Source organism: Prionailurus viverrinus, chromosome C1, assembly GCF_022837055.1.
Source record: "Prionailurus viverrinus isolate Anna chromosome C1, UM_Priviv_1.0, whole genome shotgun sequence".
Lineage (NCBI taxonomy): Eukaryota > Metazoa > Chordata > Mammalia > Carnivora > Felidae > Prionailurus > Prionailurus viverrinus.
Genome location: NC_062568.1, coordinates 22,761,070 through 22,833,158, shown reverse-complemented (window position 1 = coordinate 22,833,158; position 72,089 = coordinate 22,761,070). Strand labels below are relative to the sequence as shown.

The 72,089-nt window shown below is 38.1% G+C and overlaps 1 protein-coding gene across 1 annotated transcript; it reads left to right on the top strand.

The window, feature by feature from the left end:
* Positions 1-14,335: 14,335 nt before the first annotated feature.
* Positions 14,336-65,463, top strand: PTH2R (parathyroid hormone 2 receptor). The gene is made up of 11 exons (XM_047871603.1): positions 14,336-14,446; positions 14,555-14,676; positions 23,079-23,176; positions 26,787-26,976; positions 28,163-28,316; positions 36,650-36,710; positions 44,761-44,827; positions 53,704-53,798; positions 61,619-61,757; positions 63,220-63,261; positions 64,313-65,463. The coding sequence occupies exons 2-11, from the start codon at positions 14,599-14,601 to the stop codon at positions 64,706-64,708; spliced, it is 1,320 nt and encodes a 439-aa protein (XP_047727559.1). The 5' UTR covers positions 14,336-14,446; positions 14,555-14,598; the 3' UTR covers positions 64,709-65,463.
* The last annotated feature ends 6,626 nt before the right edge of the window (positions 65,464-72,089 follow it).

Here is a 72,089-nt window from a genome sequence, read left to right as displayed (position 1 = left end):
TACTTACCTTTGTTTTTTGCAACCACCTTGTGGCAAATCTTCATTTACTAGAATGAGGTAATATTTTAAAATATTATATTGTGTTTTTTCAAGTTAGGTGGATTCTTTTTTAAAATATTAACTTATTGAGATAATTGTAGATTCATATGCATTTATAAGAAATAATACAGAGAGAACCCTGTACCCTCTACTCAATTTCTCCCAGTGGTAACATCTTACAAAACTATAGTACAATATCACAACCAGCATATTGACATTGATCCAGTCAAGATACAGATATATTCCATCTCCAAAAGAATTGCCTTTGTTGCTGTTCTATAGCCTCCCTCACATCTCCTTCTCCTCAGCCCTGGGGCGACCACTAATCTTTTCTCCATTTCTGTAATTCACTTTGTGTCCGCTCTCTTTTTTTCTTTGTCCGCTTGCTAGAAGTTTGTCAATTTTATCGTCTTTTCAAAGACATAGCTCTTTGTTTCATTGACATTCTCTACTGTGTTTTTTTTGTTTGTTTTAATTTTATTGATTTCTGTTTTTATCTGTATGTCTTTTTTTCTACTTGTTTTATTGTTAGTTTGCTCTCCTTTTTCCAGATTCTTGGGGTGGAACATTGTGTTATTGATATGAGACTTTTCTTCTTTTGCAGCGTAGGTATTTAGTGCTGTAAATTCTCTCAGCGTTGCTTTAGCTATGCCTTATGCATTTGGATATTTTGTGTTTTCATTTTCATTTAGTTCAGTTTATTGTTTTGATTTCCCTTGAGCCTTCCTTTTTGACCCATGGATTATTTAGAAGTGTGTTGTGTAGTTTCCAAGTGTTTGGAGATTTTCCTGTTATTCTCTGTTTTTGATTTCTAGTTTGATCCCATTGTGGTCTGAGAACATACTCTGTATGATTTCAGTTCTAAACTTGTTGAGATCTGTTTTATGGCCAGGGATGTGGTCTGCCTTGATATATACTCTGTGAACACTTGGAAAGAATGTGTATTCTGCCTTGTTGAGAGATCTATAAATGTCTATTAGATCTCTTGGTTGATGGTCTTGTTGAGTTCTTTTATCTCTTTGTTGCTTTTCTGTCTAGTTGTTCTATCAATGGAGAAAGGAGTTATTGACATTTTAAACTGTAATTGTGGATTTGTCTATTTCCTCTTTCAATTCTATCAATTTTTGCTTCACTTTTTTTTTTTTTTTTTTTTTGATGCATGCCCTTTTACGATAGCTGTGTTTTCTTGGTGGAATGACACTTTTGTCTTCATACAATGTCCCTCTTGGTCTCTGGTAAGTTTGTTTTCTCTGAAGTATACTTTATCTGGTATTAATATAGTTGGGGAAATGAGGGTGTTAATAGAAGTTCAGGTTCCCCAGCCAGCTGCTGTTGGCACCTAAGATGGGGCTCCTTGTTACTGATGGGTGGGGATGGGAGTTGTAGGCCCCATGTGGTCTCCACTGACACCACAATGGGGTGGCCTCGTTGCGGGCTGACTTACTTGCTACTCACTACTCAGTCTTTCCTGACAGCACCCCAGAGGGGGGATGGAGGGATACCTTGTTACTGCCAGCAGGGGGTGGAAGTCCAGGCTCCCCAGTAACACTGGAAAGGCGAAGGCACTTGTCACAGAGCAGTGTGGGTGAATGTCCTGGCTCTCTACTTTGCTCTGAAACTATCTCTGGAGAGAGTGTAGGGTCACTTCCTTACAGCCCACCAAGGGTAGAAGACTAGGCGCTCCACTTGGCCTTTGAGGTATCAGGATAAAACTGCAGCTTTTCTCCTGTGGTGTTTGGCTTAGATTGGGCTATTATTGTGTGCGAGTTTTCTGTCTCCTCAGGCTCCTCCTTTCCTTCTTGGCTATAGAGAGCAAGGTTTTCTGGAGGCCTTTTTTTTTTTTTTTTTTGGTCAGTGTCTCTTGGTGTTTCTGAGTTACCAGCTTCTCGCCTCCAAGTCCCAAATACATGAGGCAAAAAGAAAACGCAGAGAATTCACCACTGTGTTGTCCTTTGGGATCTGAGGTCCCTAGCTGGTCTGCCTTCTGCTCTTCACATTTCAGAATTTTATCTTATGTTCATTTTATGTATAATGTCTAGGGTTTTTCGTTGTACTTACTGAAAGAAATAGAGAAAAGTATATCTACCCCATCATGCCAGAAGTAGAAGTTCCAGAATGCTTCTTTTCAAAAACATCTAATTTATGGGTGCATGTTTACTTAAAAATGGAATAAATGTGAATATTGAAATTATGAAGATTTGCATATTCTGACTTTAACCAGTCAGTATCTGTAACAAGAACGTTAAGTACTTTCAGTAAAATACATCGTTTTCTTTCACATTGTAAATGATCACTTGCCCAGGAAAAATTACTAACATCTTGTTTTTACTAAATGTGCCATTTTGTTTTGGATGCAATCGTTGCTTTTGGAGTAATAGGCATTGAACATCAAAACTCCTCTTCTGTTTTAAGCACACTATGATTTTACTGTCTCTCTATGGTGAAGAACACTTGTAACTGTAACTAAGGAGGCAGAGAAAGTCATAAAAGATGTTAAACATTTCCTTATCCTCAGTTGGAATGACTGAAGAGCAATTTAAAAGTTCATGAATTAGCACATTCTACTCAAACTTGCTCCTGGTTAAATTGGCCACATGTGTAGAGTAAAATCTCTGTAGAAGCTAAAGTTTATATGATGCTTATGTTCCTGAAAAGATGATCCCAATAAAAAGGCTAAGTCTGCACAAAAGAAAACAAAAACCGTATTTGTTCAAATAAAAATTTACAAGGGGTGATTTGCAACGTTCATGTTTGATAAGTGAAGTCAAATTTCTCTGAATCAAATTTTTAGTTCTGAATGTTGGGCACAGCTTTCCCAGTGTTTTCTAGGATTGAGGTACAAGAAAATAACTATTGAATTGGAAAAAAACAAACAACCCAGCCAAAAAATAAAGCAAACCAAAATGTGAATGGTGCCTGGCTGTTTCTGGGGAATGAATGGGAAGAAGTTAATTTTCCTACCATGCTCACTTAGATGACTCATCGGCTTCCATTTCATTCTCCCTTTTGGGTACGTGAGATTTTTATGGCTCACTTTTAGTGTAGCTACTTTTAACTCAGAATCTGTATTGTGTTTGCTTGATAACTAAATTATGGTATGTCTTCCAATCCAAAAAAAATCAGTTTTTGTTTGTTCTCTCATTTCATAAGTATTATTAAAATAAATGTGAGAATTGAACTATGAATATTATCCAGAAATCTCTAAAACTATATTCCAGACTGTTCACTGAGCAACTCTGTACTGTAAATATGTTAGGAAATAATAAACTCATAGTTTTCAGAAATAAGACTTATTTTTGATGCTGATATGAGTTCTTACGATAGATATTTTCTGTATCCCCCATTTCTAGTTAACCTGCCAGTGTATCATTTTATATGTTATTTAAAATCATAATTATCAGTAATCTCTAGGTGTTTTTATGCCTAACACAAACATCCTTCTATTTCTAATGTTCAGTCCCTAATGTTTTATTGCAAAACATAAAAAGGTTTGTTTTCCTTATTTCCTTAAAGGAATGATTCTAGAGAATAAGTATTTACAACCAAAAATTAAAGATTCGAGGTTTACAAAGGATTGTGTTATTGGGAGTTTGTCACCTAGGTAAATTGTTAGGTTTTTCATCTCATTTGATTTAAGATGAATGGATAAAGGAGATGTGGTGTATATACACACACACACACACACACACACACACACACACACACACACACACACAATGGAGTACTACTTGGAGATCCAAAAGAATGAAATCTTGCCATTGACAACAATGTGAATGGAACTAGAGTGTATTATGCTAAGCGAAGTAAGTCAGTCAGACAAAGACAAATAGCATATGATTTCACTCATATGTGGAATTTAAGAAATAAAACAGATGAACACAGGGGAAGAGAAGGAAAAATAAGGTAAAAACAGAGAGGGAGGCAAACCATAACAGACTCTTAAAGACAGAGAACAATCTGAGGGTTTCTTGAGGGGGAAGGTCGGGGGTGGGGGGAGATGAGCTAAATAGGTGATGGGCATTAAGGAGGACACTTGTTGGGATGAGCCCTGGGTGTCATATGTAAATGATGAATCACTTCTGGGTTCTACTCTGGAAGCCAATACTACACTGCATGTTAATTAACTTGAAATAAATAAATAAATAAATAAATAAATAAATAAATAAATAGAATCTCTAAGCCCCTAGGAGAAAACAGAAATGCAAAGTTTTGGACCCTATTATTGTTAATAAATCTACAAAAACCACAATACTCAGTATTCTCATTCTGGAAAATAGATGAGCACCTGCAGAAAATTGCAGTTGACTACAGATACATTTATAAATTTTTTGACACCTCCCTTTAAAAGGTACAGATTAATTCCTCTCCCCCTGAGTGAGACTTGGTGGCTTGCTTTTTAGCTAATGGAATATGATGGGAATGACCATGAGTGACATCTGAGAGTAGATCATAAAAGGCATGGTGGCTTTCTCCTTGCTTTCTCTCTGGACTCACTCATCTGGTGGGAGCCAATTGTCATGTTGTAAAGACACTTAAGCACCCATAGAGAACCGTAGGGTGAGGAACTAATGTTTCCTCTCAGCCGTTGAGAAACTTAAGCCCTCTGCCAATACCTGTGTGAGTGGACCACCTTGGCAGTGGATCCTCTAGTCCCAATCAAGTCTAGGTAACCACATCTGTAGCTGAAGTCTTGGCTGAAACCTCATTAGAGACTGAGTCCAAAACCACCTAGCTAAGCTTATCCCAAGCTGTGAGATAATTAATGCTTGTTGTAAGCCACAGAGTTTTGGGTCAATTTGTTATACAGCTAGAGATGACAAATACAGATTTTTTTGCTCCTTAAATTCTGTTCTTTTGGAATCACTCTCAGTACCAAACGAATTGTATCATGTTAGATGGAGCGTGACTTTGTTATTGAGTTTTCTGGAAATTAATTGTGGTTTAAAGAGATATGTGTGGGTGCCAAGTTGACAGAGGTAGATTTTGCTGGCTTTGTAATGTGTCAGCTTAGCTGTTTAAGCTGCATTTCCCAGAATCCCCATTCCCTTTATGTTTCTGGTTAGGGTGACACACAAGACATGCTTTCATGAGTGTTGGAGGGCAGAAGTAAGGCAGAAGCCATTTTGTTTTTTACACTCAGATGGTCAAGGCAGGTGCTTTTGTATCTCACATGCATTGTTGGCTCTCTATTGGATCATCTCATTGTGGGGGATAGCAGCCAGGCCTGCAGCAGATTCATATTTTCCTGGATTCTTCTTTAACTTCTCTGATTCTTGGGCTAAGTGTGTTTAGGTCCATGATAAAGAATGCCAGTTTCTGTGGGACACCTACAACATGAAGGCTGGAGGCCCCGAGAACTCACATGCATTCTACTGTGTCCTCATGGTTTTAGCTCATGCTCATGGTTCCAAGTTCTTCCTACTCTCTCCCTCTCTTTATATTCATCTCTTTTTAACTGCCTGACCTGCAGATTTCTAGCTCCAGCATCAGACCAAAAAAAAAAGGCCTTCTAGAAACTATTTAGTCACCTCCCACAACTGTTTAGTCAAATCCTTGTAACAAGTACTTACTTATTCTATTCTATCTTTACTTCTATTTCTCTATATATCCTAATCTCTTATAGTTCTGCTTCTCTGATTGAAACTTGACTAATAGAATGATCTTCACCATTATCTTGTACCTTCAAGTATGTTGGTTGTCAAACCCATTAAAGTTAGTGCAAGAACCACAAAGCGTCCCTGGGAAACACAAGGATTACCAGTCCACCACCTCCAGAAATAAATTCTGACTCACTGAGTCTGATGTGCAGCATAAAGATCTACATTTTATATATGCATCAGATTCAGGTGGTCCAAGCAACAGAATCTGAACAAACAATTATGAATATTTGATCATATTTAAAATATATTTCATTGAAATAAGGTTTTCCAATAGTAGAATTTCCTCTCCATTACTGGTGGTGCTAAAGCCAAATCTAGATGAACTCATCCAAGAAGAATTTATTATTCACTTGCTGTATGTTAGAAGCATGTTTCAGGGTGGGAATCAGTATCAGTGTATCTGATGAAAGATATCTTGTAGAAAGTTTGACTCAGATAAAAGACTATTTCAGATAGCTGGCTATCAAAACTTTAATTTTCAACTGTATCAGTATATAATGAAAGGTTATATCATGGCTTAAAAAATGTAATGGGAATATTGTTCTGTTTGTATTTTGTTCATTTCTACAGCTGGATTCTGGTGGCACCATTACCATGGAGGAACAGATTGTCCTTGTCCTGAAAGCTAAAGTACAATGTGAGCTCAACATCACAGCTCAGCCCCAGGGAGGAGGTAAAGGTGCTGAAAACATCATGTCTCCTTGTGTCCCTACCTCAGTCCTCCCAAAGACTTCAAATTCCCCTTTGGAGTTGGTAGTAGGGAGTTCCTCATCACTCATTGCATGTTTCTATGTGGAAGGGCGTAGTAGCAGAATCGTGTTCTTCTCATCTCCTTCACTATAAGCTCTTCCCTTCCCATGGACGGAGTGACTTGCCTGATTTCTGAATTTCAGAATAGCCTCTGAGCATGTGCACATTGGTTTCTTTCTCAGGCCTCTCTTTGGGATCTGTTTGCCTGCAGAGAGCGTGCTCGCTGGTCTGCCCTTAACCAGCTAGTAAGCTTGGAGGGGCAGGCTCTGTTCTGGTGGGTATTGCTTGCAGTTTTAGGTAGTACGTATAAAGGTCAGAAGAACAAACAAGCAGGCCCTTTTATATGTACCTAGGCCCTGTTCTCAAAAAACATTTTCTCCTTAATAAGGTGATATTTAATTTCCATCTGCCTGACTCTTTATGCAATTTCTCAATTAGTTCCAAATTCAAGTGGGAAACTGAAAAAACAGATCTACAACACTACAGGTGAGCTTGCAGTGGCTTTGATGTTCTTGGATTGCTCTACTGTTGGAGCTGTACAGGAACTATGGCTCGTGGTGGTCCTCACAGCCTGGTGGTCACTCATAGTTTGCACTGGGGCCATTGAGAAAAGCTGTTTATTGGGATATTTGGAGGAGTGGGAAAACTATAATGTTTTATATGGGAAAATGCCTTGCCTTAATAGTTGAATATATTTAAAGAGTCTTTTTTTTTTTAATCAAGGGAGCTGCAGTTTACTGAGCTTCCCTAAATTCCCAACATTCTGAATGCAGCAGGTAATATCTTTAAAGCTATGCCCTATAGTGAAATATCTGGTTTGATCTACTTCATTCTAGTCTCCAAATATTTAAGAAAGTTTAAAGTTTATCAATAACTTCTCCTGCTTGAATAATATAAGCAATTTGAAATACTTTGATTGCTTCCAAATTGTATGCTATTGTCATATAATTTTTAAAACTTTTTTTTATGTTTTTATTTTATTTTTGAGAGAGAGACAGAGTGTGAATGGGGGAGGGGCAGAGAAGGAGGGAGACACAGAATCTGAAGCAGGCTCCAGGCTCTGAGCTGTCGGCACAAATCCTGATGCGGGACTCAGACTCACAGACTGTGAGATCATGACCTGAGCTGAAGTCGGCTGCTTAACTGACTGAGCCACCCAGGCGCCCCGTATTGTCATATTATCTTATGTTAATAAAGTCATATGATTTTATATTAATTGTATATTATATTTTTTGTTCAAGCTGAAATATGTCTTGCAAAATTTCTTTCTGTTAGAACTTGCTTGCAGCAAATGCTCTCAGTTTTTGTCTGAAAAGGTGTTTATTTCAGTCTCAATCTTCAAAGATACACTTTTTCTGGACATGTGACCCTTGTTTGGGAATTATTTACTTTTAGCACCTGAATACTATTTCATTTTCCCCCTAGCTTCCACTGTTATTGGTGACAAATCAGTTTTTGGTCTTTGATGATGGTTAGTTTTTCCTCTCTGGCTCCTTTTAAGAGCTTCTATTTGACTTTGATGTTCTACAGTTTTATTCTGTATCTACCTGTGGATTAATTTGATTTCTAGCATCCGAGGGTCTGTGTCTTTATTCAGTGGTGGGAATATTTTGCTATTTTGTCTTTTAAACTTTGTTCTCCCCCGTTCTCCTATTGTGTCCATCTGGAACTTTATTTAGACAAACGTAGGACCTTCTTATGCTACTCTTTGTGTCTTCATGTCTTATGTATTTACCTTTTCTTTGTTTCTCTATTGCTATTTTGGGAATTTCTTCAGATATGTTTTCCAGTGTGCTGACTCTTTGTTCAACTTTGTCTAATGGCTGTTTAATCCATCTACTAAGTTAATTTTGATTATCCATTTTTCGCATTCTAGAATCTTCATATTTAATTTTGATAGTCTTTTTATCTTCAATATCTTTTCAACTTATTCTTTTTTTCTTAAACATATTTTATATTCTGCATTTGATAATTCTAATATCCATAGACTTTGCTTGTCAATGCGTATTATCATACATGGTGGCTTTATTTCCTGTGTGTCCAATGATTTATGATAAAGAACTCATGAGGTCCTCATTTAAAGCACATTTTTCCAGAGACAATTTCTGTCTGCTTCTGTGAGGTGCCTATTGACCCACCTACGTCTATTTTAAAATAAATTTAGGCTACACATGAGTGTGAGCTTGTGGTTAGAAATTTTCAAAGATTTTTTTTCTATAGTTTTCTATTCTTTTTTTTTATTATTATAATAGTTTTCTATTTGAATTCTAAATGGAGCCAGGAGCCAATCTCTTTCTGAAGGAAAGCTTTGTTTCTTGTTCCTTCACTAAAGGGGTCATTTTTTTGGGGGGGAATCCTGTTATACAGGGGTTTTCTGTTCAATTTTTTGACTACATCAGGCTTCAGGCTCATCTTTTGTTACCTGAACACAATCATAATCCAAGCTGTAAGCCAGCAAATCCGTAGAGGCCTCCAGGGTAAAGCCCCAAATGCAATGCCTGCTGAGCCTATGGAATAATTTCTAGCCTCAGTGTTATTCCATTCATTTATAAATTTTTTTGACATTTATTTATTTTTGAGAGACAGAGAGAGGCAGACTGCAAGTGGGGGAGGGGCAGAGAGAGAGGGAGACACAGAATCCAAAGCAGGCTCTGAGCTGACAGCACAGACCCGGACGCAGGGCTCGAACCCACAAACCGTGAGATCATGAGCTGAGCCGATATTGGATGCTTAACCGACTGAGCCACCTAGGTGCCCCTTATTCCATTCATTTATAGCTAGCAAAACTGTGTTTTAAGAAAGCAAGTTTTTGTATTAATCCAGTCTTTGTAGTTGCCTTGTACTAGAAAGGAGCTCTCTGACACTAAAAGTGTCCGAAAAGAGATTTATTCATGCCACCTGTGAAGAACACTTATTCTGATATCTCAAACATGCGGGGCTACTAACAAGAAGTGACATCACCATAAAGGGAATTATAAAGATTATTATCTATCAAGGCTAAATGAGCTATTTTCTATGGAGTCTCATGAAATTTTGAGCTGGAAGATGGAGACTAGCTAGTCCAACATTGTTGTCTTCAGTGTCTCTTTAAGAGTTCGAGAAATATATTATGTGCTTATCGTGTATTGCTTCTGTAGTAAGCACTGGAAACAATGAATTGTTTCTGTCCTTGCCCCATGATGATGTTCTTGCCCCATGAGATGATGACCTAGTAAGGGAGGTAGACATCTTTCAGTATGGTGTGTGAGTTTAACAACAGAAGCATCCCAACTACAGAACCAGTGAAAAAGTATCTTAATTGATTGGGGATGAATGGAGGAGGCTTCCTGGAGGAATAATCATCTCATTTTAAGAGTAAAGGAGCAGGAATTAGATGTGTAGAGGAGGAGAGTAAAAGGACATTCCTGGCAGAGGGAATAGGATGGGCAAAGGCAAGCAAGTATGAATTGGTGACATATCACGTGAGTGACACATAAAAAGAATAAATGATCTGGATATAAACTTATGTAACATCTAAAATTTCTGAAAGTGTGAATCATGTGAAACATGTAGATGAATAAATATCAGAAGAGAAAAGATCCTTTCTTTGAGACCTTTTCTCATACAAATAGGATAGAATTAAATCTGGTCAAACTTTGATTTACTTTTCAGTGAAAAATTATGTGTAATTATATGTAAATTGACTCAAAATTTCTTCAATTTGTGTGTAAAAAACTAGAATGACATTTTGAATTCACTGGCTAATTTAAGAAATTTCCATTTTTAAATTCTCTTAAAGTTGAGAGATGCATATCAAAATATTTAGGAGTGAGGTGTTATGCTGTCTGCAATTTACTTTAAAAAGCCCACAGCAAAAAATAAATTCGATGAAATAAATATGGTAAAATATTAACAGGTCAGTTCTAGGGAATGTATATATGCAATATTCCCTGTTTTATTTATGAAAAAAATTTTGTAATAAAAGGAAACATTTTCCCATGTCTATGAAAGAAAAGGAAAAGTAAATGCAAATACCTAGTTATAAAATGATTCAAGTAGTTAAAAACAAAACTCAAAATATTAATGGTCCTGGTTCGATTTCACAAATGTGGGGTTATATTGTGTTATGGGTAACTGTAGAACTGAAAAGAGACAAAGTTGGAGTCTCCAAATTTTAGATTGTTCTGTGTAAATATCACAGTTTGAGGAGCTTCACTAATAAGTAGTTTGTCCTGGCATACAGAAAAGATTACAAGGAATGTAATTAATGGTGTAATTTGTAAAGTGAGTCATCAGGCAATTAATTAGTTTCTTGCTAACTAATGAAAGTATTTACTCACATGAAATGTGAAATGATGATCAAAGAGGAGATGTTAATTAAGATCTCTCTGTATTATCTTTGTGAGGTCATGGCTTCCCCAATCCTTTCAACCTTTGTGAATATTTATTATTATCTTTGTCAAAGGGCCACCAGAGAGATGAACATAATCTACAGAAACATTATTTTTGGGGAATGTTGGTTTTCTGAATTTTGGGGGGTATGTGTGTATCTGTGTCGGGTAGTATCTTGCAGGGAACTAGAAAAGTGTCCCCTTTAGAGCATGAAGAAAATGTCAGCAGATTTGGCTCCATAGCAGTTTAAAAACTACATAATTATAGAATAAACTGGTCATTGGATTTTAAACTTATAGTAAGACCTTATTCCATCATGTGACCAATTCTTGCCAGAAAATATCAAATGACATTGCAGCATACATTTTATAGGGACAACTTGTTACCAGAACACAGAAACGCACAAGAAATGTTTGTCCACGTCCAATTTATGTAGATTGCACAATAGATATCCAGTGAAGGATCAGACAGTCCAGATAAATAAGGATGCATGACTCATTAAAGACAAAGTGAATGGATGGGAAGCCATGTGGAATGTTATCAAAATACAGAAGAGTGCTTAGGGTAAAGTTGATGAAACAGACTGATTGATTGCACTCTGCTTACACAAGAAAGGAAAACAAAATGCAGGTAATGGTAGAAAGAAGCCGGTGAAGCTGTGCACCAGAAACAGGAGCCAGTGTGATGGGTTCCTGGGTTGCTTGTGACATGTAAAGGCCAGGCTTTTATTATGTGAACAAAGTGAGGCTGTTTCCAAGAAAACGTTCTCTTTTATAGGAACAGTGTGGGCGAGGGAAGACATTTTCTTTTTCTTCTTGCTTCAGCGGTCCCCAAAGCAAATCAAGTCATTTGTTTCCATGTGATATGGAGGACACTAAGAAGATAATTTCAGGTTTATGCTGGATTCTTTTTTGTACAGATCAGTGTTTGCATGACTATTCAAAACTGAACAAACAAGTTGACATCATGAACATTAGCTAGAACAAAATTCCTCAGCTACAGTTAGTGCAACTGGTAACTGAAAGATTGAGAGAGTTATAATGGATAGTACCTGTAGTAGCAGAATAAGGGTGCCCAAAGATGTCCATACCCTAATATCTGGTGTTATGGCTATGTGTGCTATGTTATATGGCACAGGGGCATTGCAGGTGGGATTATGGTTACGGGCCTTAAAAATAGGGAGATTATCCGGGATTATCTGGATGGGCTCAATGTAATCTCATGGCTTCTTCAAAGTGGCAGGAGAAGGTGGGCAAATAAGTAAGGGAAAAGGAGAGTGGAGGAGACACTTGAAATGTGAGAAGAGTTTGACCTGCCTCCTGACTTTGAACATGGAGGAAGGGGTCATGACCAAGGAATGCAAGTGGCTGCTAGAAGCTGATAGCCAGCAAGGAAAGGGGGAGCTCAGTCCTACTTGAACTCACTGGGCTTCTGACTTCAAGAAATAGTGAGATAGTAAGTTTGGGTTATTTGAAGCCATCACGCTTGTGGTAATTTATTTTGGTAGCAATAGAAAAATGAATACAGCACTCATTAAAAGTACTCTTATTTTGAAACGGAGGATATGTTCCCTTCTTGGAAGTTCCCACACGGGTAATGGAGAGGAGTCCTGAAGAACACAGTGTTGGCACTGACTGACTTTATCAAGTCCATGTCAAGTGCTGGGTGGCTAATGCGTGGAATAAAACAGAATTCCCCACCTTCAGGGTCCCTGTGGTTTCAGAAACCAATACTAAAATAACACTTCATATTGGAAAGCAATGACAGCTCAGGTAAAAATATAGCAGAAAGGGGATAAGGAGTGTTTTGAATGTAATTCTAAATGGGGAAAGTTTACTCAGAAGTAACAATGTGAGTAAAAGTCTGTAGGATGGAGGGTGCTAAGTGCTGAGGCCATGGGGGAATTGAACTGAGAGGAGAGCAGGAGGACTTTAGCTGAGATAAATAAATAGTGGGATCTTGAGGGGCTTTCAAACATTTATAATGTCTTTGTAAGTCTTTAATGTCTTTATAAGACTTGGCTTCTGCTGGGAGTGAGATGGGAAGCCTTTTGGAAGATTTTGGCCTGTTTTGTGAATAACTGAAAGGAGAGGAAGAACGAATCTGGAAGCCAGATTTAAGTTTCAATGAAAAATTTCTTTAATTTATGTGTAAAAAACTAGAATGGCATTTTGAATTCACTAGCTAATTTAAGAAATTTCAATTTTTAAATTCTCTTAAAGTTTGAGATGCATATTAAAATATTTAGGAGTCAGCTGTTACGCTGTCTGCAATTTACATTAAAATACTGTAGCAAAAAATAAATTAGATGAAATAAATACGGTAAACTATTAGCAAGTGTCAGTTCTAGGTGATGTATATATGTATGTATGTATACACACACACACACACACACACACACTCACATATATACACTATTGTCTGCTTTACTTATGAAAAAAATTGTAATAGAAAGAGAACAAGCATTTTCCTCATGTGTATGAAGGAAAAGAAAATGGAAATGCAAAAACCTAGTTATAAAATGATTCAAATAGTTAAAAGCAAAACTCCAAATATTGATCCCAGTTTGACTTCACTAATGTGTGGTTATATTGTGTTGTGGGTAACTATAGAACTGAAAAGAGAAAGTTGGAGTCTCCAAATTTCATTTCATTTTTTTTTTTTAAGTTTATTTATTTATTTTGAGAGAGAGAGAAAGACTCAGAGAAAGAGGGAGAGAGAGAATCCCAAGCAGGCTCCACACTGTTAGCACAAACTGACATAGGACTTGATCTCACCAACTGTAAGATCATGACGTGAACCAAAATCTAGAGTTGGACGCTTGACTGACTGAGTCATGCAGGTGCCCCAGGAGTTTCCAAGTTTTAGGTTGTTCTGTGTAAATATCATGGCTTGACAAGTTTAGACCATGGGTGTGACAATGGAGATTGTGAGAAGTGATTGGGTTCTGGATACGTTTTGTCCATTCAATCCCCTTCCCCCCCCCCCCCCCCCCCCGCGGCCCCACTCTGTATCTTTATACTTGATTCTTGAAGAAAGTAGATTTTGTGAGAATTTTGTTTAAGATGAGTGTTAGACTTAAACAAATGTCTAGAATTATTGGTAAAAAAAAAAAAGGATCACTGGTAAAAAGGCAAATCCAAATCTTGGAGCTTATCTGTGAAGCTCAATCTGTTTCATATATCATATTTTTTAGCATCAATTTTTTTAAAATCTAGAGTAAAAAAATGTAGCTACAACTATAGAAGCTGTTCACAATGAATTCCAATGTTTCTTATATATAGTAATTGCTATAACTCATATATAGTGGAATCACTAAAATATTTTTAATTTATGCAAACCAAATGTTCTTATTAGTGGACCTTTAAGGAGGCTGTGTGGATGAATCTTAGGACATTTGCACCTAGTTTCACAACTACTAATTTGTTTTACATTTTGCTGCAGGTATTTTGAGTGCATTTAGTGTCTGGTTCCAATTGCATTTTTATTTGCTTTTTAATTTTTTCCTTTATTAGAGGGAAATTGTTTCCCAGAATGGGATGGACTCATTTGTTGGCCCAGAGGAACAGTGGGGAAAATATTGGCTGTCCCATGCCCTCCTTATATTTATGACTTCAATCATAAAGGTATTGAATTTTTCTGCAATGATTAATTTGGAATAGAAATGTACTTTTCCCCCTAATGGATGCCAAGGGAACTGAGCAATCTCAATGTTTTTCTTCGTGTCTTTACAGGAGTTGCTTTCCGACACTGTAACCCCAATGGGACGTGGGATTTTATGTACAGTTTAAATAAAACATGGTCTAATTATTCAGAGTGCCTTCGCTTTCTGCAGCCAGATATCAGCATAGGAAAGGTAATGATATTGGGGTGTCTGGGTGGCTCAGTCGGTTAGGGATCTGATGATTTCGGCTCAGGTCATGATCTCACGCTTTTTAAGTTTGAGCCCTGTGTCTGACTCCACACTGTCAGTGTGCTTGGGATCCTCTCTGTCTGCTCCTCCCATCCTATCAAAATAAGTAAACTTAAAAAAAAACGGGAAAGGTAATCATATTTTTGTATTTGCAACCCCCTAAGGGAAAACAGAATATTTTTATGCAGTTCTTGGTTGTCAACTACTATATTTTTTATTTTTATTTTATTTATTTATTTATATATTATATATTTATTATATATTATATATGTATTATATATATATTTATATATTTATTTATATATTTATATATCTATATATATTTATATATATTTATATATATAAATATATATATTATATATATTTATATATATTTATTTATATATATAAATAATATTTATATATTATTTATATATTTATATATTTATTTATATATTATTTTATTTTATTTTATATTTATTTATATTTATTTAATTTTTATTCTGGGACACAAAGATTATAAAAGGTAAAAGTAAGTTTGGAATCTTTTTAGATATCTAGTTAAGGAAAGGTGTAGGACCTAAAACATTCTGTATTTTCTTTAGGCTAGAGTTATCTGGCTGAGATACAGGCATATATACTAATAAATATGTGTCCGTGTCTATTATGTTATAGCACATTATGTTTATATTATATTGTATTATGCTATATTACATTATATTATGTGTAAAAATTGAGATAGGTAGTCAGCAGCAGGATTCATGACTTGTTTTGTTACCTATGAATGGTTCCATCTCATTTCACTCTATATTCCTGAAGGAGATTTGTATTTTTAAGATGTATTTTTCATTTCATAAGATTAGCCAGTAGATGATTTCATTAGTATATGAAAGATTAGAGTTGTAGAATTACGGAGCAGCAAGGGCATCCTATAGGTCTTCCAGACGACACCTTAATTTTACACGTGAGTCAACTCAGAAGCAGAGACTTTGAGTGTTAGATTGACCCAGCTCGCTGATGACAGGATCTAAAGTGGAATCCTGTTCTCCAGATTTCTCATCAGTGCTGTTTACAGTATAGCAATCATATGTAAACTTTGGAAACTTCTAGATAATCAATTTTAAGTGATATATATGCTGTGAAAGTCATGCTTAAATTCCTATCACTCAGCCCTCGTAAGTAAAATTCTTGACGTATACGCATATGATGTTAGGAGTGAATATGATAAATAGATGTATAAATTATTTCTATGGTGACCTGAGAACAGTCTATAATACATAAACTGCCAGCATTAGACATTTTTCTTTATGCTTCATTTTTTTTTTTTTTTTTAGTCGGGGGTGGTGAGTAGGGAGAGCAGTAAGGGAAGCGGTGAGTTGAAGATGTCTTTGATTTTGCACTACTAGGATTTCCTTTCTTAACTTTCTTCTTTTCTGACACATAGTGCTATCACCTTAATGAACTCTAGTAAGTTGCTGAAAGAACTTCAGCTTTGTATTTCATTGTTGACAAGCTTCTTGCATAAAATTAGTCAATGTGAGGAGATGATGTATTCCACTGTGGAGCTAAAACTAACAATGAGTTAATATTAAATGCTTCAAAATAATTTTAAATTCATTGACACAAGTAAACAGTATTTACTGTGATGAATTTATTTGTGCATTAAATGATGATGCAAATATTCCACAGCTTTTAAATGGCCATTCAGTTAAATCATGGTTTTATTTACACTGAACTCTACTCTTACAACCACTCTTTGTGATTACTATATATTCCCACAATCAAAGTAGCCAAGGATGGTAATACACCCAACTATGTACTAGTTCATGTGAAAATGATCTAAACATTAACTGAGGAGCACTTGGGTGGCTCGGTCAGGTAAGCATCCAACTCTTGATTTTGGCTTAGGGAGTGATCTCCAATGTTTGTGAGTTCGAGCCTCATGTTGTGCTCTGCACTGACAGTGGGGAGCCTGCTTGGGATTCTGTCTCCCTGTCTCTCTGTTCCACCCTGATTGCTATCTCTCTCAAAATAAATAAAAAATAAGCTTAAAAATTAACTAAAAATTTTGATGAATTTTGTTAGCATAAATAATTTTATCTCCTTAATTAAAAATATAAAGAGTGTTTTCGATTGTTTACAACCTTTAAGCAATAATTTGAGAAAACTTAAGAAAACTAAATATCCCCTACTAAGAAAACTGGATATCTCCTGAAGTTTTGATATACTCTAGGGCAAAGTGATATTACTTATTTATGGGGTATTAATTCTTAATGGTTGTAAGGAGAGCTTTTGTATAAGGAATAAGAAGTAAAAACCAAAAGAGTGTGCATTAAGAATAAACATTTTTATTGAGGAAAATAAGATGAAGATATTTTACACATCTATTGTTTTGTTCCTTAAATAATTTCCTTATTGTTGGCTTGACAAAATGAGACAGTTTCTATTAGTAAAAAGATGGGAAGGAACTCTTATGATAAGCCATAAGGTTATTAAATTTTTGAGAGTATTATACTTAAAATAGTAGTATACTCTAAAAATTACCATATAATACATCTCATTTCTAAAGGCTAAATGAACTTCTGGAAAGCAATCTATATGAAGCAATGTATATGAAAAACACTTCAAAGTGGTCATAAGCTTTCATCTTATAATGTTATATCTAAGGTTCGAGTATAAAGATTTGGACTGGGGGGAATTGAATGGACAAAATGTTCATTGAACCACTAATTATTATAGTGAATATTCTGAAGAATATAAGTTTTCAGTGAAGCACCTTCCAGAGAAGGTTAAATAAGCTTATATAAATGTTTTTTGTAAAGACTTTGTGGCCTTAGGAAGTTCCTTTGCTATACAGTTCACAGAAAAAAAAACAGGTAATAAAGTTGTATGTATATTAAGAATGTAGATGTTCAAAACAATAGAATATGCTTCATAGAGATAGAATGAAAAGAAATACACAAAATACAATGCTTCTTTTTGGTTGGTAGGAATTCGGGAGATTTTTCCTCCCCTCTCTTTTATATTTTACACATTATCCAAATATTTTCTATAGAAGGTTTTAATATTTTATTAATTGATAATAAAATGTAGTAAACATTTTTAAAAAGGAACAAGAGGCAAAATCTTTTGTTTCCAGTTAGGATGTAGGAAGCTGTAGGATGTAGGAATAGATTGAATAAGATGCAAAATTGTTAATTTGTAATAACTCATGATGAGCTACGGATGCCAAGAACTCTAAATGATCCTAATTCTGCAAGTGGGAAAGCCCTTCCTATAAGAGACCTGTGACTGCTGTTTATCGCTGGGTTTGTAGCAGAGAGGAACAACCACACCATCGAAGGGGACAGAAAGAAAAGAGCCAGGCTTTTAAACCAACTTTTAACAGATAAGGGTTGGCACGAGGGCTTAGATTTCCAAGAAGTGAGCCACATTCACAGTGAGCTTTCACCCACCAACCAGTTGTTTCCCATGGGGCTTCACTGAGTGTGTGGAGGCCGTGTGCCAAAGGCTGGGGGTAGCACAAGTGGGCTAAAAGAAATCCCCCAAGAGTGTATAGGGCTCTCAGAATGAGAGGCAGCAGTTAGCCAAAGGCATAGGACAGAACAGAGGCCCCGTAGGGCCTTCACTAGATGCATAATTGTACAGCCCATATGCCAGGGAAGGGCAGGAGAGCAAAGCAAGATCGCTAGCAACTCAAAATGCTGACGGATGGTTCAAATAGCTGCACAAGTTCTGTGGCTTGGAAAATGTCAAGCATGCTAAAATCCATATAATGGCCACTAGAGGCTGCTGGTGCTAAGATCTCCAGGTCTGCTGAAGGAGTCTTGATTCTGCTCTCGAAACCTAAAACCAGGATAAAAGGAATCACAAAAAACATAAAACAAAAAACTACAACAGAGCTCAACTCAGCTTAGCAACAGAGTAACTCAGCCTCCCTAAAGAGCCCTGACAGAGGAAAAGGCCTGCCCTTTTCAGGCTGTTACCATCATATACTTTAGTCCCTGTTATTCAGTTACTTATGGGGCCTGGAATGTAACACAAATTATAAGGCAGGAACCCAAAATCTCTAGTAAAAATAACAGCAGAAAAACCCCCCAGATGATCCAGATGTTGGAATTTGCAGATGAGTACTTAATAATAACTATTAGAAATATGTTAGATGATTTAGTGAAAAAGGTAACAGATGGAAAAATCAGATAAATAAAAACTTTAAAAAATAACAAATTCTAAAATTGAAATATTCAGTTCAAAAATGAATTCATTTGATATTCAACAACATACTGGATACAGCATGGTAAAGGATCAATGCACTTAGGGGTGCCTGGGTGGCTCAATAGGTTAAGCATCAGGCTCTTGATTTTGGCTCAGATCATGATCTCAGGGGATCATTACTTTGAGCTTCGAGTTGAGCTCTGTGCTGACAGTGTGGAGCCTGCTTGGGATTCTCTCTCTCTCCCTCTTTCTATTCCTCCTCCACTTGCACTCTCTCTCTCTCTCTCTCTCAAAATAAATAAGTAAACTTAAAAAAAAAGAAAATCTTAAAAGCAGAAAAAGAAAAATGGCACATTATATCCAAGGGAATAGCAATAAAAAAGATGCCTGCCTTTTAGTCAGAAACAATGGAGGCCAGAATACAGTGGGATAACATCTTTAAAGTGATCATATGCATTAAGATAAAAGTAAGAAAATGATACATTGCAGACAAAAAAATATGAGAGAATCTTTCTCATACCTTCAGTATAGGAAATAATCAAGAAAGTTCTCTAGGGTAAAGAGAACTTTACCAGACGGGAGCATAGATAGGTAGGAAGGAATGAGAGGTACCGGAATGGGTATAAATGTGGATAAAAATGACAGACTAGGGGTACCTGGGTAGCTCAGTTGGTTAGGCGTCTGACTTTGGCTCAGGTCATGATCTCACAGCTCATGAGTTTGAGCCTCATGTCGGGCTCTGTGCTGACAGCTCAGAGCCTGGAGCCTGCTTCAGATTCTGTGTCTCCCTCTCTCTGCCCCTCCCAACTTGCTCTCTCTCTCTCTCAAAAATAAATAAACATTAAAAAAATTTTTTTTAAAACGACAGACTAAATCAATAAACAAAACTATTCTTATTATTTATTGCTGTTTTATATCTAATCTTTATATCTGTATCTATAATTTAATTCATTTAAAAGTCTATTGACTGCTTAAGGCAAACATAATAGTCTCTTATTAGGGTTTATAAATTATGTAGACAAAATCTAAAAGGGACATAGTCTGGGAAGCAAAATTGAGTATACAATTGGAAACTTTAGTTTGTGAGATAGTTCAATATTATGTAATGTAGGCTCTGATGAGTTCCAGATGCATAATTGCTAAAAAATAGCACAAGTGCAGTTTTAAGAAATAATTGGACACCCCTCCCCAAATGGAAGGTAAGGAAGTAGGTATAGAGGAACGAAGAAAAGGTAAGACATCTAGAATGCAAATACCAATGTGTTATATTTAAACCCAACTTTAGCAATGATTGTATTCAATGTAAATGAAGTAAACAGTCACTTAAAAGGCAGAATGGGTAATAAAAGTATGGCTTAATTATATACAATCTTAAAGAAATGTACTCTAAATAGAAAGATACAGATGAATGTGAAGATAATAGATTGGTTGATATCAAAAGGGGGGATAAGTTATATGCAGAGCATACCTTAAGCATAAGAGAGTTGGTGTGACTAACTAGACTTTTTTTTTTTTAACCAAACAAAATTTTATTTGTTTTTAAAGGTTCTTTTCTCCTCACTCTGCATTTGACCTTGTAGCCTCCCAAATGGTTGACACATATCTATGGGTAAAGACCCAGCACAAATTCATGCTGAATGTGTTTATAGTCAGGGGTTTTTCAGACACATTTTATTTATTTATTTTATTTTATTTTTTAAATTTATATCCAAATTAGTTAGCATATAGTGCAACAAGGATTTCAGGAGTAGGTCCCTTAATGCCCCTTACCCATTTAGCCCATCCCCCCTCCCCAAATCCCTCCAGTAACCCTCTGTTTATTCTCCATATTTAAGAGTGTGACTAAGTAGACTTTAAGACAGTATTATCTATGTGGAAGGACATATAAGAATGATAAAAGAATCCATTTGCCAGGAGGAAATAACAATCCTAAATATGCATGCATCTAGGGGCTTCATAAAACAAAAATTGTCAAAGCTAAAGGGAGACATCATCAAATCCCATCATATTGGAATTTATAAAAATGCCATTCTGTCAGTAATTGGTAAAACAATTATGTAAAAACTTCCATAGAATATCTTTCAAATAATTTGATTAAAATGACATTTATAGAATACAATAGCCAAACACTACAAAATTCACATTCTTTTAAATTACACACCAAAGGTTCAAGTGTCAATAAATCTCAAGATTAAAATCATACAGAGTCTATTTTCTCAACACATACAGAGTCTATTTTCTCAACTAATTGAATTCAATTAAAATAAAATATGTAGACAGTTTACAGTATGTGTTGGAAATATGTGACCCATGGCAAAAGTTTAAACTGAATAATTATCAAAGCTGAATATATCAAAAATTGGGGGAAACAGTAAAAACAGAGCTTTTTTATAGCTTTCAATGCTTAATTAGAAAAGAAGAAAGGTAACCATTCAATAATCAAAAGTTCCACATTAAACTGTACACAGTAATACCTACAACAAAAGGAGACATCAAAATGGAATTCTACAAAATTTTCAAGTAACACCACAGCGTGGCAGGAAAAATAAAACAGAGAAATGAAAAATAGAACAGAAAACAAAAAAATAAAATAATGGACTTAGCCTTAACATATCAATATTATATTTGAAAAATGGTTTAAATATACCAATTAACAGAGATTGAAGAAATCTATTAAAAAACACGATCCAAATGTATGCTGTTTACAAAGTTTGGAACATTTCAAATATAATGCTATACATAGGTTACATACGTACCATACAATACTATTTGGCATAAGAAAGAACAAACTTGATATATGCAACAGCTTGAATGGATCTTGAGGTCATTACTCTGAGTGAAAAAACCAATCTCAAAAGGTCTCACACTGTATGATTCTATTTCTATAACATTCATGGAATTACAAAATTTTTTAAACTTAAAATTTTTTAAATATTTATTTTTGAGAGAGAGAGACAGAGCACGAGTTGGGGAGGGGCAGAGAGAGAGGGAGACACAGAATCTGAAGCAGGCTCTAGGCTCTAAGCTGTCAGCACAGAGCCTGAACGGGGGCTTGAACTCACAGACCGTGAGATCATGACCGGAGCCGAAGTCGGAGGCTTAACCGACTGAGCCACCCAGACGCCCCTGAAATGACAAAATTATAAAGGTAGAAAACAGATTAATGGTTGCTAGGTGTCAGGGATGCTGGGGAAGAGGGGGGTAAATGTGACTCTAAGGGACCCCACTCTGTGGTGGTAGAATAGTTTTGTATCTTGATTGCATTGCTGGTTACAAAAATTTACATATGTGGTAAAATGATGTAGAATTATAAACACACACATTGCACCATGTCAGATTTCTGCCTTTGACATTTTAGTATAATTACGTTAAGATGTAACTACTGGGGGATACTGAGTGAAGGATACATTGGACGTTTTTTACTATCTTTTCCAGTTTTTGTGAATTTATAATCATTTAAAAAAATTAAAAAGGAATGGATCATTGATTCATGTAACAATATTGGTGAATATAAAAAACAGTATGTTGACAAAAACAGTATATACTATTTAATTCTTAGTCTAAGAACGGTCAAAAAATACATGAAGTACATGAACAGATGATGCCAATTTGTGATGACAGAAATTGGAACAGTAGTTACAAGGGGATGAATGGTGGGTGGGTTTCTGGACTCTCAAGGGGCACAGCACAGCTGGTTTGTCAAACCCATCAAACAGTTCATTTGAGATCTGTATTTTATGTAAATGACAGCTCAATAAAAACTTAAAGAAAGCTAGAAATAGTATTCCAAAAATGACATCATTTTTACCAGTTTCCTCTTAGAATAGCCATGTAATATGTGTTTTGTTTACTTCAAATATCACATTAGATATACAGCTCCACTAATTAAAGTGGACAGCACAAAAATTCATGAAGTAAATATTGCAACATTTAATTTTCCCTCAATTAAGCAAGAAATGTCAAAGATTATTATATCTTTAACTCTGACTTGAATTTAGGAAGTAAAAGAAAGATCAGATGGATAATCAATGTTCTGTAAATGGGATAACACATTGCCTGTCTGTAAACAGGGGAAGACATGATTCTTAAGTTTATGCACATCTACTTATTTGTTGAAACCTATTTTTCTAATTAAATCTCTTCCCCTTCAGCAAGAATTCTTCGAACGCCTCTATGTCATGTACACAATTGGATATTCTGTCTCCTTCGGTTCCTTGGCTGTGGCTATTCTCATCATTGGTTACTTCAGGTGAGTGATCCATTACCCCTTTTTCTGTGAAGGGACAGGTTCTGTTTCCTATGTATAGAAGATGTAAAGGTGTCAAAATTTCTGCCCCCAAATATTTTTCTCAGTGCAAGTTTTTGAATTCAGCCTAGTGTTATGATATCATTTGGCTTTGAAGATTTATTTTTATGAGGAAATTCAGGGTTTTTGTTTTTGTTATTGTTTAAAAACTAAAAAAATCTTTAAAAGCATCAAAGCAGTATGAAACCAGTAAGCCAACAGATCTGCAGGACAGTGTATTATTTGCAAAGTGATGCATGCAAAGTGGAGCAGAATGAGTTACAAAAATTTTCATTCCTGGTGCAAAGACTTCATTTTTCCCAAATGATTTTGGTGCCATTGGACAGAAATTCATTTAAAATGATTTCCCAAATTATCTGATGAGATAATCATATTTATTGCTTCTTTTGTGGTTTATTTTTTATCCACTGGGACTTTTGCCCGATTCAATTCAACTTAATCTAAATCAATACAAAATTTTGAGCACCAGTATGGAGATTAAACAGTGCACAGCATGTATGGGAAAGGTATACTCATGATGTTTGCAGCTAGTTTGTGACTCAAGTAGCTGAGAAAACAACTAGTATACAGTGTGAGAAGTGCTATGATTCAGGTGGTGGATGGTAATTTGGGAGGGCAGAGTAAGAAGAGGAGGAAAGACCTCCCAAATGAAGTGAAATCTCAAAAGACACAGGAGTATAAATAAGATTTAACCAAAAAGGACCATTGGGGAACAGAGTTTATATCAAGAAAAGATTATATCAAGAAAATCATGGAATATTTGAAAATTCAGAGTTGTGGTGTAGGTAAGTGATGGGCAGTGAGTGAGACAGGAGAGGTAAGCATGGTTGAGGATGTTTTGAGACCTGAAGGTTATATGAAGAAATTTGAACTTTATCCAAAGACCGATGAGGAGCCATTGAAGAATTTTAAGCCGAAGAGTGACATGAAAGGTCACTTGTAAGGTGGAGGGTGAGTTGGTGGGAAGCAAGATAGGATCATTTGGAAGAGGCTGTCAGAATAACTCCGGACAAGAAGATTGTGGCCTGGCCAATATCAGTGGCTTTGAGGATTGGCTACAAATGGAAGGTTTTGAGGTACATTCATTAAGACAATACGATTTTAAGAATTTAGTGCTAAGTTGTGTGTGGGAAAAGAGATGAGGGTAGATGACATATTTAAAAACCAAAATGTTTTATGTTTTGTTTCTGAGCATCTTACAATCCCCTCTTCCTTGAAACTTCTCATATGTATTTCCTGTTTTGTCTTTCTCTTTTGATTTATCATTATCTAATGTACTATCTGATGTTTTACTTATCTTTTTATTTATCTCTTCCTCTAGAATGTAAAGCTACATAAGAGCATTAATTTTTTTCTGTTTGCTCATTGTAGCATTCTTAGTAGCTGCAATGTACTTGATATGTAGTGGTGCTTAGTAAATATTTGTTGAATTAATAAATAAATGACTAGTTTAATATTCCAACTACTTCTTCTAAAATGATTACTCCTATTATGGTAGTATAGTTTACATTTTCAAAACTTTTTCTTTATTGATTCACTAGTCCATCTACTCAACAAGCATTTTTCTCTACCATATGATAGACTCTTTTTAGTACTGATGGAGGACAAGTTAAGATATGTTGCAGACTGGAAAAGGAGTATATACACCATTGAGAGAGACTGACTCATTAAATGATTATCAAATCAAACAATGTTAATACTATAATACAGGTTTTTATAAAGGGTATTGGGAACACCAAGGAGCTAGTCCAAAACTGACTAGATGACAGAGAGAGACTTCCCAGAACAACTGACATGTGAACTGATATTGCAATGATGAGAAGGAATTCAGTACATTCCAGAAGATGGGAACAGAATGTGCAAAACTCAGAGACAAGAAGGAGCAGAGTAGATGCTGGGAACATAGAAGAGTCCAATGTGAAGGCAGCATTTGATTCATAGGGAGAAGTGGCCAGGTAGCAATGGCCAGGAAGAAACTAGATTTAGTGGCACTGGGTTTTGCAGGCCCTTGTCAAAGGCTTTGAGTTTTGTCTTGTAAGGGTAGAGAATAGGGAGCTAATGAAAATTTTAAAGTAGAAAGGGAACACAATAAGATCTGTAAAATTATGAAGGGGTTCTCAAAACAGCCTTGTGAAATTGGCTTGGCAGTATTATCCCATTTTAGAGACCAAGTAACTGAAGCTCAGTGTCCAAGGTCACAAGGTCACAGGTGGTCCAGTTGGAAACAGAACCTTCATCTTCCAACTCCTATCCAGAGTCCATTCCAATATACTAAGCGTAGCTCTGGTTGTTTAGAATAATAGGTGAATATTTATGAGGAAAAAAGCTACATAGAATTTCGGGAGGATACAAATCACTAAGTAGTAATTCTTCAATTTACATGGTAATTTATCACTCTATTTAACAAATTCTTTCTAGATAGTACTTTTTATACAGTTACTGTACTGTATAGCAGAATGGTATACAAAAATTTGAGAAACTCTGTCTCACAAAACAAAGTACTTTTTTATAGGATAGTAAATCATGTTGAGTCTTCTAAAAGTCAATACCTATTTATACACTCTGATGGCACTATTCTCAGTCAATGGTTTCCACAGACACCTGAAAACCTATCTGGTCAAATCCCACTTGCTTGTGAACAAACTCCCCCAAAAGAATCAGTGAGGAGGACTATCTGGGCAGAATGGACATGCATATCTGTCCCTAACATACTAACAAAATACTTCCAAAATGTCTAAATTTAGCTCATTCTTATTTGGCCTACCCCCTCCTATGTTATGAAATATAAAAATATGTTATTGGATTAAAAATTTCTTGCTACCTTACCTTTGTGTACTTTGTCCTTTCTGGAAGAGAAGTAGGATTGTGTCCATTGTACAGGGAGATTGTACTGTCTCACAGTCAAGCAATGGTAGAGCTGAGCCAGATTATACATCCCTTCCTAAGTGTTGGTTTTTTTTTTCCATCAAACTTAAAAAAAAAAGGTCTCTTTTGGAGTTAGCTTTTTGCAAAGGAAATTAGTAGTACTGTACCTACTTCTAAGTATGTTATGACTTAACTTGTGTCTAAGATTCTTTTATGAACTCAAAGCTTTTTCTATTAAAGTAAGCTTGTTTACTCTTTAACATTACTTGGAAATAAAGTTGTGTAATGCTAGCAAAATATTTTACTTTTTCTTACAGAGAATGTATTGAAAATGTGAAAGTCCCACTGTTAATATTTATCCCTTTTCAAAATGGTTCTTCATTAACCATTTGTTACTTTAATATATAGTTTAGTATAATGCTACAGTATAATATAGTATAATAATTAACTGCTAGATCAGAAGAAACATGGTAGCAGATCAGGATAAATTTGAAATCATTATCTCAAAAAGTTACATTTTAGTTTTTGATCCCAGTTGTTTCTATTGGAAATATATAGTAATGGGTTTCTTTGTTCACGCGTACTATATTTTATCCTTTTGTGGAAGAGTGTGGGCTCATTTACGTATTTTCTTTCCCCATTTCTAATTTCATCCAAATCGAAGTACTGAATATTTTTTTTTCCATAGACGATTACATTGCACTAGGAACTATATCCACATGCACCTGTTTGTGTCTTTCATGCTGAGAGCCGTAAGCATCTTCGTCAAGGACAAAGTGGTCCATACTCACATAGGAGTAAAGGAGCTGCAGTCTCTGGTAATGCAGGGTGACCTGCAGAGTTCCATGGAAGTGCCTTCTGTGGACAAGTCACAGTATGTAAGTGTTTTCACCATCTTCTCTCATTACTGATTCATGTAACATTATAGACACGTTACATTTTACAGTCCACTAAATATTAACTTGTTTGGGCTTATCTCATCTCTGAGTTAACAAAAATGGATGACCAATTTGTATAATGTTTACTACCTCAGTTCTGTCCTCAAGATTCACACCTAGTTACTCATCATCTTAGACTATTAAAAGTGTTTGGGCTCTTTCCTCCAGAACATTCTGGCATGGAAACACCAAAAATCACATGACTGGAGTGCATTTGGTGTATGGCTTCTAGCTGCTGTCGTGGCTTTCAAAAGTAAAAAGCCCACTTGCAAAACCAGAAGTGTGGGATTTAAAAGCCCACAACATTTAGTTTCTTTATTGTAGACTCAAAGACTTGTTCAAATATAAGACGACAGAGTACTTGATTCTGTTCTCAAATGTCCCGGGGTTATTTAGTGACCAGAATCACACAATATATCACACAATAATTCAGTTAATTAGATCACTGATGCAATATATCTGGAAATCAAGGATACTAGTTTATATGCCTTGATAGTATGAATTGATACCTTTTCTGTGTCTTTGGCCTTTGCCCTGTAACTTTGTAGGCCCTCCTGATTCTGATTCTGGGCTGGCTTTGTGACTTGTTTTATCCAATAGGATGAAGTAGACGTGGTAGTGTGACAGTCAAGGGTAGAGCTCTGTGAGTGAGCCCAGCCAAGATTAGCTGAACCTGGCCCAGATCAGCAGAATCACATAGTCAGTCCATAGAATCATAAGATGTATTAAATGTTTATTGTTTTAGCCATTGACTTCTGGGGCATAAAAAAGACAAGAATAAAATAAACTTATGGTAGAATAATGGCTAATATTTCTTCTTTATGCTCTTCTGTACTTTCCTAATTTTTTCTGATGATTAAGTCTTATTTTGATAAACAGGAGAAAATAAGGAAAAGTGATTTTTTGGTAACTTCTAATCTTATTTAAAAAAAAACAGAATCAAGCCCATAGTCTTAGAGATGCGGTCTTAAAATAACTTTGTTCTCTCTTCCAGCAGTCTTGGCTTTCCTAGACACAGGAAATAGATTATAAAAAAGAAATGGAAAACTGCTTTTTGGTGGTCTGATATTGCATCTAGCACAGTTTAGGGTTCTAATATGATGCAATTCTGGTTTATTTGTAACAGATTGGGTGCAAGATTGCTGTTGTGATGTTTATTTACTTCTTGGCTACAAATTACTATTGGATCTTGGTGGAAGGTCTCTACCTGCATAGTCTAATCTTTGTGGCATTCTTTTCGGACACCAAATACCTGTGGGGCTTCACCTTGATAGGCTGGGGTAAGGTATTTATGTCTCCTTTCCCTTTAAACTGGATTGTGGATTTGAGGACTTTCTGTTAAGCCTATCCTTAGCATACTTTCAGCCATTTTCCTGAAATCTCTCCCCATTTTATCTTTATACCTCCTTTTTTCTCTTCCATTGTTCATTGGGGAAAGTTATTAAGATCAAGTCTGTAAGCCCCTCAGTGGTAAGAAACTTTTCGTGTTTAACTTATGGTTGGTGTTCTTAGGCCAGATTCTTGAGAGAATTCTTTGGCAGGAATATAAAAGACCACATTGTTAGCCATAGACATTTAGAACTGCTATGCTCATGTCTTATGTCAATGTCCTGATTTAGCAATAATTTCATTCTAAATATTTTGATTTTTAAATTTCGAAGCTGTACTGATACATCATTGGTAAGTTGGTGAGAATTCCAGGAAGGAATTTATGAGATTGCATCTCCATTGCATTTAATGATACAAATTACAAGCTAATTATGTGGACTTATCATGTCTTTTGGAAAAAAAATATTCAAATTACTTTATGCATATGTAATTAAAAAAAAAGGATAATCAGCTCACATTCCAAAAATGCCTTATCAGTACTAGACTGGACTAGGCACTAACTCAACATGACATGGGGAAAAGGATGTTGCTTTTTTGTCCAAATTTAAGAGAACTTAAAACTCTTATGTGGCTGCAATTAAGAAACCTCATGATCAACAATTGCAGATCTCAATTGTTATTTTATTTTATTTTTTTAAAGCTTATTTATTTTGAGAGAGGGAACACACACACACACACACACACACACACACACACACACACACACGAGAGTGGGGGAAGGGCATAGATAGAGGGAGAGAGAATCCCAAGCAGGCTCCTCACTGTTAGTGCAGAGCCCTATGTGGGGCTTGAACTCACAAATCGTGAGATCATGACCAGAGCCGAAATCAAGAGTTGGACGCTTAATCGACTGAACCACCCAGGCATCCTTCAATTGCTGTTTTAATATTCAGATTATGAGGTGCTTGGCATTGGAAAAAAATTAACTAGGTGGTTCAAGATTACATTTGAAGGGCTTTTTTTTTTCCTCCTCCAAAATAAGAATATTTCTTTGCTTGTTTTGCCTTAATATTGTTTTAACATTTGAAAATGTGAAGTAAGGAATATTGAATTTCCTGCTAGTTAAGGAATAAGATTTAAGAAAGCAAAGGGTCTATTTACTATACAATTTCATTTATTATGAAATGATTGTTGTGAATAAAGTTTTATTTCTGAAGGCAGCTTGTCTGTTTTAAAGCTCTCCCTTTGACTAGCAGTTACTAAAAATAAAAAAAAGATGCATTTTATTTTTTTAGAGTACTTTGGAAATTTCCTCAATAGTGTTTGGCAGTTTGCCTTCAAATCAAAATTACATCTGTGTACATACATAATTACTAGAAGTTGGTAAAGGTGTTGATAGAAAACATTTGTCTGAGTTACATTTTATATTTTGGATTTCAACACCACTGGTCACACATAATAAATTCCTTTTTCTCTGTTTACTTATTGGTTTGATGGTTAACTCCCCCATTAACTCTTATTTGGTCAGGGGCACCTAGGTGGCTCAGTTGGTTAAGCCTCCAACTATGGCTCAGATCAACATCTTGCAGTTTGTAAATTTGAGCCCCGTGTCGGGCTCTGTGCTGACAGCTCAGAGCCTGGAGCCTGCTCGGGATTCTGTGTCTCCCTCTGTGCCCCTCTCCCTCTCACTCATGCTCTGTCTTTGTCTCTGTCTCTGTCTCTCTCCAAAATAAATAAACATTAAAAAAATTTTAAGAAACAGAATTTTAAAAAACAGTCCAGTGAGCTTCCATGCAAGTATGAATTTCATACCTTCCTTTACAACTCTTATTCAATTGTCCACAAGAACTTTGACATTGGAATTATACCTACAGTAGAGAAGCATCATTACTTGAAATCTTCTTTTTATCAAATGGTTTAAGAACAAACATGAAATCAAGTAGGCTTCACATGGAAACTTTCTTTGAAAAGCATTTTACATGGATATGTCATGTGCACTTAACCACAGTCTGAAACACTAATAACCAATTGTTATAGAATTACAGTTCTCCACTTAGTCTACCTTCTGACTCTCTTTGCGACTCCATTTAAAAAAAATGCTCTAACCCTCAAAATGCTCTCCTCATTGTCACTTGTCTTGCTTGTTCAATAATATATAATAAAAAAAATGCTCTAGTCTAGGGCATATATAATTATAGGTGTATATTTTTAAGAATCTCTCTCCAATACTTAAATGCAGTTACCATTTAATGAAGTAAATGACTAAGACCATTTAAGTAATAGACTATTTTTCCCTTAGCGCTGACAGTCTGATTGGAAAATATCATTTTTATTTCTGACTCATTTTTCTAAATTCCTATAAGAAAAACAATGATCAACAACATTATAGCTGCTTTGCAGGATCCTTGGCTGGAAATAGTTTAGAGTGAATCCAATTTTGTGCTTTCTTCCACTGATGTGACTTATGAGCTTCATTAGAGAAGAGAACTTGCTTGGATTCCTATGTTACTCATTGGACCCAGTCATTATAACTTTAAGCTCTCTTCGGCTAAATAAATACTCAGAACATTATTGCTCACATTATGGTGATGTGTGCAGCTTTATCATTTACATTGATTTTGCTGATTCTTAAGAATAAATTGGAAAGGAAGGAAATTACAGTCTAAAGAAGAAGAGATGCCATATCTGACCTTTAGTAAATTGAAGGCAAATGTTTAAAATAACTGTTTTTACACATCTTCATCACAAAACAAGATGTATACCAAGGAGTAAAGGCAAATTCTGATGATGACTATATTTCTTTTCTTTCAACCAACCACATTTGTAATTTTTCCTATTCCTGCTTCAGTTTTCTCATAAACTGGGCGCTTTATTCTTGGTTCCATTTTGTTCTTTCATGAATGCATTATTTTTCTATATATTTAATTCTATATTGAAAAGGTATCAGTCTTATTCATTCATCCTTATTGAATGCAGTCATTTACCTCTATAGTAGCAACCATTCTTTTTTTTAAATTTTTTTAATGTTTACTTATTTTTGAGAGAAAGAGACAGAGCATGAGGGGGAGAGGGACCGAGAGAGAGGGAGACATAGAATTGGAAGCAGGCTCCAGGTTCTGAGCTGTCAGCACAGAGCCTGATGTGGGGCTCGAACTCACGAACCGTGAGATCATGACCTGAGCTGAAGTCAGACACTCAACTGACTGAGCCACCCAGGTGGCCCTAGTAGCAACCATTCTTAATTTTCAACTGTTAGATAAGGTGCCAGGATGTACATATTATCATATAAGATCACCTATCCTGGTTCTACCAATTAGTCATGTCTCTTTTGCCAAGCTTTCATGTAGAATATTTTCATATTCTGTATTCTCTGAAAATAATCAGGAGAATAGTCTGTATAAGCTGATGTCAATTCAGCAAATATTTTTTGATTATCCAGTTGGCAGTAAATATAATTGAAATACAGAGATATGTCGTAAAGACTACACAAGAAACATGCAGTCTGACCATTAGGTCATTTTGTTTTGTGTTTGCCTGCTCTGATCAGATGTATTATATTCAAAATATTTGATCTATAAGACCTGTTCTCCACAAAAATTATTTTTGATAGTCAAATGATACCTTTACACAATTAAAAATCTAGAAAAGCCATTTCTCCCATCCTTCATGATTTTTAATTCCCTTATTATTTCTACTGAAGGTTGTCTTAAAATTACATTTAACAGAGTCAATAAAAGATCTATATTTTAGCCTTACCTTATGTAAGATACAGAACAAGGTTTTCAGATGTAATTTGAAGTTTTACTCCTAACCATTTAAAATCACAGGCGCCTGGGTGGCTCAGTTGGTTAAGCTTCCGCCTTCAGCTCAGTTCACAATCTCATGGTTTGTGAGTTCAAGCCCCATGTCGGGCTCTGTACTGGCAGCTTAGAGTCTGGAGCCTGCTTCGGATTCTATGTCTCCCTCTCTCTGTCTCTGCTCCTCCCTGGCTCTCTCTCTCTCTCTCTCTCTCTCTCTCTCTCTCTCTCTCTCTCAGAAATGGGTAAACATTAAAAAAAATTAAAATTATGTGGATGATTACCTCTTTAAAAGAAAACAAATTATAGTCAAGTTTAGATTTCCGTACATAGCAATTATGTGGGTTTATCTCAGTGGGTTCACCTGGTTTTAAGATTTCACCTCATCTCCACCAGTTCGATCTACAGTTTCTGCCCACTGGCAATATTTAATTCAGTAAGCATATTTTCTTTTTTATTGTAACTCTTTTATTTCAGACTGTCCTTTCCTGCAGTACATTACTGCATTTTTTGGATTATAATAAAATATATTTTTATATATATTTAGTAATAATATATATATATATTTTAATTTTGTTTAAATGTTTTTATTTATTTTTGAGAGAGAGAGAGAGATAGAGCATGAGCAGGGGAAGGGCAGAGAGAGAGGGAGACACAGAATCTGAAGCAGGCTCCAGGCTCTGAGCTGTCAACACAGAGCCTGACATGGGGCTCGAACTCACGATCTGTGAGGTCATGACCTGAGGTGAAGTCGGACGCTTCACTGACTGAGCCACCCAGGCGCCCCAATAATAAAATATACTTAAAAAAAATTCTTCTGTTTCCTGTAGCAATTCCATCTCAGGAGGAGGTAGCTCTTCTAAAGTTTCAGAAGTAGACACTCTTCCTTGTAACAATGGAAGACTTTCAAAGGTTTTGCAATTTTCCTGACAAAAAGATGTGCTCATTCAGTATTGGCTTCAAATCTCCTCAGAGTTGAGAATGATTCTGCCAAAATCATAATGGAGCCACTTCTAAGTTCCTTAAAGAGATAGATAGGCAATGGAAATGGAATTCCAGCATTCTGTGGTGGGTAGAGCGGGAACTGGAGGTATAGCCTGGAACTTCATGTCTGAGCAGTCAATATGTTGACTAGATTCCCTGGGGAATCAAGATTTCTGGTTATTAAGATATTGTGTGTCTATAGCTATTCCAGGAATCCCATGTCACGATGGGTCTCTAATTTTTAGAACTAACTTTACACTTTATGATCAACCTATTTTACTATTGTAAAATAGTACTGGCACCACAGGAGGAGAATAAGGATGAGGCAGGGCTTTATGAAGCCTATGAAGTATCCAAAACGAGATGAAACTCCATAGACCAAGACGAGAAGATCCTATTTACTGCCTTTGGCTTCAAAGCCTCCCTGTTTTATGTGTGGACTGCTGCCCAAGTTTTTATTTGAAGAAAGGTTTTAATTGCCTAAGCATTTTTGACTACTGTTAATTAGTCCCAAACTTCATTTTAGTTTTTTAATTTTTTAATTTTCTTATTATTAAATTTTTTTTAATGTTTATTTGTTTTTGAGGGACAGAGACAGAATGTGAGTGGGGGAGAGACAGAGAGAGAGGGAGACACAGAATCCAAAGCAGGCTCCAGGCTCTGAGCTGTCAGCACAGAGCCTGATGCAGGGCTCGAACTCATGATCTGTGAGATCATGACCTGAGTGTAGTCTGTTGCCCATCTGACTGAGCCACCCAGGTGCCCCCAAAACTTCATTTTAAAGGGGAATAGTAATGGAGCCACATGAGAGCCCATGTCTATTTTTTTTAAATTTTTTAATGTTTATTTATTTATTTTGAGACAGAGAGCATGAGCAGGGGAGGGGCCGAGAGAAAGGGAGGGAGAGAGAATCATAAGCAGGCTCTGCACTGTCAGCATAGAGCCCAGTGCAGGGCTTGAACTCAAGAACTGTGAGCTGAACTCAGGAACCTTGAGCTTGAACTCAAGAACCTGAGCTGAAATCAAGAGTCAGATACTCAACCTACTGAACCACCCAGGCGCCCTCCACCCCTGTGTTTACTTATTTTTAGACCAGAGATTGCTTCCCTCTCAGAGTCACTTATTTATACTGACATTTTATGAAGATTACTCAGCTCTCAAGGTAAATGTATATATTGAGTAACATTTGAATTTACAGTAAATTTACTTAAATTGGCACTCAGACTCAAAATAACATCTGAATTTCAAGCATTTTCCTCTATACTTATGTGTTCCCAATTATGTAATGATGTGATACCAAGATTGGTAATCAAAAATCCTTAAATCCCCAATATGGTTTCAATTCTTTTTTCCTCCATGGTTGCCTCTGTGCTAGCATTGTGAGTGAGAGTCTTCCAAGAGGATGAGAAAAGTAATTTCATGAAGACATAGTGTCTGATAGAAGATATTTGTTATAATGATCATCTAAAGCAGATTTCCAGCTCAATCGCCCTTGATCGATGTGTATAGAACATTATTCAGGAAATTGCTTGATTGGGAGATTGTAAAGGAAGCAAAAGATAAAGACCTGTAAATGAGAAAATGTGAAAATTCTGATCAAAGGCAGACACTTTTTTAAAATAGCCAAGGCAGCAGAACAGTAAAGAGAGCTATGTCAGGGCTCTTTGAACCACCTGGCAGAAGGGGCCAGGCCATCTTCGTTACACAGCATCATTCTTGTTTCCTCCTCAGGGTGCTGACTGATAACTGAAGTTATGTTATTGATTTTGCATCTCCCTACAGAATATGCCTCAGAAAAATGGGAATATTGTTGATCTGTTTATTGTTTTATTTTCTGAAAGTAGAATAATCCTTGACACATACATGGGCACTTAATAAATGCTTACTGGGTGGATGGTTGGAAGGATGGTTGGATGGATGGATGGATGGATGGATAGGTAGATGAGTAGATAGATGGATGGAGAGATAGATAAAATATGTGAACTGAACCTAAGAAATAATCAGAATTGGGTAGATCTATTTGTTTTTGTTTATTTATTTTTGAGAAAGAGATAAAGAGACAGAGCATGAGCAGGGGAGGGACAGAGAGAGAGAGACGGAGACATAGAATCCCAAGCAGGCTCCAGGCTCTGAACTGTCAGCACAGAGCCTGACGCAGAGCTCGAACCTGCCAACCATGAGATCATGAGCTGAGCTGAAGTTGGAAGCTTAACCGACTGAGCTTAACCCAGGTGCCCCCTGGGTAGATCTATTTTGATAAAAACAATTTTCTGGAACATAGAATTTGAAATTTAGATGTTGTATGCAAGCAATAAATAAAATTGGAATACGGAGTTATAAAATTAAATAACCACACAGTCAGGCTGCAGTGCTGAGGTTAAATTCAATGAGATGATCACCAGGGAGGCCAAAACTTTCTCTATTACAGGGCACCATCTTATTTTCACTTTTAATGGCATTTTTCTTCATCTGAACCTATTCTTTTTCACTTTTTTGCTAAAAAGGAAAACTCAAAAAATTACAAATGTGTTTTTAAAAGTAAAGAATTTAATATTGTGTTTAATAAAAATGTCCTAAGTTAGATTAAAACTTTTTCTCTCCCCTTGTAAAGTGCTTCCTAACTTCTGCAATGTTTTCATTATGCTTTGTGTTTTCTTTCTTCAAACCACTTTCATAAATTCCACAGAATGAGAAGCTGTCCATCCAAGCCTTTGGTCCTGTTTTGTCATGTTCCATAAAAGTTATGGTTTGCGATTTTTTTGTGATGTCAGAGTTTAATCAACTATAACATGGACTGAACAGTCAGCCTTTACTGTGGGCACACTTTATACACTTGTGGAAAGTCAGTGTAATAGATTTGACATTGCAAGCTCACGAGGTGTTTATCATTTATGAAGGACACATATTTCAGTGCTCAAAGCCTCAAAGTAACATAGGGTTCACCCTTCGCTATGGTCTTCATGCATATGCTTGTCTTGAGCCAACATGAACCCCCCTCAAAAGAAGAGGCTACACAGATTAAAACTTCCTAGTATAGCTTCTCTAATGGCTTGCACATTTAGAATGGCAAAGCTCTAATTTTTTACAATAATAGCCTCCCTGTAGCATCTCATGAAGTCTGTGGCTTCATTCCTCCGTGAAGGCTTGTAGCTATCAGTTTGGCAAGAATCAAAGTCCAAAGCTCCAACTACTACCTGCTTCTGACTCCAGGAACTTCTGTCCCCTCCCCATATGGCTTGATCCTACATCCCTCAAGGGGACATTGGGCCAACCTTCAAATCTTCACACTTTCAGGGGCAAATTACAGCAATGTATCTGGCTCATTTCTCAGGGGGGTCAAGAGGAAAACTAAGAAGAATTTTGTGTTGATATACCCATATTTTTTCATGTCTATTTTCCTCTCTCAACTTTTAGTAGTATATTTTTATGTGTGCTGAGTATGAGATTAAAAATTCCTTTAATCTTAAAGTAAGTATGGTCCCTGAATCCCTTTTTGATTACAGGGTTCCCGGCAGCATTTGTTGCAGCCTGGGCTGTGGCGCGAGTGACTCTGGCTGACGCAAGGTGAGTGAAAAAGAAGAGGTAAAGAGAGAGCCTAAAATTTCCTAAGACTCAGTCTTCCTGCCTGGAATTTACACTGGCTGCTGTTGTGGACCACATTTCCTTTTATGCACATCATGTAGGAAATTACCTTGGTGAAATTATAGCCTTTGATACATTACCAGCAAGCTATCCATCCCAGAGGTCTTGGGACAGAAAGACTCACAGACCAGATTAGGATGCTTGACCTCTCTGGTTTGTAATATCATTTTAAAACATATTGTAAGAATTCAAGGGGAAGGAGATAGGTAAGTTAACATGCTTAAGATAATGGTGCAAGCATGTGGAAGGATTGCACCACCTGAGTCATGGGATAGGCAATATTCAGATCTCCTCTCTCAATCTGTCCATGTCAGCCATCCCCACTTGATGGTGTGGTTTTGAAGACCAGAGATGTGGTTGCAGCAAGGAGACCCACAGACAGAAGGTGCCCTGGGCCAATGACACACAATTGCTTTCTAGTATTGATGAGAAGAAAGTATACTTGGTCATAGTTATAGCTGGCCAGTTAGCCTGCTAAACAGCTTTGGGTTTTATTTGTGTTCCTTGGGCAGAAAATACATGGGCACGGGTTTCACCAATCAGTGGTGGAATTAAGATGTCAAGGATATTGAGCACTTCCTGTCTATCAGGGGTATTTTGTGTCTCATATATATGGTGTATCATGAATATATAGTGCCCAGTTATACTTATGTTTAACATGCATGGGCTCCACTTATTACATACTTATCTCTATTTGATGCAAACTATGGGTTTCATCCAACCCATTTGGGTTTTTTTGGTCTTTTAGAGCATAATTAAATGTTTTCAAAAAATAAATGCACATTGGAAGTGATTCACTAGGATTACCAAGTAGCCTGGGGCTAATTTGAAGTAGCATTTTATTATTATTATTTATTATTATTATTATTTAATGTTTATTTGAGAGAGAGAGAGAGAGAGAGAGAGAGAGAGAGAGAGCGTGTGCGGGTGCATGAGGGAGGGGCAGAGAGAGAGTAAGACAGAGGATCTGAAGCAGGCTATGTGCTGACAGCAGTGAGCCCAATGTGGAACTTGAACTCATGAACTATGAGATCGTGACTTGAGCTGAATGAAGTCCAATGCTTAATCAACTGAGCCATGCAGGTGCCCCTGAAGTAGCATTTTAAAGTACAGTGCAGTGATGGTGAATGATGGTAAAAGACCTTATTTTTAGACTTACACAGACCTGAGTTCAAATCTTGGTTTAGCTGCTGTTAGCTTCAAGACCATGGGAAACACACATGACCTCTTTGTACATCCGTTTCTTAATATAAAACAGAGATAATAATGTATACATGACATTAATACAGACAAAACGCTTAGCACAGCCTGGTAGCTGACAGGCACTAAATGCGGACATAATGAGGAAGGGTTCAGGTGCAGGTAACTCACAGGCCTGTTCTACTACTTGTTGGTCTGTGACAACAGATGTACTACCTGGCCTCTCTCATCAATGAAGTGCAGGTAAAATGAATATTACTCTTCACGGCATTGTTGTAAGATTGAATGGGAATGTATGTAAAATACCTAGGGTTTTGGAATAGAGTTTGGAATAGTAAGTACTAAGTACTTATTAGCAAGTATTATTCCCTTATTTCATTAATTTATACCTATATGTAATGTCTGACCAAAAATAATGTTTTTGTTATGTTATTCCATTAGAAAGCAGGACTTATGTTTTCATTAATCGTAACTGATGGTATTTATCCTATCAAGCCAGCGGAGCCTTGATTCTGCTAAAGTTAGAGCTTAAAAATGAGGCTGGAGAAGAGATGGGGGCCACATCTTCCAGATCTTTATAGGTTACATTAGGATGGTTGTTTTCTTTTTTTTTCCTTTCAGTGACAATGACAACAGATTTGCATTTTATAAAGATCATTACCAGCATGAAAGGAAAAAGGGGAGAAAAGTAATAATAAAGATGACAGCTAGCATTTTTAAAAAAAAATTATTTACTTATTTTGAGGGGAGTGGGGAGAGGGGCAGAGAGAGAGAGGGAGAGAGAGAATCCTAAGCAGTTTCCATGTTGTTAGGGCAAGCCCGACGCAGGGCTCGATCTCACAAATCGTGACATCATGACATGAGCTGAAATCAGCAGTCAGACGCTTAACTGACTGAGCCACCTAGGCACTCCAGTAGCTAGCATTTTTGAATGATACCCACATTCCAGGCACTTTCTAAGGGTTCTGTAACTATTAGTTTAATTGAACTTCATAACAACTCTATGAGACTGAGGCCAGAATAGTTGTACCTAACATTGCACAGCCACAAGTGGTAGAGAAGGAATTTGTCTAGACAGTCGGGCTCCAGAGGCTCTCAATAAATGCCATGAGCAGAGTAGATGTTTCTTTTAAGACTAGTGGTATTTTTATTTTCTGTGGGGGAGGAGTGTTGTAGAGGGATTCCTTTTACATTATCACTGACAGCTGCTCACCCTTCAGTTGCTTCAACACCTCTGGTAATGAGGGATGCAGAGGGGACAATGCCCATTGTACCCTGGGCAGTTTTTCATGCCTTCATTATATCTGCGTTTTGTCCTTCTACCACTTGTAGTTCTATTCTCTAAATCAGAAATAATTCATCGCCTATGATGGACTTTTTAATAGTTCACATTTTTGCAAGGTATGAGCTCATGCTGGGGCATCGGTGTTGTATGTAAACATACAGAGCTATTTACTAGCACATGTTTCTCTCATTCACATGATATGATTAAATCTACATTTCATGGTGTTCAGAAAGGAAAACCATAACTACAAGTAGTCTGCAACTTCAGTATGTTTGAACTCACTATCCCATCATGTAAAATCTTCCTTATCAAATTCCTGTAGCATTTTGTATGTATATTCTGTTATTTTCCCTTTCTTACATACTATCTTATTTCTCTTGATGTGCATGTATAACTGTCAGATTTGAAAAAAAAAACCTATGAATTACAAACGGGTAGGAGTGAATGTCTCTGTTTTATAATAGAGAACTCTTCAATGCTTGCGGATCAGTTGTTATGGATCTATTTGGCCACTTTCCTCCATTTGCTAAGTGTCTCTTGAGCAAGATAAAGTCTGACTCGATGCAAACTGTGAGTTACCAGGAGATGCATTTTCTTGTCCGTTTGTTAATTGTGGCCATTTCCCTTAGCCTCAGACTTCCCATTTGTAAAATGAAAATATTCTTGGTGATGAGTAAGGTTGTGAGTCTGCAGGGGGTAGATTTGAAAATCAGATGAGAGCCCGTTTATTAAAGGGCTTTGTAAACTCCAACTTCTATGCAAACATTAAATTTGCTAATAATTGAGGGTTAATGTTATCAACATTATCATTATTGCTATATGTATACGATGATACTGGAAATGTCAAAGAAAACTTACAGTGTCTGCTATTTGATTTCTTGCGGGGTGGGTTGAGTCAGTAAAGAGGTACTAAATAATGCTAAATAATTTTACCCTGAGATGTGTAACCATATAACTTAGATTCGGAATTTTAGAGAAAATAGATCCTAAGGTATTTTTTCGTTCAATCCTCTCATTTGAGAGATGAATAAAATGCCTCCCAGAGACATCAGGTTACATCTCCAAAACCTACGGTCAGCCTGTAGCAATTTTGACTCATTCATCCATTCAACAGATGTTCCAAGCCTTGAGCATAGAAAGCAAGCAAAAATATTCACAATACATTTTATTAAAGTTTTTTTTTTTTCAACGTTTATTTATTTTTGGGACAGAGAGAGACAGAGCATGAACGGGGGAGGGGCAGAGAGAGAGGGAGACACAGAATCGGAGACAGGCTCCAGGCTCTGAGCCGTCAGCCCAGAGCCTGATGCGGGGCTCGAACTCACGGACCGCGAGATCGTGACCTGGCTGAAGTCGGACGCTTAACCGACTGCGCCACCCAGGCGCCCCCACAATACATTTTATATTGAATTAGATAATTAGTTTTCTTAGCGATCTTTTATTCTTTGTTGAAAATCATAAACTGAATCATACACCATTAACAGTCATATGTATTTTTTTTAAGAAAAAAAATTATATGTGTATTGTTTTTGAGGCAAAACATCCTTTAGGTACACAATGTTTCAAAAAGTACAACTGATACTGAATATTGCTCTGAAACAGTTGAATTAATGCCAAAAAATTAAATATAAGTTAGATCATATGACTCCTCTGTGCAAAACATTTATTCCTGCCTTACTCAGAATAAAATTTTGAATTTTATAGTGTTCTGATCTGAACGTGATAATTGGGTTAAGGGGTCATTTTATATTTATTTTGCATATAAAATAAAACTGTATTATCACATACATAGCATGATTTCAAAGTTGCCTAATTTGATTTTTCATGAAATTCAGCTTGTCTCTGGATAGAAAGTTTTTGTGGGTTTTCTTGAGGGTAATCTGACCTACAGAGAGTGCTCTGCCACAAAGTTCAGCTTTGGAGCCAGCTTGGGGCATCCTCAAAGGATGAATGGGATCTCTGCTCCTGTCTCTAATATTTGAGATTCTTCTTTTTTCTAATCTGGCCTTCCAAAGCTAGAACTCTGATTTTCTCTGTAGCCTTGCCTATTAGAGGTAAGCCGACCAGACTCAGTTTTGGAAGGTCCTCTAAATGCTACTGAATACACAAAGGAAGTCTTACAGTTCTAAAATTCTATCAAAAGTTATTTGGCTAAGCTAGGGTAAGAAAATTGAGTAGTTTTGATTGGACAAATGAGCTTAAAAAGTGAGTATATTTGTTTCTCTTTCTTTTTACTTAATGAAAGCAACCTCCCCCCCCCCCCCCCCCCCCCAATTAGCTACCTTATTACCTTCTCCCTGCTCATTCAAAGGAGATGAGATGCCAACAGGCAAGGTGGGACCCAGTGGTGCAAAGGACCAAGAAAGATAGCTTCTACCATTTTGAGGAAATCTGCATGGTTCCCAGGGCTTCTGCACTTCCCCTGCTCTTGTCACATTGTGAGTTGTGGGTACAATGTGGTGTTCGGTCAGCACAACTCCCTGGATCTGTTCTGGCAGAACAGTGCCTCTCCTATTCCCGGTTCTGGCTCCAGGAAGTCCTAGTTCCTAGTTTCTAGTCAGACCCTTGTGCCTCATGCTCACTACTCAGAACTGCATTTTTAGTTACATTCATTTCCGCATTTTTGAGAGTGTTAAAATTCAATTTGTGAAGTCTGAACAGAGGGTAGTTTCTGAGCCATGTTAACAAACACAGCATGAGCTGGGACATTGAGGAATGAATGAATGAAAAGCAAGGATTAATAGTGTTTTCTTAAAAAAAATGTGACATCTCAGTTGCCTTTCATATCAAAGGGTGAATTTGAAACTTTGACATTGAAAATTATCAAAGTCAAGTTTTTCCTGTTTCTAGAGGTAGCTGGTTTTGACCTAGTTCCAAATAGAAGTATTTTATAGAGCTGCAATTGTACAACTGAACTGAAGTGTGTTAGGAGACACGGTGATGAAATGTCATTGAGGCAAAGAAAGAAGATTGTGGAGATATTACCAAAAGTCAAAGCAAAAAGAAAATTTACAGAATTCAAGAGCCTTGCAGCTAGTGAATCAGTGTTCAATTTATATTCATACAATATATGCCACTTTCCATTTAGTAGGAAGCGTTTTTCGGGTAGCATGATAGACATTCTGCACAACTCAGTCACACTTATCTTTCCTGTATGGTTGAATAACGTGAAAAATACATGCATGCAAATAATGCTAGGAAAGGTTTAATAATGTGCGAGTGCAAAATCTCCCTGTCTTTGATTTCCATGTTATTCAAACTTCAAATCCATTGATTCTGCAGATTGCAGTGTATCAGGGTCAGGATTATACTTTGGTCTTGGGGTCTAGTTGATTCTACTGTGGTACATCTTTCTAATGGAATGCTGTGCTACTGAGCTGTATTGGTACCGATAAGAAAAGAAATAAAAAATGTACTGTTAAAAGGAAAGAGCCAGTTGCAGAACAGAGTATATGTTGCACTTTTCATAGGGTAGGGGAAAATAAGATATAATATTTGGATTTGAATATGCATAAGAAAACACTAGAAACATATACAATAAAGTAATAAAAGATGTGATGTATACGGAGAGAGATGGGCAGAGGAAAATAGGAAGATGGGAAGAACTGAGATGTCTCAATGGCTGTCTTTTCATATAGTTTGATTTTTTCAAATGGGAATGTATCACCTGTATGAAAATGTTAAAATTTAAAACTATATGGTCATTACATATATACTGAAAATGTTTTACCTTCAAGGGGTAGTTGAAATTGCTTTGTATTATCCATAACTTATTCAGTTAAAAGTAACTTTTTGATAAGTTTATCATCTAGAATTAAAAAATTATCCTTATATCCCTAATATTTTTTATATAATTTCATTTATTGTCCCTACAATTGATGCTAGGTGTTGCCTAAGGAGAAAGAACCCAAGAAAGAAGCTTTGAGTCATGTATCTTTAATGTATAAAAACTGTTTAAAGTGCTACATTAAAGTTTCAAGCAGAATTAGCTTTTCTCAACGCTGTTCCATTTATTCCAATTTCACCCAATCCCAAACCAGCCTGGGTGAGACTGAGTGAACTTACTTTCAATTCAGTTCAATCCAAAAAATATTTGTCAGCTACCTACATGCTCCATATTATTATAGGCACTTATACTACATCAGAAAATAAGAAAAACGTTCCCTGTTCATGTAGAAACTAAATTCTAGTTGGGATGGCAGTTGAGCAGAAGATAAACATAACAAATAGGTAAATCATATAGTGTTTTTATTAAGTACTGCTAAAAACAAGCTTTTTACAGTCGAAGATAAAATCATGGATTTTATGCCAATGTAAAATGAGCATTGTCAAAGATCTTTAATTCACTAATTAACGAGGGAACCAGTAAGATGCTATAACTGGTTCAAAGAAGAAATATAGGAATCACACGCTTATATTTAGCAAAATGAACACTGACATAAATTTATAAATACATGCAAAAATTCAGTCTTCGTAAGGCAATAATCAATCATATTCCACCAAACACAACTAGTTTTCATTTCTATGTATAAAAATCACTTGCTTCTAGTTTTCTAATGCATATCTGTCAACAAGGATCATTTGCATTATTGTCAGTTTTTCTTTTAATGTTTATTTTTGAGAGAGAAAGAGCATGAGCAGGGGAGAGACAGAGAGAGAGGGAGACACAGAATTCAAAGCAGGCTCCAGGCTCTGAGCGGTCAGCACAGAGCCCAACTGGGGACTCGGACTCACAAACTGCAAGCGCCGGTAACGTTAGCCAAAGTTGGATGCTTACCTGATTGAGCCACCCACTGTCAGCTTTTTATTGCATTTCGATGGATAAGAATGATTCACATTATTGTCAGTATTCTACAGCATGTGGAGTTACAGAATTGCTGGAAGTTTTGGAAGTGAGAAGGCTTTCTCATTCCAGTGATAAGAAAATGAAGTATCAGGTGTACCACATTTAGAAGATAATACTTTTTTGTGGCTCTGGAACTGTGGTTTTGACTCTTGTTGATATAAAATTAAACAATATTTATAATGCTCCACAGTTCATTGTATGGAAACCAAGACCCATTACACATTTTTTCACTAGTTTGGGTATTTAATGAGATGTGTGTGTGTGTGTGTGTGTGTGTGTGTCTACTTATCTTTCAATCAAAAGCTTGGGACAGCGGGGGGGGGGGGGGGGGGGGTGCGCCTGGGTGGCTCAGTTGGTTAAACATCCAACTTTGGCTCAGGTCATGATCTCACAGTTGGTGAGTTCAAGCCCCACATCAGGCTCTATGCTGATAGCTCAGAGCCTGGAGCCTGCTTCAGATTTGTGTCTCCCTCTCTCTCTGCCCCTCCCCTGCTTGCATTCTGTCTCTCCCTCTCAAAAATAAATAAACATTAAAAAAAAAAGCTTGGGACAGGAATGTTCAGTAAAACTTAAAATGCTACTTGGTTCTCACTGCCTATTTGCTTGTCAATTTATTCATGAAAATTCTTTTCATATCTCAGATGCTGGGAACTTAGTGCTGGAAACATCAAGTGGATTTATCAAGCTCCAATCTTAGCAGCTATCGGGGTGAGTGTAAAAAGCCTGTGTAGTAGAAAGAAAGGAATAGGATGCATAATTAAATTGCTGCTAAAACTGAGAGAGAGTGTGTCTGTCTCTTTCTTCTACAAAGGTTTAGGAGACTCGCACATTACAGCAATAGCTGTTGGGAGAGTCTGGGCTAGGATCATACCAGTACTTGTGGCTGATGCTGAGATCTATGCAGAAAGCACAGACCTTGCTTTAATCAGCTAGCACATGGTTAAATTCCAGGGCTTCAAGATATCTGTGACCATTTACATGTTCAAGGAGTTGGAAGGTCCTAAAACTCTTCTTTCTTTACATCTGTTATATTATAGCTCCACTTTACTGTTCTGATCACCTGGTAGTAAGTAGGTCAGGAGGAGAGGACAAATAGTGGGAGAACAGAGGAATTACTGGGAGAAAGAAAAATGATAGGACGCTTCATTATAAAGCATTGACTAAACCTCTTCCTTGGCATAATGTCTTCCAGTAGTTAAGAGGATGCTATGTGGAGACATATTCCACAGAATCCTGTCTGATATGTAATAGAAAAAGACTGGAGTAGGCAATGTGTATTGCATGGACCTTATCTGCCTATAATATTTCACGGGTGTATTATATCTGTGTTGTGAAAGAAAACAAAGTTACACTTCTTTGTGTCTGACAAAACTCACCAAAATGTTTACTCTTGACTTCCCTTGAAGGCTTTATCTCTTCTCTGTGGTTTGATGAAGAAATTATACCATCTCATGTTTCTTGTGTTAATTCAAGATTATAAACATCTTAATACAATGACTTATGTTCCCATATTAACTGTTAAATCATTTGAAAGTAATGTAGGAGTCTAATTCTTAATGATTTTCTTTTTTTTTGTCTTTCTTTGTTCTCCAGTTTCTTACTTTTCTCATTTTGTTTTCTGTAGCACAATGCATCACCCAGTTTGTCATTATGTTGCCACACTGGATACAGAGGGACAGCTATTAATGGGACTGAGGTTTTGTAGTATTTATCCAGACTCAGAGAAAAGCTTGTTTATCTCATAGGAAAAATGCAGAAAGAAAAATAGAAAAGATTGAAAAGGACTCTTCATTTCAAAAGCCCATTGGTGTAAGTGCTTATGGGGGAAATAAAATGTAGAACACTTTTAGAGAAGCCGGTTTGTATCCTTGAGAAAACAGCATATTAGCAAAGTAGAACAGATTCTATGTCATAGGAGAAGCTATAAACGGACTGTGGGTAAATGAATGAACGACTTACATTTATAAACTCCTATCATTTAATTTTAATTTTAATGAAGGGCTGCTTTCTTAGTCTGGGGATAAACCACCCCATCAAACCATTTGGTGATAAACTATATCCCTGGGGGAACATGAATGAAGTTAAAGATACAAATTCACTTTATGAAGTAGGGTCTGGTGTTTACCACTCTGATTTCCCTTTTATCCTCTAATACTCTATCCTCATCTGTGCTTCCCCACCTTTCATTTTCTTTCCTCCTAGTTCCTCCTCTACTGGGTTCGCTCATCCATCACTTACCATCCTCTTTTTAAGGGGTCTTCTTACTTTTAGTGTCTTCAGTGCTTTGTACTAGAATTGTGAAATAAGAGATAATTAAACATTATATGAAAATGTAGGTGAGTTTAAGAACATCAAGTGTGAGTTTTCATTTGCTGGAAAGAAAAGACCTGTGAAAAGTCTAAGAGATCCTCGCAAAATTAATAACTGAAGCAGAGGACAGTGGAGAAAAGTAAATCATAGGACGTCTTCCATTGAAACCGTTGATTTAAAATTTTTTTAATGTTTATTTATATTTTAGAGAGAAAAAGAGAGAGAGAGAGCGCACAAGCAGGGGAGGGGCAGAGACAGAGGGAGATGCAGAATCCAAAGCAGGCTCCAGGCTGTCAGCACAGAGACTGACCAGGGGCTCCAACTCACAAACTGTGAGATCATGACCTGATCTGGGAACGCTTAACCGACTGGGACAAAGTGGGACGCTTAACCAACTGAGCCACCCAGGCACCCCCCAAAACCATTGATTTTTTAGCCAAAGCTTTGTGTTTTTGTGTTTGTTTGTTTGCAGATCTTAGTTACATCGTCAACATGGATGAGAAGTTTATTTGCTGAGGTTTCTAAACTGAAAAGTAAAACAGTAAAGTTAGGCGATTATGGAGGTTCTTAGAAGATTCCCCATTGGGGAAAGAGAGCTAGAAATGATGGTACACTCAATGCATTTTGGAGAAAACTTAGGGGGAAGCCACTTTCATATTCTCGAACTAAAATTATGGCAGCTCCAAAGCAAGAATTCTTAAATGTTTTTCCAGTATCACAACACCCATTTATTCTCATGAATCAGATAAGATTCAAGAGAAGCTTTGTGTTCTTTGAGCGACCATTTTGTTTTAGTATTACAATTCAGTTATCACAGTTCCCTTTAAGATCCTCTCATTTCACTGTAGAACCAGTCTGTAAGGAAAGAGGTGTGCCTGAACCTCGTCCTCGTGTTCTGAGTGACAAGGCTCTCTCCTCTCAGCTCCTCAGTGTCCTGAAGCTGGGAAGCATGACAAATAACAGCAAACACTGCACAGTGCTTACCTTGCAGTGGGCACTGTTTTCAGTGCTTTATTTACATAGACTTATCTAATCTTCTAGAAGAGGAAACTGCCCGAGGTCACACAGCTAGTAAGTGATGGAGTAAGTGGCTAGTAAGTGGGGATTCTAACTTCAGGCCCACTGTCTCTACCCAATGAACTCCTTGCACGTATAATAAAATCTAACGTTCCTGATAGTCTAGAGAAGCCCCCCGGTCACTCGTGCCTGCACCATTTACATGCAATACCTCATTTACATGCAGCCACATTGTTTTCCTTTCAGATCCTTGAACTTGTCCACCTCTGCCTCCTCAGGGCTTTCCCACATTCTGCTCTGTACCGCTGGAAGGTGGGGATGTGCTTTCTTCCCTTCCTCACTTTAAATGCCACTTCTTCATTGTGGCCTCCTTGATGCCTCCAGTCTAAATTAGGTCACACCTGTCATAACCCACAGAGCAAGGTGAGGTTTTTTTCCTTCTCAAGATCATCACAATGTATGAAGCTCCTAATTGCTGAGCGTCCATCTTGCCCTCTAAGCTACAAGGATTGTGTGATCAAGAACCATATTTTCCCTAAACTTCTATATTTCTAGTGCCTAGCAGGTTTCCTGGTGCAGAGTGGCCACTCAATAAATATTTGTTGAAAAAATAAAACTGTGTGCGAAGTAGATGCCCTGGGGCACTGGTAAGAGGCAAGAAGTGAAATGAGAGCACCAAGCAAAGTGCTGTGTAATTACAGAACCTCTGCATTTCCTGTAACCTTTTCATTTCCAGAGAAGGTAACTAGAGTCCACACAGATAAAGGTCACAGATAGTGTGACAAAATAAGACTAAGCACGGTCTTGACCATGTTCTTGTCACTTGCACTCCAAAACGTGTCAAGATTGTTTCTTGAATTTATGGGAAAAAGGTCTTTCAATTTTTAAGGCAATATTTATAGTTTTTATATATTAACTTTGGATAAAATATTTGTTTTTCAAACTTGCATTGCATGTGGCAGGGTTTTATGTAATTAGATATTCTCCATATACGCTATCAGAAATTTATTTGCCAAGAATTTTAAATATAGGTTGGATCCCTCACTTAATTCTGGCTTTGGATACTGGAATAGCAGAGATTCTATTAATTGGAACTTTGTGTATCTGGGAGTAAAATCTGGGAGTAAATGTGATCAGAAGTTCTAAGCTATATATAAAGCAAACTGAATTTAAGAGAACATAGGAGTTTATAGAGAATAAGCATTTATAGGTTCTAACTTGAAGAAGTCATATCGAGAGAATCGAATTTTAGAGATCATCAGACTTTAGTATAAATTTAGGATGAACCACTGTATTTTGGAATCACACAATCTAAAATTATAGCACTGTTGTTGGCTTTGTTTTATTCACAAGTGTTAAAACCATGTTTAAGAGAACATCAGAAAACATTAGAAAACATTCATTTTTTTTGTTCTGAAAATAAACATCTGCCAATATAACAATTTGTTATTCACCTGCAACACGCTGTTGATTTGAGGATGATTAAGAAAAAATTCTTCTGTATAACATCAAACTCTGAGAGGAATACTTCCTGGTCGACAGCAGAGACGGAGCATTGTTTTGGTGCTGGGCCTTCCAGAACATCAATGGAAGGAAGAAGAGGGCACGCAGGGCAGCATGGCCTGGAAGAAGTGGTAAAGGTTTAGTTGGCGGATGTAATCCATCCTGACCAAGGGGGCTACCGCCCCCGGAGACAGGAGGACCTACATTCACACAGGAGGCTAAGGGGGCAGACTCCTAACCCTGGAGATGCTGCAGGGCAAGTGTGCTCGTGGCAAGCTCCCAAGGCAAAGAAGGATGGGCCATGTCAAACAAAGTCCATATTCTTCCCACATTTCCTTATTAAATACTTAGGTTTGTCTCCTTCAGGGCTGGAGAGAGTGAAGGGGAGAACAGAAGTGCACGTCAGTTGAGCAGCGCCCCCTGGCAGGGACAATCGGGACCAGGAGAAAGCACCCCTCCCCCGCATGTGTCCAAAGGCAGAGATGAAAATTGCAGGGGCCCAGAGATGGGTTTATGGAGGTTTTACAACAGTGGGCTTTCCTATACATAAATTCTGACTTCTTTCTCTGAGGATGTCTTTTATGATAGACACGTAGAAGTGAACACTCTACATGAAAGGGGGATATGCTGATTTCCCAGAATATAACTAGGGCTCGGAGAGGGCATATCTCACGCAATTATTCATTCACTCATTTAACAAGTCCCGATTAAACACCGAGAACATTGCGGGTGCTGGGTGAGGCAATGGCCGTGATACGGTGGGGTGACAGACACCAGTTCCTCCTGAAGCTTAAGCAGAGTGGGTGAGGCAAACATTTAAACGTGACAAGTGCTGGGGTGAGGTTGGAACAGCTTCAGAGGAAAGCTGACATTCAGCCTGAAGCCTAGGAAAATGAGCTACCCTCGTGAGGGAGGGGGAGCAGAGGGAGTGAGAGAAGGATCCCTGCCAAGAGGGCTCTGGGAACAAAGTCTCAGAGATAGCCTGCGGGGCCAGAGGTTTCCAGGCTGAAGTTTTGAGTTCTTTGTTTCAATTCATCTGTGCTTCACTTTGAATCCATCTTTAAATTTTTAATTGAGAGAGAATCTAATGTTTACATTTGCATTATTTAAAAACCACATTTGCATAAAATTGATTCTATATGTGACTGGTTTTAATGCTGACGAGGGGGTCATTTTATTCACCTTCTCGGTTTGGGTTTTTTCTTTGTTTTATCTGTGCTTTGCCTGAAGTAGACCTTTAAGCAAAATTTTACAAGAGGTTCACATGAGAGATGCGAGGACTCTCTAATTTTCTGTTAGAATCGTGTCTTCATCTTCTAAAATCAAATTGAAGAATCTCACCAGGACGCATCTTCTTGGTCTCGTTCTTTTATCATTCCATTTGCCCCGCGTATAACGTCATTTTTCCGTCTACAGGCTCAGATCTTCCTTTGGCGCAGGGACTTCTCCCTCATATTTTTATTGGTTTGTTCAATTTATCATTATCTTTTCTGCAGAAGGAGAAATAAACCTACATGATAACTTGCAATTCCCTGTCGTCCACACAGGCACCTCTCCCCTCATCGTGTGGGTGGTTCTCTCTGTTCTTTACCTCCCGTGTGGGAAGCGTCTTCAGTGGTCTTCCACATTGCTGGATGTGTTCTCCTGCTTTGTTAGATCTGCTGTTTGCTGTTTCGAATACTGATTTTAAGACTTGATTATATCTTATTTTATTTAATTAATTAATTTATTTAAAAATTTTTTTAATGTTTATTTAGTTTTCGAGACACACACACACACACACACACACACACACACAGAGTCAGGGATGAGTGGGGGAGGGGCTGAGAGAGAGAGAGAGAGAGAGAGAGAGAGACGCACACACAGAATCTGAAACAGGCTCCAGGCTCTGAGCCGTCAGCACAGAGCCCGACGCGGGGCTCAAACTCATGAACCGTAAGATCATGACCTGAGCAGAAGTCAGATGCTTAACCGACGGAGCCATCCAGGCTCCCCAAACTTGATTATAGTTTAGATTCTTTACAATCTTTTCTTAATCCATCCTGCTCTTTAAGTTTCTGTCTCCATGGTAACTCAACTCTATTTTATGGACAGTACGGTGCAGTGGTTGAGTGCATGCTATTGCGTCCAGGCGGCAAGGGCCTCAGGAGGCCTCTGCCACGTGCTGGCTGTGTGACTGGGAATAATTTGTGTAAACTGTTACTCAGATTCCTCATCTGTAAAATGGGGCAATAATATGCCTATCTCCTGTGAAGACTGAGTCACTTCACATAATACACTTAAGTGGTCAATAACTTAGTTTCTAATTATCCTTTATTCTATACTTCCCTAAATTATTCAGAGTAATTATTTGGAATTTCACCCAACTATTGTCGCAGGTATCGGTATATTTCGTTAGCTGATCTTTTAAGGCAGCACGTTTCACTCAATCTTAGTTTTTCTTAATTCTTTCCATAATCCACTTCCTTGTCCTTAAATGCATCATCTTAGTTATTAAACTGATGTATTGGATGTGTGTATTTTCTGTAGTCAAATTCTTGGGAGTTTTCAGTATTTATTTAGTGTGGTCCGCTGGCCAATTGCTGGTCGTGAGCTTTTTAATATGGATGGAGTTTAAGGTTGGCCTGCCTGAAGCCATCTACAATTTTTCCTTTTCCAGGAACGGGAAATGACAAGTGATAGTCCCTAGTTGGCATTGCTTCCATAGCTATGCCAGCTTTAGTTCCTACCACTTCGTCCTTTAAGGGTAATTACACAGCATCGCTTCTCACCAGTTTGACTCCCAGCTGCACTGTATCGCCCGGGGCTGTAGTCATAGGGAGAGTAGAATTAATGGGGCCTGACATGAGTGGCTGTTCACAAAGTAGCACTCATGTGACATCTGTGAGCAGCTCTCACCCTCTTATTGAAAAAGATTTTGTGTCTTAGGCACCGGCGTGGCTCAGTCGGTTGAGCATCTGACTTTGGCTCAGGTCATGATCTCACTGTTCTGGAGTTGGAGCCCCTCATCAGGCTTGCTGCTGTCAGCACAGAGCCTGCTTGGGAGTCTCTGTCCCCCTCTCTCTACCCCTCCCCTGCTCATGCATGCTCTCTCTCTCTCTCTCTCTCTCTGTCTCTCTCTGTCTCAAAAATAAACAAACATTAAAAAAAAAAAGAAAATGATTTTACGTTTGGAGCCAGGTGTTGCGGTGGGTGAGGATGAATGGAGGTCCTCAGCTCTCATGTTTTGCATTTTTTTTTATCCTCCTGAAGAGAAGGTATAAGATAGTGGTTAAGAATTCACAGTACAGACCCACACAGACCTGGGTCAGATTCCCCTGATAGCTGGGTAGCTCAGGTCAAATCAATTGATCTCTTTGGGCTGGAGTTTCTTCATCCGTAATAAAGGGACCTATGCTTGTCCCATATTCCCTGTGAGCATTTAAACTCAGGTGTTCAATAAATGGCAGCTGTTACTGGCCTGAAAAATCCTTATTCTTCCACCAGCTCACAGTGCACCTGTGTCCTTCCTCCAGGGTATGGGGCTCAAGTCTCAGCCCCTAGTTCTTGTAAGAAGTGTGAAATCAGTGAGAGGTGAGAGCATAGTCAGTAGGTAGGATGGCAAAGAAGGTGGCAGGGGGCTGAGGGCTGATGGAGACGATCAGCTGGACCCAGGAGAGGGGCACATGAATCACCCCACAACCCAAATTCTTCGAATTCCAGAAATGGTTGAAAACTCGGCAAGACAAGTTTTATTTTCCAAGATCCAGAACTTGATCGGTCCTCTCTTCCTGCTGTTCATCTGCTGCTAACACAAGCCCACTCTTGGCAACCCACATTGCCGTTATTCCTAAGTAGTGACACTTTCTGGACTGCAGGCATCTCCAGGGCCTCAGGCTTCTACTTCCCTATGACCCTAGACCTGGAGATCTTTTCTTTTTCTTCATTTTGGATCTCTTCTCTGATTCTTGTGGCCCTCAGACATAAAAGGGCTTATCCTACCACCGCCTCCCCAACATTTTTAAAACCAGAACTTGATTGTCTCTGGGGTTCTCACACCTGTAATATTTCAAATTCAATCTAACTGCCTCCAGTGGGGGCCTATTCTTAGACAGCATCTTGTTTTGTGTGTGCCTGAGAAGTGTTTTTAACATATTGTTTTAATTGAAGTGTACATAACATACAGTGTTAGTTTTAGGCGTACAACTTAATAGTTTAACAATTATGTATATTACTCAGTGCTCATCAAGATAAGTGTGCTCTTAATCCCTTTTATCTATTTCATCCATGCCCCACATCATTTGCTTTTTTTTTTTAAAACCTATATACTTCACTCAATACTTTTCATATGTCATAAGAAAGACAGCATCCCCCAAACAACTCTATTATTCCTCTCCCTAAGATATATACAGAAGCTGGGAACTCATTTCAAAAAGGGCAGGTAGTTACATTTGTATAACTATTATCCTTTATTCTGCCAGTCTGCCACAGGACTTCATCTGAACTTGGGTTTGGAAATTCCCTATGGATTCTGGCAGATCATCCTCTGGCATTTTTAGTTTCCAGTGCTGTTGCAACTTTTTATCTCTGTGTTTTCATGAGGGCAACTCAAGAATCACTAGCTGTCCAGTATCTTATCTCAGAGTCCCTCTTTCACATATGTGGAATGGGTAATTTATGGTTTTTGAATACAAAGAAGTTCAATTTGTATAACTTTTTATAAACATCTTGATGGCTAAGTTAATAATTCTTTGTAATATTACCTTCTCTTTCAGCTCAATTTTATTCTGTTTCTGAATACGGTTAGAGTTCTGGCTACCAAAATCTGGGAGACCAATGCAGTTGGGCATGACACAAAAAAGCAATACAGGTAATTCCAGGACAGGCATCTACCAGAGGAAATATTTTGGTTACTATTTAGAGTAAAGAACAGGTATTGATTGATCTGAAATGTCTCTGAGAGATAAATTTGTGAATATGAATTTTCACTTGGTTTAGTTATGCCATTTATCAGAAATGCATAGATATATTTTAGGAAAATCTAAGTAATCCAGAACCTTCCTAATGTGCTTACATTTTAAGTATTAAGTATAATTTTTTTATCTGTTCTTAGCAGATTGGGATTTTCCCATAAACAATGTTACTACCCAGAAAATCTCTTGTTGATGATCTTAGCAGACAATTTTATCTGTGTTCTTTTTTTTCAATGTTTATTTATTTTTGAGAGAGAGAGAGAGAGAGAGAGAGAGAGCAAGTGGGGGAAGGGCAGAGAGAGAAGGAGACAGAATCTGAAGCAGGCTCCAGGCTCTGAGCTGTCAGCACAAAGCCCAACACAGGGCTTGAACCCACCAGCCGTGAGATCATGACCTGAGCTGAAGTTGGATACCTAACCGACTGAGCCACCCAGGGGCCCCTCTGTGTTCTTAAAATAATATGTCATAACTGAAAATATCAAGAAGGTGGGTTTGCTGTATTGTTTCCAATCTGTTCATCAAACTGGCCCCTACCAAATATAAATTTTTAAGAACGTTCAAATACACTGAGCAAGACACATTATTCAGTCTTTCATGAATCAAAGGGCAAATTGAGTGTTTATGATCATTATCAAGCTATCTTCAGGGTATTCCCACTTTTCCCAATGACAATTTTGGGAGTCCCAAATAATAACAGCCTCTAGGGGCGCCTGGGTGGCGCAGTCGGTTAAGCGTCCGACTTCAGCCAGGTCACCATCTCGCGGTCTGTGAGTTCGAGCCCCGCGTCAGGCTCTGGGCTGATGGCTCAGAGCCTGGAGCCTGTTTCCAATTCTGTGTCTCCCTCTCTCTCTGCCCCTCCCCCATTCATGCTCTGTCTCTCTCTGTCCCAAAAATAAACGTTGAAAAAAAAATTAAAAAAAAAAAACAGCCTCTATCCAACTGTGCACACATGCAGTGGTCAGGTGGATGTGGATTGATCTTTATAATCCCAAAGTAATAACCACTTCTTTCTGTCTTGGATTGTTAGGAAATGCTGTCTGAGACACAGAAAGGAAGAAACCATAGTCAGTATTTTGGTTCAGTGTCACAACTGTTCTCGAAGGCCTTTGTTGAATTATTTCCCTCTACTGTGTAGGCAACTTTCACTGTTAGGCAGAAAAGATGATGGGTATAGACTGGAGTCTGGGATAAGACACACACTGAACAAACCAGTAGCTGCAGGCTCCAATTATTTTTAATGTGCTGCAAGCGGTATTATTATAATATAAATTGTGCCTAAGAGTTTACAGTGAAGGACCTTTGCCATACTAATATAGCCTGTCTCCTGTCACATCCCACTGATGAAGACAAAGGCCAGGGGATGACAGAACAGTGGAAAATGTAAATAGCTCTTCAATTTTCTCCATAAAGTGGAAAAGTACAAAGGTTTTTGAAAGCTGCTTATTTCTCTAGTTCTGAATAAAAGCTCCTTATTTTTATAGTTCTAAATGATGTGAACTTGAACTCTCAGTTAAAAGTTACCAAAGAGACTTGAGAAAAAATTCTGGAGAGAACAAAGGGTGAATTATCTTAAAACATAGTTTGAATAGACAATATTTTGAGTTCATGCATGGGGGAGTAGTTCTCAAAACAATGGAAGAGAAAAATTCATCAAGGATTAAAATAATCTATTCAGAATTCAGAGCAAATTTTTAAATAATCTGGGGCCCAGAAGTGTTTTAAGTTTGAAGTGATTAATTTGAACAGAGTCTAGACTAATGTCAGGTAGTCAGGGAAAGTATTTTCCAGCCACATACATTTTTTTTTTTTAATAACTGAAACACCCTTCGTATTCTTACTAGTGTCCAAAGTTCAAAATGTGGTGAGGAAAGGCTCTGTCTTTCTTTTTATTTACCACATCAGTTATTTTAAAACAAGACTGGTGTGTAGAAAATTAAATAATATATCAGATTTAACAGCAAGGCTGATGCATTTTTTGCTTTTTAAAAAAAATTTTAAATGTTTATTTAATTTCGAGAGGGAGGGAGGGAGGAAGGGAGGGAGAGAGAGAGAAAGAAAGAGAGAGAGAGAGAGAGAGAGAGAGCGCGCATGAGCAGGGGAGGGGCAGAGAGAGAGGGAGACACAGAATCTGAAGCAGGCTCCAGACTCTGAGTGGTCAGCACAGAGCCTGAAGCAGGGCTCAAACTCACAAACTGTGAGATCATGACCGGAGTTGAAGTCAGATGCTTAACTGACTGAGCAACCCAGGCACCCCTGCATTTTTTATTTTCAATTACAACTCAATCCCCTTGCAAAGTAAGAAAAGATTGCCAGAAGTGGAAGAACATGAGCTATGAGAAATGCAAGATTGAATGGACAAGAACATTGGAATGTTTTGGCTAATTTGACTTGCCATTCAATGTTAGACAAAGATTGTATTTATTGTTTATTATTTTTGGAACAAATGCAACCAATGTCTATTACGCAGTATGATAGTAAAGAGGGCAGATGTTAAGGCTGAATCCTGTAGTCATTGTCTGACTTTAGGCGAATACTTTGCTTTTCCGAGCCTCTGTCCTCATCAGGCCATGGGATGATAACGGCTCTTACATGGTTGGCAGAATAAAAGGAGGCAGCCAGTATAGTATGTAACAGGGGCGTCATAGGCAACAGCTTCACGGACTGAGTGCCCTTTTTGTGCCACACAAGAATTCAAAGTATAAGAAGACATGGTTTCTGTGTGCAAAAAAATTTGAGTGAGTGGAGAGAGAGAGAGAGAGAGAGAGATTAATTTAATTAAACAAAGTGAGGACAGTACCAGTAGAGATGCACTTACAAAGTGTTAGGTGTATAGATAAAAGGAGAAGATTAATTCAAGCTCAAGAGGGATCGAAAAAGGCTTAAGGGAAATTGTAGTTTTTTTCAAAAAGCTAAGTTGACTCTGACAAGGAAAGTAGAGATCTTCCAACACTTTTCACCTGGGGAGAGAGCTGTTGCAAGAATTGAGTATCTATTTTCTAAATAGGACACTGAGTCCCACAGACCCTTCGATCCCTTTACATTCCTCTCATGGCTTTGCCCTTGGAGGCAGAGCTGCCACCGTGTTTTCAGCAAGCCAGAAGGCCACGTTCAGTTGGTGCGTCCCTGATCATCTCGCTAGGCAGCTGTGCCTTTTCAGAGAGCCGGGCTGCAAAGATGTACAGTGTGCGTGAGTGACCAGATGGACGCCGAACAAATCAGTGCCCAGGATTGCTGAATGATTTGATGCGAGTGCGAAAATCCATCTTTATAAGCGAACAGATGACCCATGTATCCATCGGCCTGGTACATGCCCCTGCTTCAACTTACCCCTGGCACTGGAGGATAAATTTTCAAAGAGGATGTAATCATAACTTTTATACAAATATAAATGAACACACTTCAAAGATTTTATTTAAGTCATTAATGAAGGAACTGGTAAGACATTACACACGCTTAAAAGGGAATCATGAAGGCTGAAATGAATTTACAAATGGATGCAAATTAGTAAAACTTGTTAATATCCACAGGGCTAAAATTAGTGATGGCCCACTGGGCACAATTTACATTTCTGTGGACAGGAATTATTTGCACTACTACGGTAGGCCAATTTCTAAGATACATAGTTCACCTTCCCCACCCCCTCCCCTGCTCCACCAAGATTACCTTCCCCCTGGTGTACATGCCTCTATAATCATCCTCCATACCCCTTCTTGAGCAAGACCTGTGATAGGACAGTTTCTCCCTTGCTTAGGTTACATTACAAGGCAAAAGTGATGGGGTAGTGACTCCTGTGAGTGACAGCCTGGAGAGAGATCCTCCTGCTGGCTTTGAAGAAGTAATCCCACATGTTGTGAAGGCATATGGCTAGGACCTGAGGACAGTCTGAGGGCAGCCTGTAGGAACTGAATGATCCCTGGCCAATAGCCAGCTCCCAGTCCTACAACTTCAAGGAGCTGAGATCTGCTAGCAGTATGCATGAACTTGGAGAAGAGCCCTGAGGTCCAGATGAAAACACAATCCTGGTGGCTGACACCTTGATTTTGGCCTTGTGACACCCTGAGCAGAAGATCTATGTACATCATGCCTGGACGTGAGGCATATAGAAACTGAGAGTGAATAAATGGATATTGTTTATGTCACTAAACTTGTGATAATATGTTACATAGCAATAGAAAATAAATTCAATTATCATGTTTGCTACAAATTAACTTTTACCTCTACAGAGTTGTAAAAGAGTCTAGTCATAGAAAAAGAGAAAAAACAGATGGCTGAGCTAGCAGGATTCCCACTAAATTGCAGTCTTTGACAACTGTTTCTTGCTCTGCTTTGAACCAAACTGTCCCTAAAGTTTTATATTTGTGCTCATTTCACAATGTGTTGCACTTCTTTCTTCCCCCTTCCCTTCCCTTCCCTTCCCCTCCCTTTGCCTCCCTTCTCCTCTCCTCTCCTCTCCTCTTCTTTCTCTCTCTTTCTTTCTTTCTTTCTTTCTTTCTTTCTTTCTTTCTTCCTTCCTTCCTTCCTTCCTTCCTTTCTTTCTTCTTTCTTTCTTTCTTTCTTTCTTTCTTTCTTTCTTTCTTTCTTCTTTTTCTTTCCTGTTTTAACCTAGTTTATGGCTCCTAGTCACACACAATAGGAACAATCAAAGTTAGCTTGAGTTTGAGAATATCTCCAGGGGGATTTATCCATTCATCTTAAAAATATTTTTTTAACTTAATGTTTATTTATTTTGAGAGAGAGAGAGAGTGAGCAGGAGAGGGGCAGAGGGAGAGAGAGACATAGAATCTGAAGCAGGCTCCAGGCTTCGAGCTGTCAGCACAGAGCCCCACGCAGGGCTCAAACTCACGAGCTGTGAGATCATGACCTGAGCCGAAGTTGGACACTCGATGGATTCAGCCACCCAGGTGCCCCTATTCAATCATCTTAAAAGAGGAAATGCAATTTCCTTTTCAGGGTCATGTTAAACAAGACTTGTAAAGTTCTGCAAATGTAGTTAGTGCTGTCCCCCTTTATCTGATTAGACTGAATTCCGATGTCATGAAGTTACTCACAGTGTCTTGCTCATTTATGCAGTGATGGAAAAGGATAGTCACTTGTCAGGGTTCAGGAGGACAGGCATATCCCAAGGAGCCTCTGAAAGTTGAAAGGTTTAGTTAGGTCAGAGAAATCCATGGTCTTACCATGGATGCTGCCTTGAATGAAACAGACTTAAGGTAGAATTTTCAAACTAAGTAGACTGTAGATGAGTCAAAGTATGAAGTGTGGGGCTAGAACAGCACAGGGGAAAGCCCATAGGCCACTGGGGAAACTGTGAGCCTGAGGCAGAGCAGACGGCTCTGAGACAAGAGGAGCAGATGGTCTAGGCACTACTGAGAGATACAAGAGGCAGAGGAGAATGAGATGGGACACATATGCAACTCTAAATGCCTAAGTTAGGCTTTTGAATATGATTTTGTGGGACACCCAGGTCCTGCAGGAACTGATAAGATGGTTATGATAGGAAAGTGGATGTGTCTGGAAGAGGATCCCTATGAAAGCCTTAGACTATTATAGCTCTTCTAAACTTCTGGGCTCTGTAACTCATTTTAGAGGAAAGAAAACCGAATCCCAGTCACTTAGGAAGTTAATGGCAAATCTGGAATCTGAATCCAGTTCTGTTTAGTTTTAGTCCATTGTGATCTCTGCTTATCCACACTGTTTATTTCTAAGAAGGAAACTAGGTAAGTATATACATAAGTAAACAAATAAGGAAGGAAGGAATGAAGGAAGGAAAGAAAGAAGGAAGGGAGAGAGGGAGAAAGAAAAGTAGCTGGAGGAAAGACCAGTAAGAAAGGGAGAAGGTTACAATTGTTTGAGATTACTGGGGCATAAATGATTTCCAAATAAGGGAATATTTGAGGAATAAGAAAGAAGCCAGGGGCGCCTGGGTAGCTCAGTCAGTTAAGCATCTGACTTTGGCTCAGGTCATGATCTCGCAATCCGTGAGTTCGAGCCCCGCGTCAGGCTCTGTGCTGACAGCTCAGAGCCTGGAGCCTGTTTCAGATTCTGTGTCTCCCTCTCTCTCCGACCCTCCCCTGTTCATGCTGTCTCTCCCTGTCTCAAAAATAAATAAACGTTAAAGAAAAAATTAAAAAAAAAGAAAGAAGAAGCCAGATTTGGCAGATTCTTGGATAAAAAGTACAAAAGAACCCCCTCCCCCCCAAAACCCCAAAGCCAAACACCAGAAAATGATGTGCTGGGGTGTACTAGTTATCTACTGTGCAAATGAATTATCACAGACATAAGTGGCTTAAAACAAAACAAAAAAAAATTGCTATTTTAACGTTTCTGTAGGTCAGAAATCTGAGCATGGTGTACATGGACCTCCTCCCTCAGGATCTCTTATAAGGGTCAACTGAGATGTCAATCAGGGCTACAGGCTTATCTTAAGGTTGGACTGGGGAAGAATCCGCTTCCAAGTTTATGAGATTATTGACAGAATTCAGTTTTTTCTTGGCTGTTGGCTGATGCCACCCCACCTTGCCACATGGGCCACTCAGTAGACTAGCTCACAACATGGGTGCTTGCTTCATTGGACCAAACAAGGGAGAGGCTTTTCTATTAAGATGAAAGTTACAATCTTATGAAATGTAATCACAGAAGTGACATCCTATCATTTTGCCTGTAGTCTGTCAATTAGAAACAAGTCCTAGGTTTCTGTCTATACTCAAAGGAAGGGGATTAACAAGAATGTAAATATTAGGTGGGGAATCACTGGGGGCCATTTTAGAGTCAACCAACATACTGGAAACCTGGGGTTCCTCCAGATACACAAGAAAATATATATGAAAAAAGTAGTTAAGGGAAATAAAGTCAAATTGCTTAGCTTGCAAAATAAAGGCACAAAACCTAGAACTGTAGATAATTTGTAGAATATTTACAGACAGCAAAAAACATTGGCCATATGCAGCTTATAAGAAAATATGAAATGATTAATGGAGATCCAACTGATGAAGAAACTAGGGAGTAGTTAATTTTATTTTATTTAAAAAAATTTTAGTGTTTATTTATATTTAAGAGAGAGAGAGACTGAGCACAAGCAGGAGAGGGGTGGAGAGGGAGATAGAATCTGAGGCAGGGAGTGAGCTCTTGAGCTGAGCTGTGAGGTCATGACCTAAACGGAAATTAAGAGTTGGACACTTAATTGATTGAGCTACCCACGTGCCCTGGGAGTAGTTAATTTTAAAATGAACAAAACAAATCAAAATGTGGTCTGTGGAAAGTAAAGATAATTAACATGAATGGAAGTAATACTTGTTTAAGTCTCAAACATAGAAGTTAAAGTAAATTTAGGGCAGCAACAAAGGGCATTTCATAGCTTTATGAAAACAATATCTGTTAATCCAGGAGAGTGGAAATGAGATTAGAGAGAATTAAGGGATAATAATCATGGGAAGTGAGAATAAACAATTTGATTTAGTATAAAAAATTTAGCTTTTAAAAAAAGTACTATTTCCCTTATGCCTTTCTCAGTCCCTCTCGAGCTTGAATTAATCGTTCCGTTTTTTTTCTATTTAGTATAAATGTGACAGGAAGAGGAGGGAGGGGGAAAAATATCTAGCAAAAGCCACGGGATCTAAAGAGACGGGGAAAAAGTCAGCCTCTCCTAAGCTTGGTTTTTTTTGCAAGCCATCTCCACGGACCGGCACTCTAAGTTGGTTACTAAAAAGGCTTCTTTCAGGAAACTCGCCAAATCGACCCTGGTCCTGGTGCTGGTCTTTGGAGTGCACTACATCGTGTTCCTGTGCCTGCCCCACTCCTTCAACGGGCTGGGCTGGGAGGTCCGGATGCACTGTGAGCTCTTCTTCAATTCCTTTCAGGTAGACAGCTCCGGCTCTTGCATTGTGGTACCACCCCCCCCCCCCCCGCAACTTTTTTCTCTGCTCCTCTCTCCCACTTTCATGCACCTGTCTCCCAGGGGGCCACGGAAGGGCGTTATTCTCTGGAGCCTATGCTTTTAACCTCTGCCCACAGCAGGAGCTGCTTCCCACCAAGTCTGGGCAGTGAGACAAGAAAGCATATTGCTGTAAAATATGGAACACGTACAGAGCAGGGACTTCTGCGTGTGTGTATGGAAAATAAACGAAAGTCAAAGAAAAAGAAGGCAGGGAGGAGGCAAAAAAGGGAAAGGGAGACAAAAAAGGAGAAGTAGCTGCTACCCGTTTTATCTCATTTGAAAATACGATTACTATCATCACTTACATGGCTTACTGCGGACACCTCCCTCCTCCGGGGCACTCGCTCGCTGCCACCTCCGGTCGCCTTAAATCTAGTCTCCGTATATAGTTTGGAGGATCTTAAAAATAAATTTGATCGTGTCACTCATCTACCCGAAGTACCCAGAGTTTTCCCATTGCACTCAGAATAACATCCAAATGCCATTTGCTGGTGTGCACAGCCCTATGTGGCAGGGATCCTGCCCGACTGTGACCTCACGTCACACTGTGCTCCCTGTCACCCACTGAGTTTGAGTCACGCTCCTGCTTCCACACTCTCTGTTCCTCAAACTCATTCCTATCTCAAGGGCTCATACTTGCCGTTGCCTTTGTCTGGAGGGCTCTCCCCACAGCATCCCCAATATTCACAAGGCCTGGCTTCTTCTTGTCGCTCAAACCAGCTTAAATGCTATCTCTTCAAAGCGCTCTTCATTGAGTTACCCATTCAATATACCTTCTCCATTCCTCTCTTTCACATTTTGTCTGCATAGCCCTTATTATCTTACAATTGTCCAGCGTGGCTAGGTGTTTATGTTTTATCCATCTGTATTTCCTTCTAGAATGTAAGCTCTAAGGGAAGAGGGACCCCGTCTGTCTTGATTAAATTGTTCACCCCTGGCATGCTGAGCAGTTTGCACTGTAGAGGCTCAATAAATACTTTTGAATGAGTGACAAAGAAGTTTCTTTGTCTTTTTGCCATATGATAGCCTATGTCTGTAGTTTCCAGCATTCACAATGTATAAATACCTCGTACTCACCAGGTGCTATTCTGTGATTCTTGAGTGACAACATACATGAAGCTAATAAAATGGGAATCAATTCTTTATGGATCTTACAGTGTTTTATTCAGTTACTTGTTTGGTTCAGCTGACACCAAGGAAGGATCTCAGACAAATATAACATAAACTTAAAGATTTGGAAACATCAGGAGAAAGTAGTACATATAATTTTCTGAAGGAACCATACCACCACCCAGTTTTTCAATTTATATATTTTGACACAAGACACGTCAGTGCTGTGATCTTCATGAATTGTCAGCATGCTAACGTTCTGTTTTGTTCCCCAGGGTTTCTTTGTGTCTATCATCTATTGCTACTGCAACGGGGAGGTAGGTTTGAAGAGCCCCGGACACCCCACAGGTGTAGGTCCGAGTCAGCTTGTAAATGGCCATCACAGTGTGGCCTGAATCTCTTCAGGATCCCCAGGAGTGACAGGAAAAAATGAGCAGGGAGAAAGGGGATATTTCGATCATAAACTATTTTGAGAAAGCAAGAATGAATGGAAATAAGCTAAAGTCTTCCTCTTCTAGCACTTTTCAATGTTAATTCAGTTGCAAACCCTGATATCAGAAACAAAAACAAAAACCCAAACACCATGCAACTTGTTGGAATGTAAATTGTTACTTGGAAGGACAGTGAATTTCATATTCCAGTTAATACATAAACTTACATTCAATTTCGAGTCCTATAAGAAGCTAAAAAATAAGTTTTCTTGGGACAAGTCCATGAGAATATTTTGATATTTTAAAAACCACACGATGGTGACGGGACACTTTTAGTTCATTGAGGGGTTGGCTGGAGAGCATTGGCCATGCTGTTATCAGCTTACCAGGTTTCCACTGCTTTCCATGGAAATTCCAACTAAGCTCTCTTCTGGTAAATGGTAATAGCAGGAGAACTGAAACCTCAACCACAAGATTGGGAGAAAGAGCCCCACCCTATTAAGAAGTCATTTGCAGTGCCTGTTTTTCGTGGTACGGGCTTCTTTCCCATTTTTTCCTCCCTCAGTATGCCTGTGCAAAGTCACAGTATTACATTTCAAGTTGAGTACCTTCCATGACATTCCTCGGGCACAGCTGGCACTATTTACCCCCCCCCCCCTTCCACCCAGAATCCTCTGTTCCCTCTCCCACAAGTCAGATGTTTCTATGGGCTGCATTTCAGCTTATATTAAAATACTGATCTTGGACAAGACCCTTTACCTCTCTCGGAGCCAGTAATAACATGTAGAGGTTTTCTGAGGTTGAGGGAGAATATGTACATCATTCCCTGACACACAGTGGAAACTCGGCGATTACTATCGCTGAAGGGCAAATATCCGTCTAACAAGGCTTCAGGCTCCCTGATGGTTTCTGACGCACAATATTTCCTGTGACTTAGGTTCAGTCCGAGGTGAAGAAGTTGTGGGGCCGGTGGAATCTCTCCATCGACTGGAAAAGGACGCCCCCATGCGGCGGCCACCGATACGGCTCCGTGCTCACCACCTTGACCCACAGCACCAGCAGCCAGTCGCAGGTGGCTGCCAGCGCTCGCATGGTGCTCATCTCTGGCAAAGCCACCAAGACAGCCGGCCACCAGCCCGACAGCCACGTGACGTTACCCGGCTATGTCTGGAGTAACTCGGAGCAGGACTGCCTGCCACACTTGATCCACGAGGAGGCCAAGGAAGGTAACGCCAGGCGAGGAGATGAGATTCCAATGGCGGAGTCTCCCAGGCCGTTGGAATTCAACCCAGACCCTGAAGGAAGCAGAGGAGAAACGGAGGATGTTCTCTGAGTCAACATCTGTGACTTTAAAGAGCTGGTCCCTCAGGTTGTGTGAGAGAAGCTTGGCTGGCATTCCTCTGCTTGCGCCCCAGAACTGAAAATTCAGGGTTCAAAGTGTTATTTCACAAAAATTTTCAGGTTGCATGAATTTGATCCTATAAATCCTAAAGACACAAAAGAAGAAGTGTCAGTGGAGTAGTTTATTCTCTTATGTTGGCATCAAGTTCTCTTCCAAATTGTTGTGCGACAAATTGCTCTGTGATTGTTCATTTTTCTGCTGCTCTTGGGTAGAAAACGTTTCACTCCCTTGGCTCTGGTTTTCTCTCATAAATATCACCCTAAGTATGATAGAGATCATTCAGTATGTGTCGTTTCCCTTTTCAGATATGAGCATTCTGTTTTTCTCTTTCTCATTTTAAGGTTCTTCTACCGTTGCATTTCTTTGGGGGATGCAGGGGAGCAATTAGGGTCTGAAGATGTACGTTGAAATGTGAGCTAAGAACACACACACACTGGAAAATAAGGGGCTGGGCTTTGATAAGATAATACATTTGTGACATATTTGTTTCTTTCTAGGAACAAGGAGAATTACTCAAAAAAGTATTGCACATATTCCTTCTTTTGAATGTCTCCTTTGTGACCAGCCAAATCTCAGGTCTTCTTCACTCCTCTGTAAAGCTTGACATGTCACACGGTTTTCCCTGTTAGCTTGTGTCTGCAGGCTGATTGTGTTTGTAATCGTTTGTATCGCTGGTATGGCACACAGCATCCGTGCCTTTTGTTCTTTGTTCTGTTGCTACATTCCAAATGGCATGTGGGATAAATTAAAAGTTTGTTTTAAAAATACATTTTGGGTGAATTGTAAAACTTTTCCCTCGGCATCTAACTTTGTTTTTGAGAACCAACCCAACGTTCTTTCTTCAAATCGATGGAGACTAGCATGTACCTCCAGCACATCCCTGAACTTGAAACCTCAGTATATTGCAGCAGTGAAACATTGATTGAGTGTATGTTAGGTACCCAGCATCCCGTTGGTTTTTATTTACAAGCATTAACTTAATTTAATCCTCACTACAAACTTACGGTTAAGTTGTATCACTGTCACCCTTATTACAGATGGCAATGTGACTCACCGAGGTGGAGTAACTTGCCCACAAGTGGCACAGCTAGTCATGACAGAACGTGGCTTCAGATACAGAACTACGGACTTGAACCCCTGTTCATGACCATTATGCTCCACTGTAACCAATATATATGTTGCCCATTAACCAATCAAAACATTCAATTAATTTCTTCTGGGTAGAGAGTGCTTAAGAACCCTTATTATGTCTTAGCCTCTGAACTTCATGAAGTTTCCACTCTAGTGGAGGAGACAAAGGTATGTAGGACATGAAAATATTACAGAGCAATGCGTTTCTAAGTGAAACAACACAGGTCAAGCTGATCTATCTCATTTTGCTGAATGATTTACCCAACATGCCACTAGTGTCATGATGAATAAGGTATGCTGAGGTCCACACACTTTTTCAAAAATATACTTTCCTGCTATGTTCATTCTTGCCTTCCTCTTCTGTGCCACACAGAGGTAATTTCCTTCTCATCCTGTTTATGGAGGTGCCATTTGCAGATTTAATTTATTTGAGTCTATGCTTTAATGTCACACGCCATGCTGTCTCCTTGTCAGGAGAGAACCATCATGGGCTGAGAGATTCAGTTTTATAGCTAGTTTTCTGTAAGTCTTTATAATGTCACTTAACTTCATTTGTTCAAGTTTTCTATCTTTACAATGAAGGTGGGGCACCTGGGTGGCTCAGTTGATTAAGCGTTGGACTCTTCATTTCAGCTCAGGTCATGATCTCACAGTTTGTGAGATCAAGCCCTAGGTTGGGCTCTGGGCTGACACCATGGAGACTACTTTGGATTCTCTCTCTTCCTCTCTCTCTGCCCCTCCCCTGCCCATGTGCTCTCTTTCTCTCTCTCAAAAGAAATAAATAAAAAAATAAACTCTTTAAAAAATTAAATGAAGATAATACCTGTCTACCTTACAGAAATGTTCTGATGATAAGAGAAATCATATATTGAAAGCACTTTGTAACATAAAAATATCATACAAATACGTGGTTTGGGTTGTTGTTATATTATACTTTCAAGTTAAAATCTGGCTTTGCCCCATTATAAAAGACCTCCTTGGTCAGTGCGACATAATAAATTTTAGAATACATATATTTTGATAACATGGAAAATATTAAGGGTTCTTACCTTCTAAGCCAACCCCACATTCTAAAGCTACATCACTTGTGGTACCTGGGGGCTCAGTCGGTTAAGCATCCAACTTTGGCTCAGGTCACGATATCACGGTTCATGAGTTCAAGCCCTGCACCGGGCTCTGTGCTGACAGCTCAGAGCCTGGAGCCTTCTTCGGATTCTGTGCCTCCCTCTCTCTCTGCCCTTTCCCTGCTCGTACTCTGTCTCTCTCTCTCTCAAAATTAAACATTAAAAAAATTCTAAAGCTATGTCACTACTTCTTTATGGTAACAAGTGTGAGTATAATTCTTTATGTTAACAAGTGTGAGAGTAACCTAAGTTTTCTGTATTTAAAATTTTGTTATTATTTTATTTTTATTTTTTTAATTTTTAAAATTTACATCCAAATTAGTTAGCATATAGTGCAGCAATGATTTCAGGAGTAGTTTCCTTAGCGCCGCTTCCCCATTTAGCCCATCCCCCTCCCACAACCCCTCCAGTAACCCTCAGTTTGTTCTCCATATTTATGAGTCTCTTCTGTTTTGTCCCCCTCCCTGTTTTTATTTTTGTTTCCCTTCCCTTAGGTTCATCTGTTTTGTCTCTTAAAGTCCTCATATGAGTGAAGTCATATGATATTTGTCTTTCTCTGACTTACTAATTTCACTTAGCATAATACCCTCTAGTTCCATCCACATAGTTGCAAATGGCAAGATTTCATTCTTTTTGATTGCCGAGTAATACTCCATTGTATATATATATCACATCTTCTTTATCTATTCATCCATAGATGGACATGTGGGCTCTTTCCATACTTTGGCTATTGTTGATAGTGCTGCTATGAACATGGGGGTGCATGTGTCTCTTCGAAACAGCACACCTGTATCCCGTGGATAAATGCCTAGTGGTGCAATTGCTGGGTTGTAGGGTAGTTCTATTTTTAGTTTTTTTGAGGAACCTCCATACTGTTTTCCAGAGTGGCTGTATCAGTTTGCATTCCTACCAACAGTGCAAAAGAGATCCTCTTTCTCTGCATCCTCGCCAACATCTGTTGTGCCTGAGTTGTTAATGTTAGCCATTCTGACAGGTGTAAGGTGGTATCTCATTGTGGTTTTGATTTGTATTTCCCTGATGATGAGTGATGTTGAGCATTTTTTCATGTGTCAGTTGGCCATCTGGATGTCTTCTTTGGAGAAGTGTCTATTCATGTCTTTTGCCCATTTCTTCACTGGATTATTTGTTTTTTGGGTGCTGAGTTTGATAAGTTCTTTATAGATTTTGGATACTAACCCTTTATCTGATATGTCATTTGCAAATATCTTCTCCCATTCTGCTGGTTGCCTTTTAGTTTTGCTGATTCTCTCCTTCACTGTGCAGAAGCTTTTTATTTTGATGAGGTCCCAGTAGTTCATTTTTGTTTTTGTTTCCCTTGCCTCTGGAGATGTGTTGAGTAAGAAGTTGCTGCGGCCAAGATCAAAGAGGTCTTTGCCTGCTTTCTCCTCGAGGATTTTGATGGCTTCCTGTCTTCCATTGAGGTCTTTCATCCATTTTGAGTTTATTTTTGTGTATGGTGTAAGAAAGCGGTCCAGGTTCATTCTTCTGCATGTCGCTGTCCAGTTTTCCCAGCACCACTTGCTGAAGAGACTGTCTTTATTCCATTGGATATTCTTTCCTGATTTGTCAAAGATTAGTTGGCCATACGTTTGTGGGTCCATTTCTGGGTTCTCTATTCTGTTCCATTGATCTGAGTGTCTGTTCTTGTGCCAGTACCATACTGTCTTGATGGTTACAGCTTTGTAGTATAGCTTGAAGTCTGGGATTGTGATACCTCCTGCTTTGGTTTTCTTTTTCAAGATTGCTTTGGCTATTCGGGGTCTTTTCTGGTTCCATACAAATTTTAGGATTATTTGTTCTAGCTCTGTGAAGAATGCTGGTGTTATTTTGATAGGGAGTGCATTGGATATGTAGATTGCTTTGGTAGTATCAACATTTTAATAATATTTGTTCTTCCTACACAGAAGCGTGGAATCTTTTCCATTTTTTATTTTGTATCTTCTTCAATTTCTTTCATAAGCTTTCTATAGTTTTCAGTGTATAGATTTTTCACTTCTTTGGTTAGATTTATTCCTAGGTATTTTATGGTTTTTTGTGCAACTGTAAATGGGATCAATTCCTTGATTTCTCTTTCTGTCACTTCATTGTTGGTGTATAGGAATGCAACTGATTTCTGTGCGTTGATTTTATATCCTGCAACTTTGCTGAATTCATGAATCAATTGTAGCAGTTTTTTGGTGGCATATTTGGGTTTTCCATATAGAGTATCATGTGTTCTGTGAAGAGTGAAAGTTTGACCTCCTCCTGGCCAATTTGGATGCCTTTTATTTCTTTGTGTTGCCTGATTGCAGAGGCTAAGACTTCCAATACTATGTTGAATAACAGTGGCAAGAGTGGACATCCCTGTCTTGTACCTGACCTTAGGGGGAAAGCTCTCAGTTTTTCCCCATTGAGGATGATATTAGCACTGGGTCATTCATATATGGCTTGTATGATCTCGAGGTATGCTCCTTCTATCCCTACTTTCTTGAAGGTTTTTATCAAGAAAGCATGCTGTACTTTGTCAAATGCTTTCTCTGCATCTATTGAGAGGATCATAAGGTTCTTGTCCTTTCTCTTATTGATGTGATGAATTGCGTTAATTGTTTTGCAGATATTGAACCAGCCCTGCATCCCAGGTATAAATCCTACTTGGTCGTGGTGAATAATTTTTTTAACGTATTGTTGGAACCAGTTGGCTAATATCTTGTTGACGATTTTTGCATCCATGTTCATCAGGGAAATTGGTCTATAGTTCTCCTTTTTAGTGGGGTCTCTGTCTGGTTTTGAAATCAAGGTAATGCAGACTTCATAGAAAGAGTTTGGAAGTTTTCCTTCCGTTTCTATTTTTTGGAACAGCTTCAAGAAAATAGGTGTTAACTCTTCCTTAAATGTTTGGTAGAATTCCCCTGGAAAGCCATCTGGCCCTGGACTCTTGTTTTTTGGCAGATTTTTGATTACTAATTTGATTTCTTTACTGGTTATGGGTCTGTTCAAATTTTCTTTTTCTTCCTGTTTCAGTTTTGGTAGGGTATATGTTTCTAGGAATTTGTCCATTTCTTCCAGATTGCCCATATTATCGGCATATAATTGCTCATAATATTCTCTTCTTATTGTTTTTATTTCTGCTGTGTTGGTTGTGATCTCTCCTCTTTCACTCTTGATTTTATTTATTTGGGTCCTTTCCTTTTTCTTTTTGATCAAACTGGCTAGGGGTTTATCAATTTTGTTAATTCTTTCAAAGAACCAGCTTCTGGTTTCTTTGATCTGTTCTACTGTTTTTTGTTTGTTTTGTTTTGTTTTGTTTCGATAGGATTAATTTCTGCTCTAATCTTTATTATTTCCTGTCTTTTGCTGGTTTTGGGTTTTATTTGCTGTTCTTTTTCCAGCTCCTTACGGTGTAAAGTTAGGTTGTGTATCTGAGATCTTTCTTCCTTCTTTAGGAAGGCCTGGATTGCTATATACTTTCCTCTTATGACCACCTTTGCTGTGTCCCAGAGGTTTTGGATGTGGTATTATCATTTTCATTGACTTCCGTATACTTTTTAATTTCCTCTTTAACTGCTGGTTGGTCCATTAATTCTTTAGTATGATGTTCTTCAGTCTCTAAGTATTAGTTGACTTTCCAAAGTTTTTCTTGTGGTTCATTTCGAGTTTCATAGCATTGTGGTCTGAAAATATGCACGGTATGATCTTGATATTTTTGTACCTACTTAGGGCAGATTTGTGTCCCAGTATATTGTCTATTCTGGAGAACGTTCCATGTACACTGGAGAAGAATGTATATTCTGCTGGTTTAGGATGAAATGTTTTGAATATATCTGTTAAGTCCATCTGGTCCAGTGTGTCATTCAAAGCCATTGTTTCCTTGTTGATTTTTTGATTAGATGATCTGTCCATTGCTGTGAGTGGGGTGTTGAAGTCTCCTACTATTATGGTATTACTATTGATGAGTTTCTTTATGTTTGTGATTAATTGATTTATATATTTGGGTGCTGCCACATTTGGCACATAAATGTTTACAATTGTTAGATCTTCTTGGTGGATAGATTCCTTGGTTATGATATAATGCCCTTCTGCATCTCTTGATACAGTCTTTATTTTAATGTCTAGATTGTCTGATAGAAGTATGGCTATTCTGGCTTTCTTTTGTTGACCATTAGCATGATAGATGGTTCTCCATTAGCTTATTTTTGATTCGAAGGTGTCTTTAGGTCTAAAGTGGGTCTCTTGTAAACAGCATATAGATGGATCTTGTTTTCTTATCTATTCTGTTACCCTGTGTCTTTTGATTGGAGCATTGAGTCCATTACATTTAGAGTGAATACTGAAAGATATGAATTTATTGCCATTATGATGCTTGTAGAGTTGAAGTTTCTGGTGGTGTTCTCTGGTCGTTTCTAATCTTTGTTGCTTTATATATATATAATATATATATATTATATATAATATATACATAAAATATATATATATTATATATATAATATATACATAAAATATATATATATATATTATATATATATACTTTTTTATCTTTTCTCCCCTCAGAGAGTCCCCCTTAAAATTTCTTGCAGGTCTGGTTTAGTGGTCACAAACTCCTTTAATTTTTGTTTGTCTGGGAAACTTTTTATCTCTCCTTCTATTTTGAATGACAGCCTTGCTGGATAAAGAATCCTTGGCTGCATATTTTCCTGATCAGCACATTGAATATATCCTGCCATTCTTTTCTGGCCTGCCAACTTTCTGTCGATAGGTCTGCTGCAAACCTGATCTGTCTTCCTTGTAGGTTAGGGAACTGTTTTTCCCTTGCTGCTTTCATGATTCTCTCCTTGCCTGAGTATTTTGTGAATTTGACTATGATATGCCTTGTTGATGGTCGGTTTTTGTTGAATCTAATGGGGGTCCTCTGTGCTTCCTGGATTTTGATGTCTGTGTGTTTCCCCAGGTTAGGAAAGTTTTCTGCTATGATTTGTTCACATAACCTTTCTACCCCTATTTGTCTCTCTTCCTCTTCTGGGACCCCTATGATTCTGATGTTGTTCCTTGTTAATGAGTCA

Bases quoted from the DNA above. Each gene is read 5' to 3' on its own strand.
- PTH2R (XM_047871603.1), top strand. From the start codon at position 14,599: ATGTACAGTTTAAATAAAACATGGTCTAATTATTCAGAGTGCCTTCGC. The intron at 53,799-61,618 runs GTAATTCCAGGA...GGCTTCTTTCAG, and splicing joins GACACAAAAAAGCAATACAG to GAAACTCGCCAAATCGACCC. The intron at 61,758-63,219 runs GTAGACAGCTCC...TTTGTTCCCCAG, and splicing joins TCTTCTTCAATTCCTTTCAG to GGTTTCTTTGTGTCTATCAT.